Source organism: Pseudonaja textilis, chromosome 1 (assembly GCF_049901715.1).
Source record: "Pseudonaja textilis isolate UNSWEBS1 chromosome 1, rPseTex1.2, whole genome shotgun sequence".
Classification (NCBI taxonomy): domain Eukaryota; kingdom Metazoa; phylum Chordata; class Lepidosauria; order Squamata; family Elapidae; genus Pseudonaja; species Pseudonaja textilis.
Genome location: NC_141990.1, coordinates 271,774,983 through 271,847,071, shown reverse-complemented (window position 1 = coordinate 271,847,071; position 72,089 = coordinate 271,774,983). Strand labels below are relative to the sequence as shown.

Sequence of the window (72,089 nt, the reverse complement as noted above, 5' to 3'; positions counted from 1 at the left end):
AAATGGGGAAAATAAAAACAAAACCTTAATTCTTGACCTCTAAAGTAGCTTACTTCTCTTCCAAAAAGTACAAGTCCCCACCCCCCCTTAATAACTTGTCACAGGCACCGCAAATTACATTTCTTCAATTAATATCAGAATTTCCAAATTGACCATCACTCATGAAGGTAATTCTCCTAATTCATGCCCATGATTTTGATTATCCTAATGCAGTTGCTTTTCTAAGTTTGAATTTGGTACCTTCTAGGTCAGGGGTCTCCAACATTGGTGACTTTAAGCCTGGTGGATTTCAGCTCCCAGAATTCCCCAGCCAGCAAAGCTTGGAGACCGAGGTTGGAGACGCCTGTTCTAGATTACAACTCTCTTCCCCACCCCACACCAATTTGGAAAATAGATTGTTAGATTCTTGCATTGCAGAAAGATCTAAAACTAAGGGTATTTGTGTGATCAAGGCAACATAATCCAAGCAAGCTGGACTGATCAATCAGTGGAGTTGTCCTCAAAAGAAGCATCTAACATGCTATAGCATGTTGATCAAATTGTCTTTATTGCACAAGCTATATCTGTGTTTGGAAACCTGGTTGAATGATTGATTTGCATGTAATTAACATCTAGTAAGTATGTATATGCAGGACTTCTGCCCATTTCGCTTCCACTTTTGTGCATTCATGTGAGATACGACAGTTGTATAATCAGAGTTAATCCCATTTGTTCAGCCTAAGCACTTTCTTGGTAATAAGCACTGCTCCTTAACAAAAAAAGTCGTAGGATTAAACATTAATAGACTATGCATAATGTCAACAATTTAATGTTTTTTCTATGGTAATGATATTCTGGCTAATTTGAAAAGACTGGCAGACCCAGGTTAAGAACAAGTTCTGTTCCTAAATCTGTCTTTAACTTGAATTTTATGTGTTAAATTGGAACTCGTATTCACGAGCAGACTGTCGATCACTAAAAATGGTGGATGCCATTTTCTTCCTTTGAGCCAATGAACCTGTGGCTTCAGCAGTTCACAGGAAGGTTTTTTTGGCTCAAGGGAAGAGAATGCTGTCAACTATTTTTAATAGTCCAGAGTTATCCATAAGTTGGATGTTTTTAATCCAGGACTGTCTATAGTGATTTACAAAATATTTAAAACTTCCTTGAAACAACAGTATGAATTCATGGATCATTTAAAAAAAAACCATTTTCAAAATACTTCATTCCATATCTGCATCGGCTACCAGTTAAAAGCTTAAGTACTATACAGGGGTGGGCTGTTGGGGGTTCGCAGGGGTTCGGGGGAGCTGCCCCCCCTCCCAGGAGTCCCCACACAGCCTATTTTGGATGCAGATAAGTGCAGAGGCTCAGGGAAGGCAAAAAACGGGCCTCCCAGAAGTTTGGGAAGGCCAGAAATGGGCCTGTTTCCAGCTTCCAGAGAGCCTCCAGAGCCCAGGGAGGCCATTTTTGCCCAAGGCTCGAGGAAAGCCTCCAGAGCCCGGAGAGGGCAACCCCCCCCACCGTGGTGCAGAAGGCTGACTAGGCCATGCCCACCATGGCCACGCCCACCCAGCAACCAGGCAAAGAACCCTTTGCTAAAATTTTTGAAGCCCATCCCTGGAACTATAGTTTTCAGATACTTTCAAAAGTGAGAAAGTAAAGGTAGTTCTCAACTTACTGTGATCTCCTCCTCCATCTTCACTGAGTCTTTGCACCGCCTGAACTTTGGGTCGGTACTGAAGCTCAGCACCCTGGACAGCCCCCTTTCGGGGTGCTGGTAGCTGTTTAGAGATTCAGGATAATGTCAGCGTTCCAGAAAACCTCAACTCCAATCAATAACTCAGAGACAGACATTTGTTCAAAGGTTCCTTTTATTAAGAGTAGCAAACTGGAACATCTGGGAAATCCCAAATATGAAAGTTCTGGGTTTCCCTCCAATAAGTAAAAAAAAATACAAATCCATCCCCTGCACCCATCATTCCATCACAAGCCCTAATCACCATCCTTTCCAACTTGAGACGTCCTCTCAACCAAGTGCAGAAATAACATGACCTTGACTTTAAAGAAGAATGCTATTATGCCTAAGCACATACACTCCATGAAATTCCCCCCCATCTTCCCAGGCTCAAGAATGTGGCAGTGTGGAAGCGTTGGTGCTAATATGGCTTCCAAAGCTGACATGACCACAGTTGAGCCCAAAATGTATGTTACTGAGGGAGATATTTGTTAAGTGAGTTTTGTCCCATTTTATTTGCCACAGTTGTTAAGTGAATCATTGAAGTTGTTAGGCTAGTAACATGGCTTCTCCATTGGCTTGTCAGAAGGTCACAGAAAGTGATCACATGTCCCTGGGAAACTGCAACCATCATAAATATGAACCAGTTGCCAAGCATCTGAATTTTGATCATGTGACCATGGAGATGCTGCAACAATTGTGTGAAGAATTGTCTTAATTTACTTGTTTCAGTGCCATTGTAACTTTCAACAGTCACAAAATGAACGGCTGTAAGTAGAGAACCACCTGTAACTGGTCCACATCCAAAGCAGTGTTTATCACACCTGGCAATTTTAAGATATGTGGACTTCAACTCCCAAAATTCCCCCGCCAGCATCTAAAAGTAGTTTTGTGGTCAAGCAGGTATTTAAACCTGGATCTCCCTGGTCCAAATTCAGTACCCCACTATCCTGACTTATTGGCACATCTGTCAGGTGCAAGACTGTTACGAACAGATGGCGGAAAACATTCAAGATAATGCTTTCAAGATAATGAGGAAATCAATAATGTGAGTTGATTTGCATTCACTTCCACATAAGGTTTAAGGATTGTTCTCCCCTACTTTTCTAGGCATTACTTTAGAATAGAAGTAGGAGCAGGAGAAGAGTAGAATCGAAACTTTATTGTCACTTTAAATGTACACTAATCAGCATACATTAACATGAAATTTTGTTGCATTCAGCTTTCATAACAGTCTGATACTTACTGGACATATTTCACCAAGCAGAGATCATTCAAGGAAAAAAAAACTTGTTCAAACTTGTTAAAAATATCCCTTGTTACAACAATCCGTTAAGGGGTGGAGGTTCGGTAGCCGAAGCTGTAGACATCCTTCAGTTGAATAATTGATCCAACGTTCGGCTTTTGAGCTGTTTCTGGCTCCTGATGGGAAAGTCGCATCTATGTCCATGTTTTGAATGATCAGCTGTTAAGTGCTCAGCCTTTCTTTCTTCTTAGGTATAGAATGAGAAGGCATAGCATTCTATTGACAGGTATAATGAAAATATCGATTGGAAACTCTTTTTCCCCCACTTCTCTTTAAAAGTATCGTTTCCTCAAAGTCCAGACAGGAGCTACAGTTTTTCTGCCCTGTTAGATGCTGTTAAGATTATTATTCCCCACATATGTAACCACTTCCTCCTCTTGTTTCATTCAATTTAATGTTATTACAGCCCTAAGGGCAGATACAGACAAAATATTGAATACAAGAAGTGTGAGTGTGTGTGTGTGTGTGTGTGTGTGTAATGAAGTCTAAAATGATTAAGAACATACTAAAATCCCATCCACTTTAAAATTATTATAATGTGATGACTACTTTTTGAAGGTTTAGGGAGTCTATTCCAAGCCTTTTAGGGAACTTCATCTAATGGTTGCTATCTTAAGAAAATAAACAAACAAAATCTAGATTTAAATAACATCTATTCGATTGATCTCTAATATTGACTTGAATCATTTGTCCCTGTTGTTCTGCCAAAAAAGAAGTTCTTAAAAAGACAAATAGAATCTTATGGGATAAATTCTAACTGGATAAATTTTGCCTCTGGGCATATAATTGGGCACATTCATAACATTCAGCGTGGGTCCTGTTTCATGGATTCAGAGATTCACCCAGTTCATCTAGAATCAGTTTAGAACTCTACTTGATTTGAGGCATCAATCTTTATTTCAAAAATCAAATTTATTCCTTCTCTCGACTATAATTGAAAATCTACACGCTCTTCTCCTTTGCCCAATTGGATGAAATAAACTGGGTCACTAATCAGTAATGAATCTTGACAAATTTTAAATAGACATACGTGGGCCTGTATTTAATATTTTAAAAAGAGCTACTGAAATTTGCAGGCAAAATATGCTAAAAGTGATCCTTTCACCTTTAAAATTAATATCTCGGGATTTTTTAAAAAAAACCCAGCTTCATATGTTTATGTTTCCGATTTGAAGGTGGTGAATGACCAATATAAAATGATGCGCAGCGTTTCAGAAAATCCCAGTGACTTCTATGCAAATCTCTGTATCTTGGAGAAGGGCATAATGGACTACTACACACAGCTAGTCCTCGACTTACAACAGTTCATTTAGCGACCATTCAAAGTTACAACGCCACTGAAAAATGTGATTTATGACCGTTTTTCACACTTTTGACCATTGAAGCATCCCCATGGCCACATGATCAACATTCAGATGCTTGGCAACTGGTTCATATTTATGACGGTTGCAGTGTCCTGGGGGTCATATGATCTCAGGGAAAGTAAATGGCCAGATTCACTTAACAATCATGTTACTAACTGAACAAATTAAATGATTCGCTTAACAACTGGAAAGAAAAGTTGTAAAATGGGGCAAAACACAATAAATTTTCACTTAGCAACATAAATTTTGGGTTCAATTCAGAGGTATTCTGCAGGTTCTGACCAGTTCTGGAGAACTGGTAGCCGAAATTTTGAGTAGTTCAGAGAACCGGCAAATACCACCTCTGACTGGACCCACCCCCCATCTATTCTCTGCCTCCCGAGTCCCAGCTGATTGGCTGGCTCTTCTTTTGTTGCCCTGCACAGGAGAACGGAGCTGGAAAGCAGGTTAGTGGGGTGGGGAGGGAATGAGATTTTGCAGTAACCCTCCCCTGCCACGCCCACCAAGCCACGCCCACAGAACAGATAGTAAAAAAATTTTAATCCCATCACTGGCTCTATTGTACTCAAGGGCTACCTATATTTTTATCATCTTTTGGAAGTTTGCATGAAAATGGCACACATTAGAATTGATTCCATGAAGTATAAGATACAGGCAATGGGTTTGAATTTTGTTTTCGTGTGTCTGTTTTCTTAAGATAACAAAGGCAGAGAAAGCAACACTAAAGTAACAGTTGATGATGTATATACAGTATATGTGACAAGGAAAAGATGGATTTCCATCATTTGCCATGGATGTTATAGTTTTGTCTACTTAGATAATCAAGACAATCCAAGCTTTTTAAAACCGCCCTGGCAAAATTCTGATAAGTCCCTAGAATAAATAAAGTTTTATCCTGACAAGATGAAAGTTCTGCTAAGAGCTAGTGAGTGTTGGCGGAAAGTGATGTTGAACTGATTTTCAGTGTGGTTGCTGACATTTTAAAGACTCAAGGTTTAATTTATTGTGTTATTGGATGCTTGATCATCTTTTTGATACCAAGTACTCTTGGTAAGAGCCATCTTGCGTAGTGATAAGTAGCAGTAGCTTCTTAATTGGACTACCGTGACAATTACATATTTGTACACAATTGAAAACCTCCAGGCAGAACTAAATGGTCTAAAATGCACCTGTCCTTAACTGGACAGAGCATCAAAGAAGTTGGCAACCTGTGACCCTCACGTATCCGCACCAGCACAGTTTGTGAGATTTCCATTTCCACCCACTGGATTCTCATTGCTAAAATTTGACAGCAAACTCCTGCTTGGAGACATGGGCACTTGGATATTTTAAAGATAAAATAAGCCCTAAAATAGGAATGTTAAAGGTCTGGTAGATAAAGCATCAAACATCCATTTTTAAATACCCTCCAAAGAATGAAAAATTGACTCTGCTTCCTCCAGTGAAGTTACATCATTTGCAGACCCCAACATCTTTAAAAACAATAATAATAAAAGATAGATTCAGCCAGCCTAGAAGCAATTCTCCACCTATGCAGGAGGTTCAAGGCTGATCATGTATCACTTCAGTCTTAGGCCAATGTGGCTTCATGGGGCAGTTTCAAGAGTGGATGACATAGTTATTAGAAGTTTTGCATAGAGCTAATACATTACTTATCCTGTTCCCCTCATGAGTCATATTGTCTCCCCATCATCTCTTTAATCAAGATGTTTAATCACACTTGGACATGGGGAATTTCAGTTTACATTCTACGTTAGTAATGGTCATTAGTAAGATATCAACACAAGACAACTCAGTACTGTATATATGTATCTTCCTGTTTTTAAATCTTTTCCAGACAACACAGACAACTGTATATGTCTTCCAGTTTTTAAAACTTTCACAGTTGATGTTTTCCTTTTAATTGCAACTTAATTATCAATTGATTCTTATAAGTACCTCATGCCAAGAACTACCAACACTATAAACACTGAAAGCACTACAGGAATAATACTGGGGAAATCCCAGACAGAGTCTTCATTTCAATAGCAGAGAATATCACCTCAAAGGAAAGTCTAGCCACTACTAATCTGTTTCAGAGAGGTTTTTATCATCATATTTTGTTGGAGAAGTCTCACAAGATAATACCACTCATTTATTTACACAAGATATGTTAGTGTTTGGGGATAAACCCCCAAGCAGAGTATGCAGCAGCAGTCCAGCCAGGCAGGCAAATGAGAGAGAGAGTGGGCCCAAGAGTATACACACACTGGAGACAAAAACACTGTTTGTGGTTTTAAAATAGTTATTTAATTCACACAGAGATTAAGAAGTGTCATTCAGTCCATATATCATTATCCAGTATATCCATCCAGTTATCAAGTCCATTAACAGTAAATACAATGTTCTTATCTGCTTGTAAATCTTCTCCTCCTGATACCTTTCTCTCAAAGACAACGCTGAATCCTCAGCTCACCAAGCAAACAGTCTTTGTGTTCAGTTGAAATGGTATCTGGCACAGTAGCCTCCAAAAGCAAGCAGACGTTCCAAAACAGCAGGCAGCAGACCAGGAACAGAACCAGGTGCATCCAGAAGCCGGGTCTATTACGTTTCCCTTCCTACCTATATTGCTGCCTGCAACCGCACCCACAATGACATTGCAGTTTCTTGCTTAAAGCTACATAGACACTTAATCCTAGGTTTACATATTTATTCAACCCAAACCTGGTTGGTGTATCCATATACCCAACAAGATCTTTCAAAGCAACATTAATCTGCTCTTTCTGGCAGTCAGCTTAGGTATAAAGGTGAGCTTTGACTGATTGTAAATATGTACCGTATCTGGCAGGGCAGAAGAACAAAGTTAATTTTTGTTCCATGACTGAAATGTCTGCTATTCTGGCTCATTTTGACTATTGCATTAGAGTCAGGAAAGATTGAAGTTAATATACTGTATAATTTGGGAAGTATCCAAATTGGTGAATCCTTGGCATTCATTTCTTTGTTTTAAATGTACTTCTAAGAAGAAAAGAAGTTGTTTCTGGAGGAATTCATGCTTAAATCATATCACTAACTTCTTTTTCCTGTGCTTCCAGTCTTGATCAAATAACCCATCTCCAAATTTAAAAGATGGGGTTTCTGCTGAATCCAGAAACTGCCCCTTTAATTTCTTTTTTAATTTTTTTTTATTGATTTCTAAAAACAAACATAAACAAAACATAAAACATCTTTTTTGAAAGCAGCTTAATCCCGGGTTACATCTCTTCGTACAGACACAAATTCAAGTTCATGCTCATTTTTATATACCATTCCATATCTTATTATCATTCTACATTTTCTATATAGCTTCTCCCCTCTTTTAACTTTCTTAATTTTATTTTATTTATTTCATCTCAATTCAGATCATTATACTTATATTCTTTGTCTGTCCTGTTTCAGCTGTCTATTATCTTTTCTCATTAAACAAAATTTCTCCTGTAATCACTGATTGGAGTATGACGCCTTTATATCTTTCCCCTAAAATTATAACACTTAATATAGTACATAACTTCCATTTGGATTCTGCTTAGTACATTCTAAAACTGCACACTATATTTTAAAAAGAGAAAAAATTATAAATATATAATATAATTAAAACAACAATCCTACAAATCCTACAAATTCAATTCTATCGTCAATATTAATATTCATTTAAATCTTAAACATTTTACACATTACTTTTCAAATAGGTATCATGCTTCTATGGGAACACTTATAAACTTTCCATAGTTACTCCCCCCACCACTTCACTTATCTTTTAAAACATTGTGTAATTAAAATGTTCCCATTCCTTCCTAATTCAATTCTCTCATTTATTCCATTTCATTTATTTTGTTCACAAAAGTTTCACTGAATTATACTGAGTATTTTATCCCACTTTTTAATCATATGTTGTTTCCAATTTTCTAACATTATTTCTAATATAAATATAACAATACAATCTTATGTACCTTTGCAGAATCACTTTTTCAGTTAAATTTTTACCCATTATCTCTAAATAAGTCCTGTTTCTTTACATCTTGCTCCAAACCTTTTTGGCTTCTCTTTCCTTCCTTCCTCCCTTGCTTCTTCTCTCTGCCCTTTTTACCCGCTTGTCTCTCCACCTCCATTTCCCTCTTCTGTGTTCCCCTTTTCTGTTGCTTTCTAACATTATATCCACTTTTCACCTTATTTTCCCCTTTTTTGGTTGTTTTTGGGGGTCTTAAATTCTCCATTCTCTTTCCCCCCTTTCCCCTTTCTTCCCCAGATAAAGTTACTTGTTCATTAAAGATGGCTTCTTCTTTGTCCGAATCTTCTTGTGGCACAGTCTTTTCTTGTAGTTTCTCATAGGTACAGATCGCCATTTCTAAGAATTGAAAAACAGAGCCAAGAGAGCCTTTCCCTTCTTGTTCCTCTTCTTTATATTTTTTAAATTCCATTTTCAGTTCATCCACAAGTGATGCCATTGTAAAAAAAATTTTAAGCAACCACCCAATTGTTTTTAATCATTGAAATATAATTTCCAGAAGTCCCAAAGTCACCAAGCAATCCAAATACACACAAGCTGTTTCTTTTAACATTTTCTTCTTTTTTCACTTTCTCTTCCTGGGGTTACTATTTAGTTACAAAGTTCTAGTTAAAATGTATCTTTTAGAAGTCTTATTAAGATTTAACTTTAGATTCTTTTGGATTCCAGGCAGCTTCCTCCTTCCAAATCCTGCTCTTATTCTTTTCCTCTCCCCACTTACAGCAAAAAAAATTTTTTTTTTAGTATTCAGAAATCTTTATTGTCCCCTTGGCATTTAATTTTCCAGTTTAATTACCTATTGGTGCCAAAGTGGATTTTTCTGATTTCTCATTCATCTCTCTTCGCTGTCAACATAAGGAAGAAGAATGAAAAAAAAAACCTTTCCCTTTTCACTTTCATTTGCTGCTTCCGAATCCTCTTTGGGAGCGATGTATCTTTTATAAAATTTAAATTCCAGGATACCTTAGTTGTTGCTTCTTATCCTGGTCAGCCGAAACTTTCACTTCTTAACTTCCTCCTGCACTTTCTTTTCCGGATGAGTGCTTCTTTGAGGCGGACATTTCTGACCGCCACTCTTACCGCCTTCAGAAAAAGGGAGTTTAGCCAGCTGAGGAGGAAAGATGCAGCTTTCCTCGACCCTGCTGGAATCTCCCCCCTCTTCACCACCTCTACGGGGTGGCTTAGCCCCAAAGCCAGCTGGCTCGGGGCACTCCAGCGGTGAGCCCAGGCAGAAACCGCGCATGATTGCCGATTCCTGCCTGCTGCCGAAGCCCTGCAAACCGGAAGTCTCAAACTGCCCCTTTAATTTCAATTACAGAAATAATCTAATGATACAAACTTTAGCCTGGTGGATGATTTAATTGGGTCTTGGGTAAGTGCTGATCTGAGAAATGTTCTGACAGCAAGGATGGCAAGTGTTACCAATTGAGAGCAATTCTTGATGGATGTACTCAGCCCATTCCTAATTCTGGAGAAATACTGTATTTAAAGCAGCATAAGAGAAGACAACTATCTTCTATAATTTAAAAGAAGGATCCTCAGTGATGCCTCATTTTAGTGGAAAAGGAAGTAGAATGGTACGGGGAGGGAAAGTTAAAACAATAACTTTGTTTTTTCTTCTACTGTATGTTGAAAAGATTTAGTGCAATCTAAAGTGAGAACATGTTTGGCTTGATCAAGTAGAACTCAGGTTCATCTGAGCTCCCAGGTGGATTAACTGAGTGGCTGCTGTAATTGCTTATAATTATGAGGGAATATATTAGTTTGGATTTCTCTCAGTTTGCCTTGTCTACAAATTTTATTTTTCTCTCCCATTCTCTTTCTCATTTAAATTTCGATTTATCCCATTCTCAAAGCAGTTCCAGATGTTATTTTTCAAAGGTAATTAATATTTGTCTGTAGATCTACTTTAATATCTAAATGTTTGCATTTTGCTTCAGGTATGGTTTTTATATGAGCCACCCAGAATCATTTGCTGAGACGATGGAAATCAAGTAATCAGCTATAGAAATCAGTAATCAGCTATAGAAATAAAGTAAATAAACACATTTTTTGGATTTTTATGTACAGTTTCCTACTTTTTGAAGAAAATTGGTAAACTGTATGGCAAAATTCAGAAATGCATGCATTTTAAAGACTGAAAATGGAAAAAATAGTTAACTTTACATTCATATCAGTCAATAAATGTCTTCCCCATTCCTGATTACTACATAATGGAATCACTTCCATTACACTTGAATTGCAATACTTTATTGAGGAATCAACTCTGTCGTTGAATATGATCAAATAGATGAGAAATTCCTTGAATTTTGGAAGGTAGTAGTGTTTAGATATATGAGTTAAATTTTACAAAATATTTTATTTATCAACACTAATGTCTTATTGGGCTCTTATTTGAATTATAAAACTCTTATTTTTATTAAATTCCTCCAAGAATCAAACTGACAGGAATTTGGATATTGATTTGCTTCTCACTATAATGATCAAGCACATTTTTCCTATAAGGCCAGGTATGAAGCAAAGCTACATCAGAAATATGGAAATGAGAGATAGAGAGAATGAGAGAATGAAAGAAAAAAGAGAGAGAGATTCCCCCTTTTAGATCCAGTAAACAATGACATTCATTTTTTCAGACTTTTTAAAAAGAGTTATAATCTTCTACATGCATAGATACAAAGATACCTACATACATATATATATCAGAGAGAGATAGTTTATTTAAGGAGGAAATTACATTCATGACCCCTCTGGGTAATGCCATTTCATGCAATGCTAAAGCAGATGCAACCAAGGCAGCCCACTTTCCTAATTTCATTTCTAAGGATCAGGACAGAAGCAGCTTTCTAGTCTCCCAGGCTGAGAACAAAAACACATTGGGTCCTCAGATTAAGGCAGTCTGAGACATTGCCCAAAGTGCAAGCTGCTCAGTAATGAGCAAGCCAGAAAGCCAGAAAACCTCCTCTAAAGGTGCAATGAAATTGTAAGATCAGGGAAATCTTACTCTATTTCTGTTCTTTTGGGACAGTGCCAAAGAGTAGAGCAATGTATGTTTTAATATTCACTTATACACAGGGGTGGGATTCAATGGTGTAACAACCGGTTTGGTGAGTGCGTGCTTTATGCGCAAACACAGAGCGTTTGCTACTGACCTTCTCCAGCAATCCCTGTGTGTTAAACAGCTGATGCGCAGCAATCCGCTGTGCCACGCAAATCAGCTGAGCTTGAAAAATAGGATATAAAGCACAGCCTAGAGCCCAGGCAAGCGGGTGGACCCAACAGCTGATCGTTGGAGCAAACCGAACCGCTTCACTCCCAGCTGATCCTCAGAGCTACCGGTTCGCCTGAAGCGGGCTGAATCAGTAGAATCCCACCCCTGCTCTTACATATGAGTGCCTCCAAAACAAAAGTGTTTTGCAATATTTTTTGCAGTATTGATGCCATGGATTCTAATGCAGTCTGTACATCTTGCCACATAAATATGAGTCCATGAGAAATGAAATCCCTGGCATAGCCATGGTTACAGAATCCACTGGCTCTTGTGTCCATGTTTTTGTAACTGAACAAAGTTTAAAAAACTAAAAAGAGCCCTGTTTCATAAACTTTCTTTTTCTCATCTTCCATGGTTGGGCCATTGGATGAACAGTTGCAAGCTGATCTTTCAGTCCCAGGTGGCTTTGTCAGATGACATGGGAAATAACATGTTGAGTGTCTAAGTACAATGGGAATCCAGGCCTTGGGTACTGAACTTTGCCTCTGCTGCAGGCTTGTCTTGTTCTTTCATAGCATCTGTGGGACACTGGAAAAGTACATTAAAGGCCCATCGGGGTTTTGGCAAACCCATCAGTGCTGCTCTGCACTTCCACTCTTCTGAAGTAGAATTAATAATCAAGCCCAGATCTGGACATGAACAGACTCTAACTGACTGTAACAAAATTGGCTTAATTAGTGCAGCAGAATCTCCTGGGAACGTGGAAATCAGCTGGGAAAAGTATACAAAACATCCAGAAAAAATGGAGAGTACAGAACTTATAGGGCATGACTAAAAAAAAACAAAAACAAAGAACCAACAAACAAAACAGTTCTCTTTTTAAATATATTCTTTTCTGCCTCTCCTGCTCATATCAGACACTGGCTACCTACTGTGTCACAGATTCATAAAAGAATATTTGGTGTCACTTCTATAAAGACTACCTTGTGTTGCCTGTGACCTCTTATGTAGAACTGCATTTGAATAAGAGTATTTCTTCAAGCAGAAGGAATTCATGTGCTCAGTAGCAGCTAAAATACTAGTTTCACAAATGCAATTGGACTTGTGTTTACAAGAGGATGATACAGTATTTTGTGTCCCATGGAATTATTAAAGATGCTGCATTTCCTCAATAGAGCACCAGCTTTTCAAATGGGAATTTTCAGTGATGAGTTATACTTCACCTTTCTGTACCTGGAGGTGGGAAGAGTAACATTTGAATCTTAGCATAACTGATATATTTCTACTATAATTATTAATAGACTGTATAACAATAATTAAGTAAAGATTGCTGCAGATATACATAAACCATTACAAATATTTTCAGATCTGTTGTGTATACACCTAAACACAATATTTGTATCCATATATCTTGAAAGAAATTAAAATTTAATGAAGAAAGAATGCATGGATTGATGTTATGACAAGCTATTCCAGTGGAATAAATAGGTCTCAGTTTTAATAAACGTATTTTCTAGTCGTCTTCCATTCCTAGATCTTCCAGTTATTTTTCCATTATATTCTAACATAAAGAAATTAATATTCTTCTACTTGTAAATGATAGCACTACGAATTAGTATTAATATCAAAATAGTTATTTTAAAACCCTCCTTGTAAGCAACAAGACAAAATAATACATGTTTTTAATTTATTTGTGGATTGGAAGCCAATATTCCTCACCAGTCCAATATAAGATAAATGTCTGCTTTAAACCATTTATATGTAAATTATTGTCTCTGACAATAATGAAAAGTGCAAGGAATTATGAAGTGAGAAGTGAGAAATGAATGTGTAAGCTGACTCCATCAAAGGGCACTCTGCTTAACATCATGCAACCGTTCCATCATTAACATCAAGGCTCAGGCTTTGCTCATCAGCTGCTGAGCATAAAACCATAACTTCTCAGATAGTAAGATTCACTGGTGGGCAGGGGTGAAATATGACGCACATCATATTTTTGTGGCTACCCACTTTACCAGTTGCTTTCTGCAGGCCTCTAAGCCATCTGGAGCCGTACGTGGTACAGTTCTTCCCCCAGATGCTTTTTGTTAGTCCAAAGCCTCAGACATATGGTCCTTTTCTTAGGAGAGCAATTACTTACTCACGCCAATGATACCCACTGCAGCTGCTAAAACCCTAAGCAGTCATATGCATTTCACAAATGGCCAGTAACGAGTCATCACCAGGCTCTTGAGGTCTACAAGTATATTTGTTTGGAAGTCTTGAATGGCCTTTGCAAAACTGAAATGCCCTCCTGAAATCAGCATGGTTTAGAGATCCTAGCTTTTAATTTCTATTATTATTGTAACTGAAATGCCACCTTCACACCTGCTAATCCATTATCACAAAAGTGGGACATACCAGAGTTTCAGAGAGGCTTCCTTCTACAGTAGATGATAGAGATACAATGGTGGATTTCCTTGCTTGTTTTGTTTAAAAAAAAAACTAACCCCAAACTACTTTTTCTTTGTTAAAATAGCCTTGGCCGGAGGCCTTCATTGTATCTGTTCAGAAAGCTTGGTACATACAGCACAGGGCTTTCCTTTATGAGCTGACCCAGGTGCTGGGGTGGGTATTACAAGGCCAGCCTGAAGGGGCTACCTTACTTCTTGCCAGAGCAGCTGCTCTTTCTTGCTGGCAGCTGGGCTTGAATATTCACGGCAGTAAATGATCATGGCTGGCATTTGTTTGGCACCTCAAATGGGCAAACTTTGTGAGGCTCCAAGAATGCATCCCCTCTTCTTTTCAAATCAGTTTTCTCCTTACTGCCTGCTTTCCCCCCCCACCCCAATTTAACACGGTAGTGTGTCTAGGCCAATTAGAAAATGGGGTTAAGTTGACAGCCAAGTTAACTGTCTGTGAAATTGCCTTTGGAGGACAGATGACCACAGTTAGTTGGCTAGCCAAGCCAACCAGCCAGTCTGTGCCTTCCCCAAATAGATTGGAAAACAAGAGAGCATAGAATAACTGTTTTTATAGAGTGTTATCAAATGATGCAGAATACACCCTTTTCAGCCTGTGGGTTATCAGAAGAACCCTATAGATATATCTTCTTCTTCTATAGAGTGTGTTGTTTTGGGTTTTTTTGGTTTTTTTGGGGTTTGTTGTTTTTTTTTTTTTTTTTTTTTTTTTTTTTTTTTTTTTTTTTTTTTTTTTTTTTTTTTTTTTTTTTTTTTTTTTTTTTTTTTTTTTTTTTTTTGTTTGTTTTTTTTGGTTGTTGTTTGTTTTTTTTTTTTTGGTGTTTTGTTTTTTTTTTTTTTTTTTTTTTTTTTTTTTTTTTTTTTTGTGTTTTTTTTTTTTTTTTTTTTTTTTTGTTTTTTTTTTTGTTTGTGGGTTGTTTTTATTTTTTTTTTTTTTTAGTTTGTTTTTTTTTTTTTTTTTTTTTGGGGGTGGTGGAAATAAGTTTTTTTTGTTTTTTTTTTTTTTTCTTCTTTTTTTAGGACAATTATTGCTCTCCAGATGTGTTTTGAGAACACATTGAGAACAATTGGACAGATGACAAAAAAAGAGCAATAATAATGGAATTTACCTACTCTTAGCTAAAAAGAGAACATATCTAGGCATAGAAAGCACCTGGTTTCTCCTTTTCAATAACTCTTTCTTTTTCCTCAGCAGAGGTGTGCACACCTTTAGGTTCTTGTTTTTCACCAGAATTGTAGGATCCTTTAGATAAAATAAAAGTTCCAAATAGGGGCTCAGGATGCAGGCAGCAATTACGGATTAAGGTTCCCTAGACGTTTGTTTACCGAGTTGGAATTGGAACAAGCCTGTCATACACAAATCTACTGCCAAAAATATACTTGATTTCAACAGCCAAATCCAGAGCAGAGGTGGAGATAGAAGGTCTTGTTGTTGATCTTATACACTGAATTTCTCCAGGACTGTCTCCTATTTGCTTGCCTTGAATAAAGATGTTGAAAATTTCTATCAGATGTTTCATAGAAATGTGAAGATGTGAAATGTGATAGAGATGTGAAGTTTGTGGAAGCAGAAACCACATTCTTCTATGTGTTTGGAAGATCTTGGATAGTTTTACAAAGGCAGTGAAGTCACCCCTTTTTTGTAAAGTTTTTGTAAAAGTTTTGCAAACTTTTACTTTCAGTTATAAGAAAGTTGTTGAAACCGGGATGGCTGAAGGTTTTACCTGTTTCTCTTAGTGATTTGTATTGACATGTCTTGAATGGACCATTGTATATGAAGGAAATGAGGGGAGGGGGGAAGAGAAGGAGAGAGAGAAAGAGAGATGGTCTTTTGCAAATCACTTGTGATCCATCAGTAAATCTCAGCTAGTATCCTGCTCACTTGATTTGTTTAAGATTTAGGATCTGTGGTTGTCAGTGGTTAGAATGCAATATTGCAGGCTGACTCTGCCCGTTGCCAAGAGTTTGATCCTGACCAGTTCATTGTTGACTCAGCTTTCCATCCTTTTGAGATTGGTAAAATGAGGACCCAGATTGTTGGGGGTAATAGGCTGACTTTGTAAATTTCTTAGAGGGGGCTGTAAAACATTGTGAAGCAGTATATAAATTAAGTACTATTGCTATTACTGTATATCATAATGTATTTTATGTAATGATTGTTCAATGGGTTTGATCTTTCCTATCTATAATATCCTGTCATATAAAGTGCAAAAGAAGAAAACACATGACATGTTAGCATAATATATTATGTGTACCACTTGACCAACTCTCACTCCCCTGGCAACCTCCAGAGAATTCTAAGATGCAATTCTAAGCCAGCGTGTTACTTGCTTTGGCCAGTCTTCCACCAAGTATATCTGATGAGTGTTAAATGGAGAAAAGCTGGTCTACACATTTCCAAAGAACAAATAGACAGAAGAGACAGCATCATGCCTTCTGTAATATTAAGTTCTAGTGTTTGTGCCTTTGTCATACTCACTGTGCCTTTATTATTTATTGTACATTTTTCTATTATAGATTAAGACATGAATTGTATATGCCCTTTTATCATCTGTATATGTTTGGAGTGAAAAAGTACTTGCAGCTTTGTTATAGGTTGTATATATTATGCAATGTAGGATTATTAAAAAGTATTTGCAGCTTGTACAAAAATTTTAAAAATCTCAGATAAAAAGAAAAAAGAATACTACTGCAAAAGCAGTCATTGTTAATTTGTTTTTGAGTGTGTGTGTGTGTTTGCCATCATTTTCAACTCCTAGTGACCACATAGATATTTTCCATGTGTGTGTGTGTGCATGTACGCGAAAATCTTATATCTTCTGATTTGCACCGTAATTAAAATCCCAGGAGAACTGCAATTAGTAAAACAAGAGAAGCCAATTAACACAGAACAATCTATATGCAAAATGAAAGACACTGAACTTTCCTCCACAAGAATTCATGCAAAAAACCAAAACCTATCAGGGTGACAAAAGGAACTTAAAAATTAATGACATCTGCAAGGGAAAGCGCACCACAGTGAAGGGAACTGTAGGGATGAAACGCATAGTGGCTGTGGTCAGAGTGTGAGTGAAGACTGCAATATTCTGATCCTTCTCTTTCGCTCTGGTATCCTATTCTTTCTCTCTCCCAAGCTGCCAGCTGCAAGGAAAAGACAGATAGCTCTTACCAGAAGTATGAGCTGATGTTTTTTAGTGGGATTTTGAAATTAATCCCAAGGGTGTGTTGCCTTCTTCCAAAAAAATGCAGGTTGCTCAATCCTCCATAATCGAAAGCATACATCCACTTGTAGAGAATATTCCATAGCCTTGCATCTATTACAAGAAAGGGCTGCTTTTTTAACATGAGGTCATCTCATGTAATAAATTTGGGTGTGGCCCCTTGGTAACGTGGGCTTCTTAGAGATCCTCCGCAGTTTGCTGAAAAACTTTAGGATTGCACTTTTCTACTGACAATGCAAACGTTACAGCACTGGTTTTAATTGTTTATTGGGTTTTGTTTGTTTTAAAAAATCATGTTTGTATTTCTAAGGTTTAGGGAATCTTTTTATGAATCCAGTCTAATTGGATTGATGGTTCCCCCAAGCTGCAGCATTATGCTGCCTATTATGGCAGAAAGAAAGACAGACAGAAAGAAAGAAAGAAAAAGAAAAAGAAAAGAAGGGAGGGAAGGAGAAACTTTATTCTAAGCCTCAATTTTGTATTAATTTATACATATACTGTAAGTAATATTATCTTACAAAACTAGAAATCACTGCTGCCAACCTGATTTACTTTTGCATCATGGCCTCAAATTCATTGGGGGATGACTGAGTGCCTGCAGTTTACATCGTCAAGAGGTCATATGATTCAAACAAAAATAAATTACTTGTTGACCATGTAAATGGCATTAATACAAAATGGCATGTATAGAGTCCAGTCCAGACGAGGACTACAGTGGAAGGCGAAGAACTTCCTGATCCCATCTAGCTCTTGAATGGGGAAGGGAGATGAAAGGGGACTTTTAGCCCGTTAGCTTAGAGAATCCATGTTCAGGCATCCCTAAAAGCTGTTTAACCCATTGCACCTTTCCTTGACTTTCATATGTCTGGTGCGACATTCTTCCTTGGGGTAGTAATTCAGCTCATCTGAATGGCAACAAGGTGGAAAAGGCACTATGAACATATATTTCTCAGTTGTCTGAGTGAGCTAGTGCAAACAATGTCTAAGGCAAGTGAGCAAGAATCCAGTAAAGCTGGTTCAAAACATCTGACCTCAACTCCATTTCCCTATGAGTTCCCAGCTCCCAGAATTCTGAATTACAGGAAATCCCCGAGTTACGAACATTCCCTTAGCGAATGTTTGAAGTTATGCAATAAGCAAAGAGTTTACGAACAACTCCCAAAATTACGAATGTTGCAGCACCTTGGCAGTTGTTTGCCCTTACGAATGACCACAGAGGCTCTGCAACATTTGCCCGGCCTATTTCCCTCCTTCCAGGATTTCACAGGCACTCCACCTGTAGAGACTCACCTTGCGAATATCTCTTCTCCGTCGCGCTTTCTTTGCCTGCTTTATTGCTTCAATGCATTTCGGTGCATTCATAGAGAACAGGGGCCTAACGTACTGCGAGATTGTGCGAGATCAGTAGCGCAAGATAACATGCTACTGCTCTCACGTGATCTCACATTTAGGCCTCTATTCTCTGTGAATTGAGGCCTGGACATCCTTCCCTCCATTTGCCGTTTCCTTGCTGAACATGGCAGGGAGATTGCATCCCTGTAGGCTTTGGCAGCCCTTTCCAAAACGTTTTTGTTGGCAGCAGTGAAGCTTGGGAGGTGTGTCCCTCCTAAGCTCTGTTCCTACCAGCAAAGCCTTTTTGCAAAGAGCTGATGAAATCTACAGGGATGCAATCCTCAATGGTTTGGCGGTAAGAAAGAAGGCCAGAAGGGAGCGCGCGGCCCTTCATGCTTCATTTTTAGTCACCGAAGGCTTCATCAAACATGTTGGCAGTGAGAAAGGAGGGTCAGAAGGGAGCATGCAGCCCTCCATGCCTTGTTTTTCATCACTGAAGTCTTCATCAAGCACTTTGGCAGGGAAAAAGGAGGCCTGGAAGGGAGGACACAGCCATCTGCACCTTCTTTTTCATCACAAAGTCTTCATCAAGCTCTTTGCTGATGAGAAGAGAGGAAGCAGGCAAAGAAACAGGCTGGAGAGGAGGCAGATCTTCATAAGGTAAGTCACTTTGTGCAGCAGGATGGGGAGAGAGCAATTGTGGGGACCCCAGGAGAATGAGGTATCTCAGTGGGTCAGGGGAGGCCTTGGGTGGTCTGAAACAGGTGGCCTGTTCCATCACTGGGCCCTCTATGGCCTTTCCCACCCCAAGATACCTCATGTGCATTTCATGAACTGCGCATTCGATTAACAAATGCATGGGCGAAAGGAGGGAGTGATCACATTCAAATTATGCAATTCACTCCTACAACTCCTCGGGTTATGAATGGAATGGGCAGGCTCCATTCCATTCGTAACTCGAGGACTACTCTAATGGGAGTCCTCAGAGGAAATTCAAGCAGAAGACAGATAACTGTGGCTCTAAGTGCTTCCCTGTTTTCTTCCCTGTTGGAAGTGGTCAAGGAGATAGGAGAATCAATTCAAAGGGAAGCAAAACTGCAATGTGCAAAGCAAATTATACTGTAGAATGTATCCACTGGACAGGGGAACCCAGTTATGAGCCAGGGCATATGGGTTAAGTATTTACCTATAGTTAGAGACAACACAAAGTACAAATGGGAGTCAACTGCAATTTGATATCTGTCCTAGGCACACTAGTGTTTCCAATGTTATTACTTCAACTTCAAATTTGGCTGTCCAGTCAGGGTTGATGCCAGCAAACTTGAAATGGCAAGAAACTAGGCTTCTTATAAAATTTATTGGATTCCCCAAACATGAATTCTCTCAAATGTACCCGGAAAGTCCTGTATGCGAGTGCAAACGCAAACGAATTCCAAACCAGTGTAAATATTGATGCAGAAAATGTTTGCTGAAATTCCCAAATTACAAACAATTTAATGGGGAGAAAGATAAATGAATGGGAGCGTCATTGGTTCTTAAGAACAAACTATATTCTGGGAATTGCCAAGACCAAAATTGGAACCAGTATGCTGGCAGCTGGAGCATTTCGAAACCATAGCACAGGGGCTTTATTTCATTTCCCCACTCCAACTCCCACCATCCTTTCTAAATAAAATTGAGCCTGAGGGTGGGGATGGAAATTAAGCCTCTTGCAGCATTTCCCATGAAAAAGGACTTATACAGGAAATCTTGTGCATTTAGGATGCAAGGTACCTTTTTAAAATACTGTGCATCAGTCCTGCTGATCGTAGCTCATCTATAAAGCGGCAAGATATGGGCTAAGCTGGAAAGTGGACAAAAAAATCCTAGAAGGCAGGAAAGGGAAACCACTTCTCTACCATTACTGGGGGGAAAAAATGAATCACTGTGTCCATGAAGTCACCCGGTGTCCAAAGTAACCCACAGGAGACTACTTGAAGTTGTATTTGTCTTCAGTTTTAATAAAACTCAGAGCTGAAAATTTTGTGCAGACAGGGACCAGATTCTGTCCAAACAAAGCAATAAAGAAAGCATGCCTTGTTATTCATAATAATTTATTTGTAATAAGTACGTATAGTTAAATAAATATTGTCTTATCCAGCACTGGATGTCACGAAGCATAATCTCTGAGCTATGAGGAAAAAAACAGATTGTGATAGTTTGATTGAAATATGAAAATCACAACCAGGATCAAATGCATGCAGACTCCATTGGGGATGTCCCTACTTTTGTGGTGATATGAAAAATACTTGTCTGTCAGTACAAATGTGTAGAAAAGGAATATTGAGATGCTTGCTAAATGCATTGTCTATGTTTGTCATGGTTGCCTTCACTTTGGTCAATCAGTGATTGGCCTTAGCACTTGTTTGCAAGTCCTGTCCCTTCATAGTGTCTGTAAGAGGGTCCCAATCTGATAAACATTTCTCCACCGTCTCCAAAGCACAAAAATAAAACCACTCACTTCCTCTCACAAGCCGTGTATTTGTCTAGCATGAACAGTCTACAAAAAAAATTGGAAGGTTGCTAACCAATTCAGTGAAGATTATGAGAAATGATATGGTGGGAACTCAAGAATTCATGGACCAGAAACTATAAATTAACTATATCGACAGTATATAAAGAAAACTTGTATAAGATGTTTTACAGATGGCACTTAGCACCAGTAAAATTAGTGAAAATGTTTAAAGATAAATCAGCCAAATGCTGGAAGTGTCATCAAACACCAGGAACATACTACCATATGTGGCGGACTTGCATAGAAGCTAAACAATATTGGACAAAAATACACACATAGTTGGAAAAAAATGATTAAACAACATATAGATTTGAAACCTGAAATATTTTATTAGGAATGGTTTCTGAAGGTTACAGTAAAGAAAAAACATGTTTAATCATACATTTATTAACAGCAGCTAGAGTTGTATTTGCTCAGAATTAGAAAAGTGATAAGATACCAATAGAGGGAAAAGTAATTGAGAAAATATTTGAATGTGCAGAAATGAATAGATTAACACTGGAAATTAAAGAAAAAGAAGAATCTGATTATTTTATCAATGGTAAGAAAACAAAATAAATTAAAATGGATTAGATGAATATATAAAGCAATAAGAGAAGATTGGTAAAAATAGACATATTGGATATTACTTATATGAAAATAGGATTATTGTTATATTGTTTTATTGATAAGCAGAGTATTAATCATAAACTATGATATGTACTTAATTGACACATGGTTGAAATGGAATGGATTTATTGTATATATAACAAATAAAAAACTTTATTACAAAAAAAAAAGAATGCATGGACCAAAAAGAACCGATGGTGGTTTTCTGTCAACTGATGATCCCAATCAGCTTTCTCCAGGGTCACCTAACATAGGAGAGGAAAAAGAGATCCCAGAAAGAAAGAAGGGGGAAAAAACGGGGGGAGCATGTCAGTAGAAAAGCATTTCAGAAAGCAAGGGAGGCATTATGAAATGCCCTGACATTAATTATGGGAATTCTGGGAAATAAATGTGGAAACATGACTTTGGGGTACAGAGGGATGAATGGAAATGGGGTACAAAAATATTGGAATGCTTCCCCCTTAATTAAACAATTATGAAATGACAAGGGCCTGGACTTTATTCCAGTGCCAAATAAAATAGGTTAGAACGAAAGTTTACAATATAGATTGGTCAGTAATAAATTAGTGATCAAATGAAAGCATTTTTTTTGGGGGGGGGAGAGCTGGTGGGGAAGCAATACCCAAACTGTGCCCCCCAAAAAAGCAGGAAATCCTTTAAAATTAAAACTCTTTTCATAAAGAATGCAAATTTTGAAAAGCAGAATTAGAACCAGCCCTGTTTTCCTTTGTTTATGTGTACTGATTATACAGACTAATGATGCAATAGGATTTGAGGAACAGTGGGTTTCCCAAATTTAGCACAGAAAGTAGTTAGAAATGCTGACAAAAAATGCATCCGAGAAAGGATGAATTTACACATTCCATTTCATTCTGACTTTTCCTGTTGTGGCCCTAATATCCCTACATTGTTTTAATATAGATGGACTTTGCACCACATATATTTTGACCCTCATTTTGTTCCATTTATTAATACAAAATTCATCTCAATAGGTTTTTTTTCTTGGCTCCATAAAAACACAATGTGCAAGTTACATAGTTGGACGAACATTCCAGACAGCGGTGGGATTCAAACAAAATTTACTACTAGTTCTGTGGGTGTGGCTTGGTGGGTGTGGTGTGGCTTGGTGGACGGGGATTGGTGGGCATGGCAAGGAAAGTAAAATCCCCATTCCCTCCCCACCCCACTAACCTACTTTCCAGCTCCGTTCTCCTGTGTAGGGCAACAAAAGAAGACCCAGCTGATCAGCTGGGACTCGGGAGGCAGAGAATAGATGAGGGCACAGGCAGTCAGAGGTGGTATTTGCTGGTTCTCCAAACTACTCAAAATTTCCGCTACTGGTTCCCCAGAACTGGTCAGAACCTGCTGAATACCACCTCTGATTCCAGAATAACGTCCTCATTTTAATCCTAGTTCGTAAATTTGGAATTTGACATAGAACCATAAACAGTGTTTATTCCTAGTCTTCCATATCAAAATTTGGAGTTATTTCTTTAGTCGGGGCACAAAGTGATAAATTAAATGCCGTGTAGCCCAAATGGAAAGACAGAACTTGTAGCTGCATTAGGCTGAGGATCACAGTATCTGAGGATTTCCCTATGTTCCTTTTATTAACTGGCCAAAGTTTTATTTTCTGCCTTTTAGCATAATCAAAGGTAGATCTGGGTTACAACAATCAATTAATGACTTGGCATCAGCAAAGAAACAACTTCTTTCTACTCTAGGTAATATCTAGTCATGTCTGGATTTATGCAGCCCAGATTTAGTAATAGTAGACAAAAGTAAATAAGCTAATTGGGTTGTTCATTCATGAAGGGAGTGATACAGAAAAAGTCTGACAATGTTTAATGGACTCAGTTCTGATTGGAATTAAAAGATAGTTAATATGTTGTAAGAAGTAGACCATGACTCCTCATAACTTGTATAGGCTCAACTATTGCTAAATATCAACATCCTCCTTTGCTGTGGAGGACTCATCATTTTAGAACTGTTTTCAGGGAAACAGTCCTTCATTCAGTTTAAGAGAATTCTAAGCCTGTGATTTGGATCTTGTCAGCACTGCTTTTTGCTTTAGTCAATCCCATACCAGTGAGTTATACAATCCTTGGGCCAAAATAACAATCAGGCTTTACATAACTTCAGTGATGTCCAAATGAGGCTATAAACATTCTAGAACATTTGAACAGGACCCAGATACATATTTTGTATGACTGTTTTAGTTTTAATTAGTATTAAAACTCAATAAGCTATCTTCTAAACTCTCCTATGAGGCTAGACTTCATAAAAAATAGGATGCTGAAGGAATCAGTCAAATGAATGAATGAAGTTTACATATGAATGGTTGTTGAGAATTTTTTTCCTGAACTTTTAGTAAGCAAAGGAAATCTAAAATTAAGTGTGCAAAGGCATATATTTAGCCTTTACACTAGTTGATGCATGGTAATGGATTGATGGCAATACATAATTATATTAGCAATTAAATTATGTCACTTCTCACTGTACAACTTCCCACTTATGGATGGGAATTCTTCATCTCTGATTTATTAAAAAATAATTATTTTCATATTGAGAGTTTACCATAATTTAGAGGATGACAAGGAAATCAGAATTAAAATGGCAGTTGAGGCAGATTAGATGGTTTGAGGCATTCTACCAGGAAAGTATGCTGTTGTGTCATTGTTTATTATCTGATTTGATAGAAAGGCATTCCAAAAGTTAACCTCTTCTATTTGTAGCCTTTCTTCATTCGTTTTCTCATTGCTTCTTGCATCATCTCTCTTTTCACAAGAAAAAGAGCAAATAAGATATATATTAAAAAATTTCAATTTCATAGCATTAGAAAACCACTAACTTGTGATCATCTTTCTTCCATTCCTCTGAAAATTTTGGTGGATAATTCAGCCACCCTATTCTGTGCCCCCTTTATAGCAGGAAGGAGGGTGTGGGTTTTTTTTAACAGATGTGGGAATCTTACTTTCACAATTATCAACAAGCACAACTGTTTCCTTAGCATATGAGATTTGTCATAGAAGTTCTGTTTCTACTGAGTCTTTATTCATAGCCCTCTTTATTTTAATTAGGGTGAATCATTATTGCAGGCTGTATGGATATTGGGCAAAAACATGAATGGGGGTTCATGCTAATGAGAACTTTGCCTCCAGAGCAAGAATTGTTTCAACTTTTAAATATCCAGGAAAAGGATAAACATATAATTCTTTTTCTGCCTGTGATGATTTTCAGATGCATGATATAAAATGTAATTGCCTTCAAGTGGAACTTAGCTTCTTTGACTGCTGGGTAGCTTTGTTGACAACAGTATGGAAGTATTGTGGCCCTTGACGTTTCCATAGAGATATAAAATTTCCCTGAAATCAAATCCATTGCAGGATGAGGGCCTCTTTGTTGAAGGTGATGGACTATAAGCCATTAGGCTAGTCCAGGATGCTACTTGGTCGGTAGATATTTTTCAGCATATCAGACTAAGGCGGAAAGAGTGCGACCAGCCCAATGTTACCCAGCCAACTTTATGTAGATATAAATAACACAGATGTATATGCAGGGGTGGGCTTCAAAATTTTTAGCAAAGGGTTCTTTGCCCGGTTATTGGGTGGGCGTGGCCATGGTGGGCGTGGCCTAGTCAGCCTCCTGCACCACAGAGGGGGGGGGCGCGTTTTGCCCTCCCTGGGCTCTGGAGGCTTTCCTAGAGCCTCCAGGAGTGCGAAAATGGCCTCCCCAGGCTCTGGAGGCATTTGTCAGAAATGGTGTAGGGTCTCCTGCTTGGATGGGGGGTTGGACTAGATGACCTATAAGGTCCCTTCCAATTCTGATTTCTGTTATCTGGAGGCTTTTTGGAAGCAGGAAACAGGCCCATTTCTGGCCTTTCCGAACTTTTGGGAGGCCCATTTTTGGCCATCCCCGAGCTCTGCACACGCCCTGCACTTACCTGCATCCAAAATGGGCCACTTGGGGACTCCTGGGAGGAGAGGAGCTGGGTGGGCAGGGCCATCCAGGAATGGGATTTGGGGGTTCTCCGAACTCCACAGTGTGGTGTTCAGAAAAGACTAAGCTGAAGTCTTCACTCCGGTCCGTGTTTCCAGCGGGAACACAGACCGTTCCTATTGGCTGATGCCGTTTGACAGCCGGCTATAAAAGGGAGCTGTCAAACGGCATCAGCTGTTGTCCGCCAGCTGGCTGCCTTGTTAGCACGGCAGCCGCGGCAACCCTTTATTGTTTCAATAAAGTAAAAACTGAAGTTCGCTCCGAGTTTGCCTCAGGTTGTTCCGCTGTTCCACAACACACAGAATCATAGCTAGGGGCTCTCCCGCACCCCTGCGAACCCCCAGCAGCCCACCCTTGTGAGTGTGCATGCGTGCATTCCTGGTGTTTGGTATTTCCTGGTGTTCTCATATCTAAGTATCAAGTGAAGCAGTACAGAAGTCTAATTGCTATTGCTATCATTCTGCTCAGGTCCTGAAATCAGCCAAGGTTGGTTGCAGCTATCGATTTGGTCCAAAAATAAAAATGCCGTCGGGGTAAGAAATCTGTGTCCAAATCTAGACAAAATGCTAACACCCACTGCATACAATGTGTGTGTGTGTGTTTTTAAAATGTAAATAGTTTTCAATGGTCAATTTATTTTAGCCCTTCCCCCCATCTACCCTCCACTACAATACGCAAAGCAATTCCTAACAATGCACATAGCTGGGGAGGTGGGGGCAACCCCTTATTTCCAACTTGGTCTCAGGAAAGCCACAGGAAACCAAGCTGACTCTCTGACTTTGGAAGCAATCAGTCTCTCCTTCTCTCTTTTCCTGAGGACCACACACACACTCAAGTCCACATCCAGATTGGTTGCGGATGGTCTGGGCTGAGGCTTGATAATCAAAAAGGAGCATTTCTCTACTACCGTATACATTTAAACTAGCTTCATTACATTTTCCTCAGTGGTGGGATTCAAATTTTTTTTACTACCGGTTCTGTGGGCGTGGCTTGGTGGGCGCGGCAGGGGAAGGATACTGTAAAATCTCCAGGAAAGCTTTGCAAAGTCCTATTGTATACCAAGATCTTGACTAAGTCCATGGTACAAATCGGAGTCCTTTTGAAATAAGACCAGAGAAATAAATGGGATTTAAGCTAAAAAGGGCTAGGCCATCCTGATTTCAACAGAATGGCTTTGAGTAAGTCTGAATTTACTTCATCTTGGAAAATGGGATAATTTAGAACATATTCTGATCAATGCTAGATATCTAGTAATCCTTAAGATTAATTTAATTCAGAATGTACCCTAGCTGCCACAATAAACCTTAATCTGGCAAGTATCACACATGACCTATTGAGAACTGTGTTTACATTACAGTCCTTTCAGAAGAAGGAAAAGAATCAATTGCATTCCTGAACTGAGCCAAATACATTTTTCATACTGTCACAATCTGTTTTTCCCATTCTGGTACCCTCCCCGTATCTTGGATGTGACTCCCACACTCCTTACTTGGCCAAGTTATAAACATCTCCTTAAACATTGCAAAATTCTTTTGTCCAATATTAACATACTGGAATCAAAGCCTCACTGGGACTTGAAAAAAAAACACCTTCCACCGTACAAGCAGAATGAAGCACTCTTTAAAAAAAAAAAACTATGTTAAACTTTTAACAAAAAAAGAAAATTATATCAGTTTCTTTGAATCCCCAATTCCATAGAGATTCAGTAGAGAAAGCCATGGAAGTAGTAGAAAAATGGTACAGGGAAAAGGTAGAAGAGAAAACAAATTGTAAGACAAATAATGGGTTTTCTCTTATGCAAAAGAAGTAAAAATGAAGACCCTTCCATACCACACACCCTGTTGTTGCTTGCCCTCAAGTAGAAACCAACAACTGCAGTGACAGATCTTTAACCACTAGATGGTTCTAGTGGTCCAAATCCTGGTTTCCTAAAAATATAGCAGAATTAAATGGTTAAAGCACTGCCCCTGCCTATCCTTTTGCCCAAAGCTCAGGGTCACCCACAATGAAACTGTTTGAGTCAAGTTCCATTATGTTTGTAACCATGTAATTCTGTTTTGGGATTCCCTAGCGGTGACAAGAATAGCATTGAGCTGCGCCCTTTGCTCTGAAGGCTCCAGGATTATTATGATGGCGAGGAGGATTTTGCATAGCATGCAAAAATTCTCCAGGCTGCCTTCAATACTGGATACTTCAATTTTTCAAATAATTCTGTTAACTTTTTTTTTTAATGCAAATGTTCTTGCTCTCTCCAACCGAAAAGCATGTGGGGTTTTTGGATGCCATGTTACATGTGCTACACAGCAGAAGCTCTCTTCTCTGACCCTTATTCCCTGGTAGCATAATTGCAACCTGAAACCAGAAACTCTTGCTTCGGGGCAGGCTGTAATGACTGGAAGCAATATTGACATTGCAAATCTCTCTTCTCTCATATTAACAATGAACAAATGGGAGGAGAGCCCACTTTTCCTGTTATAACTGGCACAGGAGCTGCAATGAGGCAGTTTCATCCCCTACTGTTTGGGTAACTGGTCACAGGGGAGAAGTGAAAATGAGATTGATCCTCTGCCCAGATTTTCAGGAACTGGGACAACAGCAAGGTGTTTTCTTCACCTTAACCCAAGTGCCTCAGCTGTAGGCCCCTGTAGGAATACATTTGGCACTGTCAACAGTTCAGATGTATCATGTATTTTGATTTTTGAGAGAGAGGAAAGGAGCCCTGGTGGTGGCGCAGTGGTTAGAATGCATTATTGCAAGCAGACTCTGCCTACTGCCAGGAGTTTGATCCTCACCGGCTCAAGGTTGACTCAGCCTGCCATCCTTCTGAGGTGGTAAAATGAGGGCGCAGATTGTTAGGGGGAATTTGCTAACTCTGTAAACTGCTTAGAGAGAGCTGTAAAGCAGCAGTCGCCAACCAGTGGGCTGCAGAGTAATATCACCCCCAAAGCACCCCCCAAAGCAATTAATCCAGGCTGCGCAGAAACACAAGTCTGCATCACCCACTCATGCCTTACCTGGCAAACTTGCCTGTTCAATTGCTATTTTTCTTTCTTTTTCTTTCCGACCATCAGCTGTTCTGCTGTGCCGGAAGATTTAGATTAGCTAGAAAGCAGGAAATAGTTGCATTTCTTGTTTTCTAGCTAGTCTTTAGATCTTCGGCTCTGCTTTTAAGCACAGCCGAACCTCCCTTAGGACTGAAGGTTCTATTATTCAGTGCAGACTCACGGCAAGCAAATTTTATGTGACAGACTGAGCTAGCCAATGGCAGAAAGATAGATCACTGAATGATTCTGTGAGCAACTCAATCTGCCTGCCTGCTTTGCATGATTTTGGGTAAAAGTTGCTCTCTTTTTATAACAAAAAATCCAATATTTACATATATGGTGCATTGTGAGTTAATTTTATGAGTTTGCTTGCAAGCAAATTTTATGTGACAGACTGAGCTAGCTGATGGCAGATAGATAAATCTATGAATGAATCTGTGATTCTGTGAGTAACTCAATCTGCCTGCCTGCTTTGCCTGATTTTGGGTAAAAGTTGCTCTTTTTTATAAAAAAATTCAATATGCCCAGCCAGTCACATGACCACCAAGCCACACCCACAAATTAGGCCACACCCACAGAACCGGTTAGTGGTCCTTGAGATTTAAAATTATGAGTTTGGTGGTCCCTAAGGTCTAAAAGGTTGGTGACCCCTGCTGTAAAAGCACTATGAAGCAGTATATAAGTCGAAGAGCTATTGCTACTTGTGGCATTTTTTGCTGACATGTGCAGATCATTTGGTTGATTGTTACAACCTGACTTTGGTGGACAGAAGGGCAGCCAAATGTGACGGTAGAGCAGAGGTGGGCACCTTTTCTGTTCTGGAGGCCACACTTTCTTCTGTGCCTGTCCAGGGACAATAGCATCATGATGTCACAGAAGTGGCTTGTACAGGTAGTCCTTGACATAAGACCGGCTGTATGTTGTAATGGCTGTAAAATTATTTTATTACTATTTTTGTGGTAGTCATTAAGAAAATATGATGGTCGTAAAGTGAACTTGGCAGTCGTTAAACAAACGCCACTGTCATTAAGCAAACCAATGGTTTGCTATAGGCATGGTTTTGCTGAAAACCAGAAGCGAGTGCTAGTTCTTGGCAAAAACATCCTAAAATGCAGGATTTATTTATGTATTTATTTTATATTGCCGCCTATTCGCCCATAGCGACTTGAGCCAGCTTACACAATGTAAAACCATATTTAAAACAAAAAATAAAAATAAAAACAATAAAAATTAACAAAAAGAATCAAATAAATTAGTAAAGTACAATAAGGAACAAAATTTGGGAAAAAAAGAAAAAAAGGATGCTCCAAATACCATCACTGCAGTCAAATAATCAAAGTTATTAAGTGGTAAAGTGACTATAGACAGCATCTGACTGTCAGAACTTTGAACCCGGGTCATAAGTCTCCTTTTTCAGGTCACTTGTAACTTTGAATAGCCACTAAGCAACCGGTTGTAAGTCAATGACTACTGTATCTCAGTGGTGGGATTCAATACATTTTACTACCGGTTCTGTGGGCATGTCTTGGTGGACAGGGCAGGGGAAGGATACTGTAAAATCTCCATTCCCTCCCCACTCCTGGGGGAAGGTTACTTCACAATTCCCATTCCCTCCGTATACCACTAACCTGCTTTCCAGCTCCGTTCTCCTGTGCAGAGCAACAAAAGGAGACCCAGCCAATCAGCTGGGACTTGGGAGGCAGAGAATAGATGGGGGCAGAGCCAGAAGTGGTATTTGCCGGTTCTCCAAACTACTCAAAATTTCCACTACTGGTTCTCCAGAACTGGTCAGAACCTGCTGAATACCAGCTCTGCTGTATCTGTATTCTGGATAGGGAAGAGTAAAGCCAAATCCAGATTGCCAACTTTGCAGTAAAGGGAGAATCAGATGCTTTGATGAAAGTAGTGTATAACTTAAGTAAAAGTCTACTTGTAATGTCTATGGAGATTCTCAGTCATCCAGGTCATAATCGTCCTAAAGCTGCTTTTTCAACAGGCAACCGGACTTTCTGCCTCTTGACAAAACACCTTTGGGTCTTCTTGTAATGCAAGTGAGCCTAAAAGCCCCACATGGGAAAATGTTCTGCATGTTTTCCTCAGGGTTCATTAAAGGGCATACGTTTTTGTGAATTGCTGCTAACTACATCAGACTGATGTATGATATAAATTGGCATGTGGTGCAATTAGGGGGAGGGGGAATAGCAACAGCACTTAGACTTATATAATGCTTCACAGTGCTTTCCAGCCCTCTAAGTGGTTTACAGAGTCAGCATATTGTCCCCAACAATCTGGGTCATCATTTTACCCACCTCAGAAGGATGGAAGGCTGAGTCAACCTTGAGCCTGGTGGGATTTGAACTGCCAAATTGTAGGCAGCTGGCTGCAGCAGAAGTAGCTTGCAGTACTGCACTCTAACCACTGAACCACAGAGGCTCCTGTGAGGAATGGGGGAATGGGGCAAGTTGGATGGAGAAAGAGAGCAGAAGATTATGCAGATGCAGGTTACCTGAGAGACACCTTACAAATATCTTATGAATGATTATTTATTTTATTTAACGTATGATGAGAACATGACAGAAGGTGGGATTCAAAATTTTTAACAACCGGTTCTGTGGGTGCAGCTTAGGTGGTGGGCGTGGCTTGGTGGTCATGTGCCTGGGTGGACATGGCTTGGTGGTCATGTTATTGGCTGGGTGTGGCCAACTCAATATCACTCACATTGAGGCACGCATCTCCTCACCTGGCCTCTCATGACTGTGGGGATGCTGCAACAGTTGTAAGTGTGAAAAATGGTCCTGTCACTTTTTTCAGTGCCATTGTAACTTTGAATGGTCACTCCACACAAGCAAAGTACCAGCAAAGGAGGGGAAAAAAACTCCAGAGATGTTCCTAAGACAGGAAGTCTAGTCCTGCCAAGAATGTAATAAGGGTTAACGGAGAGGCAGTTCCTGTAAGCAACACCAGAATGTTTCTTTCCTGCCTTCCTTACAGGATTAGGCCATTAATTTCTTCTAACAACCAGTTCTCTGAACTGCTTAGAATGTTAATAACCGGTTCTAGCAAATAGGTGCGAACCTGTAGAATCCCACCCTTGGAAGTAAATATATACATGCACAATCCACATAATTATATACAAAACGTCTATGAGATGTTCCTCTCTGGTGATATTGATTGATATCACTGGCATTCAGAGAAATGATCAGGTAAGTCATGAGGTTAAAAAGAGTTTAAAATGTACAAGTTAAAAACCTAATGAAGAACAATTATAATACATTAAAATTCTATTCTAAAACAAATGGTTGTTTTAGAGAAGCAACTTTGTAACAGCAACACTGAGAAGGAAACTAATGAACTCACATCCAAAGATTTCAGGCAATTCCCCCCTCCCCCTTTCTAGGACCTCATACTATTTAAATCTTACACCATTCTAACCATTCGATCCATTAAGAAAGTGAGCTGCAGCTCACAAACACTTATAACTTTTAATAACAATTAAGAGTTGAAAAAGATGCTCCTAGACTCCTGGGGTGGGGTGGGGTTTTTTTTTTTTTGGTACTATAGATTAACACAGCTTCCCTCCTAAAATGTTCTCCGAAACATTAACTGAATTCTGATGCCTGTGCAAGTTGAAGCCTCCAGAGTATGCGTGGCTGAATTTCATAACCAGCTTGAACTGTTGCAACCATTCAGTTCACCACTCACCCACATGCTTCATATGGGATCAGCAATGTCACATCACGGGGAGACACAGTGGAAAGTTTTGAGCCAGGTGGAAGAAAGGTTATGGGATATGGCTGGTGGAATACCAGAACTGGAAACACTAATCAGAACTCTTTAAACATCCCATCCAGAGGTGGGCTGCTGCCTGTTCAGACCGGTTTGCCTGTACCAGTAGTTCCGACCACCAGCTGGGCCAGAGGTGGTGTTCAGTAGGTTCTGACCCGTTCTGGAGAACCGGTAGTGGAAATTTTGAGTAGTTCGGAGAACCGGCAAATGCCACCTCTGACTGCCCCTGCCCCCATCCATTCTCTGCCTCCCGAGTCCCAGCTGATCGGCTGGCTCTTGTTTTGTTGCCCTGCACAGGAGAACAAAGCTGGAAAGCAGGTTAGTGCAATGGGGAGGGAATGGAGATTTTGCAGTATCCTTCCCCTGCCACGCCCACCAAGCCACACCACACCCACCAAGCCATGCCGACAGAACTGGTAGTAAAAAATTTTTGAATCCCACCACTGAGCTGGGCCCACCTACCCACCCTGGTGCTATCCCGTCCTATATATCTCACTCTCGCTCTCCCTGCACACGCAGCCCAGCAGATTTCCAGGCCTTGCCCACTCTACTCACTGTGGCTGTCCGCGAAGGTGTGCTGGAAGCGGCATGCATGAAATCACCGTGTGTTTGAAGCCGCGCAGAAGCGCAGAATGAGCATGCTCACATTTTCAGTTCTGCGCTAGGCAAACCGGTTGTTAAATTATGTGAAGCCCACCTCTGATCCCATCTGGTATAACATATCATAAAATGTGATGAATATCTTTACATTCTATAAAGAACTATATTCTATAAAGATCTATAAAGAAGTAATCATGATAACAGAAGCGGTTGTAAGATGTGGCAAGGTTTGCTTTCGGCAGACCTCCCCTCTCAGCAGCTGCAGTTCTATGGCGAATTGCCTTTCCACAGCAATAAGGAATGTCACTAATCATGCAAACATATAGCTACTATAAGCAGAGGAGATGGCAGAAGAAAATCTGCTAGGGTGACAGGATTTTACTCCCCTGCAGTAGTTATAAGATGCATGGCAAGTGCACAAGCTGAACAAGCAACATTACAATATCTCCCGGTTGAGCTTCAACTGATGTGTTGTTAAAATTGTTACAACAACCTACTGTTAAAAGCAGACAGTGACAAAAGAGAAAGCAGAGATCCTTAAAGGGGAAATGTGCTTCCTTCTCGTAACTTTCTCTTTCCAGAGCTTCATAAAAACATCTTTACAATTGTGTGTGCTATGCATTTTGAATGCATCTTTATATTTGTATTAGTATACTATTAAACCTTTTCCTGTCCTACTAACCTTATCATAAACCCTAACATAGCAGAATACAAAGGAAATGTGTTTCATGCACATACACACACTTGCAAACTTTCTGATCTTACAACCTGAAAATGCAAACTAACTTCACACCTATTTTGCAGTGTTTTAGGCACACCTTTGAACCCTCATTGTTTTAACTGGGATTTGGAAATGGAACCGTAGCAAAAGCCCTACATATTTTTTTTTACAACTTTTAAACTCAAAAATAGAAGTCAATTTCTTACTTGCAACTAAATTGCTTGGTTCGACGTTTTTGTGAAAAGGCGAAGACTTGCCTAGCTTAATGAACACGGGTCTTATACACTTCATAAGAGATTCAAAACGCCTATCAAGTCAGTTGAAATGATTATCTCAACCAAGATAAGGATAATAATGGGGCACCAGCAGGATTCATACTGAGATTTCAGCTTTGTTTTTGCTTCAGACAAAGCAAAAAGATGGGAAAAAACCCCTCCTGGAGGTGAGGAAGTAAGGGACAGAGCGGACTTTGTGATACCATTAGTCTTCATTTCCTGAGGAAATGGTCAAAACTTGGGAGCACTTAGCTGTCAAAATCCTTTTCATATTTAAACCCTGCCATAGGAAATTCTGTTTGGGATTCCCTGCCATTTCCCTAGGGAACACTATTCTAGAGTGAGGTTGAGCAACTCACTTGGTAGTTGATTGTGTTTCTATTTAGGCACATAACTTTAGAGAATGAAGGGTTTCTTTCTCCCACAGTAGCTGAGCCGCACACTTTGCAATTAATTTTATTTTAAAAATATGTCCCATGTTTGGGAAAAAGGATGGCTTCAGAATGCAGAATTAAAAGATTTCTGAAGCCTTGTTTCTATATGTAGTCCTCACTAGCTACTTTGCCAGGAGACAAAAATAGGCAAGGCGGCCTAATCTAAGGCAGTGTTCTTTGAAGAGCCTGATCTATCTGGAGATCTGTCTCCCGTCCATTGGCAACACACTGCTGCACTGATATCATTCAAGCAAATGGTGACAAATGGTGAGGAAATGCTATTACACATAGTTCTTGACTTATGACAGTAATTAGGCCTGGAATTATGGTTATAAATTGTGGTAAATTGCTAAGAGGATCAGCAGAGGTCCTCACCCAATTTTACAACTTTTTTTGCGGTGGTTGTTAAGGGAATTCAGCAATTGTTAAACCGTCTGTTTTTCCCTAATGGTATTTTTGCTGGAAACCAGAGGTAAACACTGGAAATGAGCAACCCACCCACCCACCCACCGAAAATCAGAGTCACATGACCACAGGACTCTGCAAACAGCCATAAAAGCAAACCGCTTGCCAATTGACCAAAATATGATCATGTGACTGCAGGGGACAGTTTGCAGCCATCCGAACTTTGAAATCAGGCTGTAAGTAGCTTCTGGGAGGTCCGTGGGAACTTTGAACTGTTTCTGAGTAAGCAGTTGTAAAGCAAGAAGTTTCTGTTCTTCCCAAAGAGCCATCAGTTCTAGAGCCAATGCAGAATATCGGTATACTTACCTGCAAATGTTCAAGAGGGGTTGTGCCAGATACTGTAGCAGTTCTACAGCTCCACATTAACGATACGCTAATTTAAAGGGCAACTGAGGAGATGTTAGAACAGAAATAGAAACACAGAAGGATTTGCTTGCAGAAACATTTTATCCTTCGCTATAAATCATGGTATCTTAACTGCAAAACAGAAAGGAACTCCAGAAATCCTACACAAGCCACTTCAGAGTTTAGACTTGGAAGTATCATGGCAATCTTTTCATCTTGAAAGAAAATCCAAGTTGTAAAGCGTTTTTCAGAAATGAGCATCAACATAGTGGAAGAGTGCCAGACTGGGGAAGGCTGGCAGTGAAACATTTGGCTGGCTGCTTTTGGAAGCCAATTTTCTGGAAGTAGCAGAAAATCGGGGAATCATAACGCAGTTGTCAATTCGCCATTGACGCTTCAACATACTTTACTTGTTAACTGCAACATGATTGCGACATAATTTGGGGGGGGCAAATCATGTCACTTTTAAACATTTAGAAATAGTACAGCCTTGGAAAATTTTTAGCTCTAGTGTTTTATTCGCCAATTGCTTCCATGTGTCCTGGCACCAGTACCGGTTTGTGGATGGCTAGGAACCAGGTCGCATAAGCGAGTGAAGCTTCATCGGTGCAACCGTGGAATCTAGACAGAGCACAAAAACACCACCCCCAGTTTGTGGAAAAATGGTTTTTCACAGAACCGGTCCCCAAAAGGTTGGGGACCACTACCCTGATTTACAAGTATTTGTTTAGTAACCATTCAAAGTTACAACAGCACTGAAAAAAAGTGACATGACTGTTTTTCACACTGTTGTAGCATGCCCACAGTCACATGGTCAAAATTCAGGTGCTTGGCCACTGGCTCATATTTATGACGGTTGCGGTGTCATGGGTTCATGTTTTGCAACATTCTGACAAGCAAAGTCAATAGGGAAGCCAGATTTACTTAACAACCATGTTACTAATTTAAACAATGGCAGTGATTCGCTGAACAACTGTGGCAAGAAAAGTCATAAAAGGGGGCAAAACTCACTTAACAACTATCTCACTTAATAACAGAAATTCTGGGCTCAATTGTGGTCACAAGTCGCGAACTAGCTGTACCATCCCTGAAAAATGAATTACCAGTCTCTGTTTATTGTTCTGAAACCTCCTCAGTCTGTCATTTGTAAAATGGCTATTTTAAAATTGGCTATTTTGCAAGTCAAAATGTGGACGTTAAGCGGGATCAGGCCTGGTTAACACTTGAAGGGGAAAGCATCAGGAAATAATAAGATTATAGACTAAACTGCAGAGGGTTTGGTTTTTTTAATTCCCAAAGAAGGTAGTACCAAACTATTCTTATGCAGTTGCCAGGAATTTCTCAAAACTCCAAAAGTGTTCTAATAGAGGAGGGGTGTCAAACTCAAGGCCCAGGAGCTGGAGCCGGCCTGTGGGGTGCTTAGATTTGACCCACAGGGCTGCCCTGGAAACAGTGAAGGACCAGCCCACCTCTGCCAGCCAAAACGGAGCTCATGAGGGACCCCCCCCGAGCTCTATTTTCACTGACAGTGGTTTACAAGAGGCCGTTGCAGCCGAAAACAGAACTCAGGAGCCCATATTTGCTGGCAGAGCGCCCAGGCCACCACAGGCACCCGACACAAGTGATGTCATACTGACCACACCCACCCTGGCCACGCCCCCCCACCCCCCCCAAGGTCAAACACAATCCTGATGCGGCCCTCAATGAAATTGAGTTTGACATCCCTGTAATAGAGGAACAGAATAGTATCTTGGAAACCCTACTAACATTTTTAGAATTCACAACTGAATACATACAGTATTTGGGATATTTGTAATTCAGTTGCTTACCATCCTAGTTCGGTATAAAGCAATTGGAGATAAACTTCTCTCTGAACTCTGCCCCCTGGAAAACAAACTTGTGAGATTTACAAATTCTGGGATTCTAGGGAATTTCATTGGCGAGCTAAAACTCTGATCTGCACGTCCAACAACCTAAGGAAAACGTTCAGAGATCAATGTACTTTCAGTAGGAAACATTTGTTTTCTTCTGTCTTGCCTTGAGAAAACTCTGATGCCATAATAGAACCAAAGTTCACTAGTACAAAGTTAATGTCGCTATCAAGGGTTTTTCTGGTAAAATGGAACTTCAGTTCCACAGCTCAAGTATTTTACTGTCAAAACTACAAAGGTCAGAAGCATTGTATCTGCCCAGGAATGTTTCATTTATTATATATTTATTCTTATCAATTTTCCTCCAGGGGTTTAAGACAGCATGCATATATTGTATGGTATTCTTCTCAATTTTCTCCCAAACAACAGTCCTATAATGGAGGTTTGGGCTAATCAAAAATTGATGGTTCAGTCACCCAGTTAGCTCTGAGAGCCAAGGATGGATTTAATGTAAATCTGTTTCTTCCTGCTTTAACAGTTTAATCACTAAGGCTGTATTAAAGTGCTTATTTCACTTTGGAGCAAATTCCATCTGTATGCAGATGTCAGCTGAGTTGAGAGATAAAGATTGGAAACAGAAACCTATGGACTTTTGAACTTTTGAACAGAAACAAAGGAATTTAAAAAAAAGAATTATGCTATTTAATGAAACCCTTGTATCACTGAAACAAAGAATAGCTATGAACAAAAAAAGGAAAGTTCTCAATCAGATGCTTCCAATGTCTGAGTTGCTTTTATGTTTATATATTTGCTGGATTGCTGATATTAGCTGAAAACAATAATATATTGTTGTTTAATTTCATTGATCAAGCATACAGCTAGGAGGAAAAGAGGCTGAAATTCCTTTCAATCAGTCATCACCACATCAATTCTTGAGGCCAAGGGGACAGGTTGTTTTGTCTCCATTCAATGAAATAGTCTCTGAACTTCTGCACAGAATGAGGTATAAGATGTGACAATTTGCTATTAGCATTAGGTTCATTATGACAAAATAATAAGAGTTGGAGACACAACCTGTAATTTGTTACCTTTATGTGATCCTGAATATCTTTCTCAGGTCTACTGTGGTTACCCAAAAAGCCCTGAAGCAGAGGTGGTATTCAGCAGGTTCTGACCAGTCCTGGAGAACCAGTAGCAGAAATTTTAAGTAGTTCGAAGAACCGGCAAATACCATCTCTGACTGGAGATTTTACAGTATCCTTCCCTTGCCATGCCCACCAAGCCACGCCCACAGAACCGGTAGTACATTTTTTTGAATCCCACCACTGCCCTGAAGGTGTGCCCACAGATTATGACTGCTGGCTCAGTCTGGCAAGGGACAATCAGATCATGTGGACAAGCCTTCAGGACATAAGTTCTTCTATTCACTGCAAGGGCCTAGGGCTCAATCTGTCCTCATACACTCATTCCCAGCTGGAACCAGACACAAAGAAAGAAGGAAAACCACTGCAAAACGATGCCACCAATTCCCAGTCCCTGAAGCCAACTCAGAAAAATACCGTGTTGATGGCATTGAAAGCTGCTAAAAATCCAGGAGAGCCAGGACAGTTTTACCAGCCCCATCCCGAGACCTCCAAAGATTATCAGCAAGTTTCTCAAACCAGGGATGGGATCCGACCGGTATAACTACCAGTTCTGTTGCTCTGCATCGCGTGTGCATGCGTGAGTCGCGTGAGTGCAATTTACGACCTGCTGAGCTGCCCGGACAGCTGAGCAGTGGTGTGTGCAATGGTTGGAAAAGCCCTTTTTCCCTGCTTTTTCAACCGCGGCTGTGTCGCGCAAAGCAGCTGTGGTTGAAAAAGCAGGAAATAAAAGTCAGGTAAGAGCCCGGGCAGGCTGGTGGGCCAAACCAGCAGCAGACATAGAACCGGTTCTATGTCTGCTCTCTGTTTGCTGCTTTTCAGAGCAACCGGTTCCACAGAAGTGGACAGAACCGGTAGAATCCCACCCCGTCTCAAACCCCATTAGCCAATTTGATTTCATGAATTGTCTTAGAAGGCCTCCCAAACTATTTTAATTGGTAAGCTTAGGACAGTAGGGGGAGAAAGAACAGTATAAGTGAGTATAAGTAAATAAGTGAGAACACAGTTTTGTGGTTTTTCCTTCAAGTGACATGACTGTTGTTATGCGCTCCAGTACTTGCTTGTTGGTCACCTTTGCCATCCAAGGAATATGCAGGAGCCGTCTTCAGCACCACAGCTCAAGCTGATGTGTAACAGCAGAGCGGAAAGAGAAATACTGGCATTAAAGAGGAAATGCATTGTAGTTAAGCAGCTTGAAGTTTTGTCATCTAGAAGTAGTTCACTATGTCAAGGTGCAGGCTATGTATAGCCAAGTTATTCTAGTACCTAGAATGGAAAACCCCATCGTCTTCTCTTCCTCCTCCTCAGTACCAAACAGACAGAACAATGAGGGACAATTTACAGTGTTTTCATGCCATTCAATGTTTCCTGCCTCACCTTCTCAGTTGGGAGGATCAGTCCTGCCAGGAGAAACAGGAAATCACTTAAGTCAGTGGTTCTCAACTTGTGGTCCGCGGACCACTGGGGGGGCCGCAGTGTCATCACAGGGGGTCCACGAAGGCTTGAAGAAATGTTATGATTTAAATCTAGAGTTAAGTCTTGGTGGTCTGTGGCTACAAAAGGTATTTAAACGGGGTCTGTAATGAAGAAAAGGTTGAGAACCACTGATTTAAGCAATGAAAAACCAGACAGAAAAATAATCATGCAACACCGAATAAGAAGAGTGTTACATCTATGATCTATCCTTCCCCAACGTTATAATATATTCAAAACCACTGCATTCACTTATAATCCAATTGGAATATTGTATTTGTTTGCTAATTTATCCACTACACTTTAATCCCATTTGTAAATGACGTTTTTTTATACAGAGTTAACTACTTTCAAAATCACAAAGTGCTTTCAGGTTCCCGTTTCTCAGTTTGGGAATTGAGTGCGTCTGCAATTATTTTCATGAAGATTACAGGATCTAAATACACTTCACGCTGAATTCTGTCCTAATTTTTAAAAAACAATGTTTGATTTGTTTCAATCAACTTGGAAAGAATAGAAATAAATTAATACTTCCAACATAGATAAAATATTTTTTTAAACCCTGCCCTGTGTCATAGCATAAAATGCCCCTCAAAGTAGATTGCAGTTTTTAAAAAGGTGTGTAAAAAGGCTAATTTAAAAATAACAATCATTTAAATTGTAGAACAGTATACTTTGTTGATTAAAACGATTGCCAATAAGTACTTTACAAATATCTAGAGAACAAGTCCATGTTATCCAATTAACCTGCATGATTTTTTTAGTCAGTATGATTTGCTTTCCACAAGCTAATAACGTCCTGACACTATATGGCAGTAAAAATGATAAATGATAGTATGATGAGGTCACCAGTTCCCCATGCAAAAGCAAGAAATCACAGAAAAGGACAATTATTGTGATTAAAGGAAAGATAGCAGATTAATTAGCCATTCATTCCAGCAGACACTGCAAGTGGGAAAGTGACCTCACCGTAGGAGGCCTACTACCACTGCCTTTCTATTTTATTGCAGGAAAGGAGAGGAAAATGATGAAAATTGTGAGGAAAAATTGGAGGAGGAAGCAATTCTTTTCTGTTCCAGGGCTGAGAAAACCACTGCAGCTTGAGTGCTGCATTAGGCAGCTTTTTCAGGTTGATTTTACATAAGATTATCCAATTCTTTAATAATTCACAGGAGGCATCTGGATACTATACCCAATCCTGGATGCTACTCACTGAACAATGTGAATGTTTCTTTCTGTCTGATCCGGCAGAAAATGGGAATGGTGGAACCAGTTCATCAGGGAACCAGCTGGAGATCAAAATGGTTTGGGACAGCGTCAGTGATGGGTCCTTGAGAAGGGGACGTATCAACACCTCTTTAAATGGTGCTGGCAGCTGGGAATAGCAGATTGTAAATATATTATTTGTAGGGTTTCTAAATCTAGGCTGCAAAAATCTAGACAGCACTAGATGGCAGCAGACATGCTGACTCTACTGCAATGTAATGGCTATCCAGGTGTTGTATTTTGTAGGCTGAATCTGATAAACCTAATGTGCTATGTATAAAGAGCTGAAGAAGCTTCTTGGATGAGAAGCGAAATATCTTCAAAGAAAAACAGAAAGTCCAGTTGCCTCTTGAAAAAGCACCTTTGGGATGATAAGCCTAATTATTGGAAAGAAAATTTTCCAGAGGAGTATCATCCAGGTTGGTCTTTCTTGGGAATGTGAGACAAGTCATGTTATTTCTTCTAAGAATGCTGAAATCTTACAAAACTTCGTGCAACATTTGATTTTAATCACACACCATACACACACCCAAGTTACCAAAAATATCTGAGATATCATAAGTTTTGGACCATTTGTAATTTTAAATAAAATCAGCCATCAAGAGATTTCATGCACACACAGTTGCCTGTGACTTCTGAATTATCAACCATAGTTTAATATTGGGCAAACTAGGCCACTAAATGGAACCCAGACCTTGTTTTTAACTAAAATTGACTTAGTCAGTTTTGTCAATCTAGTTGCAGTATTTTGGTAACTTGGGTGTGGGAATGTATATGATTAAAAGATGCTGTTTTACTACAATGAAGGACAAATACCATAACTTCCCTAAATCTTTGGATTTACATATTTGTTCCAGTGGTGGGATTCAAATTTTTTTACTACCAGTTCTGTGGGTGTGGCTTGGTGGGCGTGGCAGAGGAAGGATACTGTAAAATCTCCAGTCAGAGGCGGTATTTGCCAGTTCTCTGGACTACTCAAAATTTCCACTACTGGTTCCCCAGAACTGGTCAGAATACCACCTCTGATTTGTTCTAATGACAATGTATGAAGACTTGTAAATACACACACACAGAGGGAGGGAGGGAGGGAGAGAAAGAGAGAGAGAGATTCTCCCTTGTAGAAGTCCCCAATTCCATTTTTTTTAGAGTTCAAGCTGTCTTATTAGAAACTTTTTTCAACTTCCTATTATTTCTACTTCAGTAAAACTCAGGAACCTTCTGTGAGTATCCTATTTCCGCTGATTCTGCCTTCTTTGAATTAAAGACCTTTATTATCAGAATCCTGGCATCAAATTAATTTCCTTCTCCTGGCAAACTTTGCCAATTTGCATCATATCTGCTTATTTTCCAAATCTGCAGCAACCAGAGAAGTTGTACAAGCCTCCAAAAGTGTATGCTATAATAACAGAGATAAAAACAAGATCATTTATCAAGGGCACATGTTTTTCTAGATCAATTCCTGATCAGTAGTTTGGTGATCTATGAAGCTGCTCCAAGTATTCCCCACCAAAATAATGGGGGGGGGGGGAATTAAATGGCTTAAATCTTATGAGATTGACAAATTGTTAAAATACTGATGTTGCAACTTGTTAACTCATGATATTATGATGTTCTTGACTGACTTGAAGATCTCACAAGATTTTGCCCATTAGTTTTTTTAAAAAATAATTTGGGAAGTCATCCAGTCTCATGGAATTGGTTTGGAATTTCAGACGATACGAAGAGACAAGTGTGTACAGGAAGGGGTCCCTTCCTCTCAGGAAGGCTATTTTTGTAAACAGGAAGTATACTCTCCTACCAGATTTAGTTTGGCATCTGGTCTAGTTTTTAAGTGGAAATAGGTGATTAAGAAGAATATAATTGCCAGTTCTTGGTCTGGTGTTGCAAATAAAGACATAATGGAAAATTCGTATTATTTTATTTTGATTTATTTATTTATTTTGTCAAATGCTTACAATATAACAGAAACAAGAATAAACATAAGTTTAAATTCAAGAAATAGGAACTAATAATTGGAGACAATAGGACAGAGACGGTAAGCACGATTGTGTGCTTATGCACACCCCTTACAGACCCCTTAGGAATGGGGTGAGGTCAATAGAGGTTAGTTTGAGGGTAAAGGAGTGGGGGTTTGAGCAGGTGACAACAGAATCAGGTAGTGAGTTTCAGACATTGACCACTCTGTTGCAGTAATCGTACTTCCTGCAATCGAGTTTGGAGTAGTTTACATTTAGTTTATATCTGTTGTATGCTCTGTGTTGTTGTTATTGATGTGTGTCAACTTTATTCTTGAAATGGCAGTGTCCCTCTCTTCAAGATGGTTTCTCCTGCTGTACTTTGACACTGGGGGATTAAGAATACCAACCTCCCGTGATGTTTCACTCCTGACTGGTAAGTAAAATGAGAATAAAAATCATTTGATCCAGTTGACCTGCAGCTTCCTTATGCACATTAGCATGAGTGTACAATAGCTATCAGAAGGTGGCTTTCCAAGTCTGCGTGGGAAAAGCACATAGCTCATCCTCAGGGAAATTTCCTATTCTTGAATTAAGATTTTAAAAATAAGCCTATGGTTCTTTGATTTCCAGCAATATAAAGTGATGTGTGGCCTCCCAATTATGGCTCCATTGTGACTCTCATTACGTTTCCTAATAGCTATGCTGGCTACAATTGACTATAAGTTGCAGCTTAATAGCAGCTGGAAGGCCAAACATTGCCGTCCTTGGTTTAGGAACATTAGGAAATGCTATAAAGCAGGGGTGTCAAACTGGCAGCCCATGGGCCAGATACATCATGCGCAAGCCACGCCCACCCCAGCTCCGCAAATGGGGAAAATGTCGCAAAAGTCACATGACGGCATTGTGAGTTTGACACCCATGCTATAAAGCAAAGGGATCCTCTTATTTTACTGCATTTATTTGCTAAGAAGTAAACTTCTGCTCATTTATGTCATGCATGCACACAAACCACTGAGCTGAGAATACCTTTCTTTTTCCAATGAGTTATAAGTTAAGCCAGTTTCTTTTTCTCAAAGCTGATGATTAATGATTTCCCAGATAATAAAATAAAGGGTGACTACATAGCAGGCCACATAGTCACTGGCATGCAGAAAACACCTCCCGCTCTAGAGGGGGTGGAAAACAGTTATTTGCAGCCTTCCTGGGTCTAGGAAGAGGAAGGTCATAGAGCAGAGGTCTCCAAACTTGGCAACTTTAATACTTGTGGACTTCAACTCCCAGAATTCTCCAGCCAGCAATGGGAGTTGAAGTCCACAAGTATTAAAGTTGCCAAGTTTGGGGACCCCTGTCATACAGGAAGAAAACAGGGGCAGATTATATTAGATTTTAATTTAGGACTGCTATATCTAGCTCACTTGTGTACCATATGATAAATTCACCAACTTGTAGTCTTGCTTTGCTTTGCTTCAGCCGTTAATAATTGTCTTGGGTTTATTACATAGCGATTTCCAAATGAAGTTATCATTGGAAGCAACGGTTTGAATTAAATAAGAGATTTGGCAACTTTATTCCCTAGAAAGACATTCTAGGCAGGAAATATGGTTTGCCCTTTATTTTTGGATAGTTGACCAAGCTGTTACTTAACCACAGATTTAAACATCCAAACAATTGTGAATGACTTCACAATGTTTAATTTGCTGTTTGAATTTCCTGCTTAGCTACACAGTTCTGCATAATTGAGAAATCAACTTGGAGTGACAGATTAATGTTTACCCCTTTCATTCCTCTAAATAAATACACTGTAGTTTGCAGCGTTCACAGAAAACTCTTACGTTGACTCCCTTCTCTCTTACAATTTGTCTGCTCAAAAATCTGCCAGGCAGCTGACAATTCAACCACCATGCATAACATGTGGCTGTGCAGGGCATCAAGAAATGGAAAGGGAAAGTGTCCTTCTAGGCATCACAACTGGGATATCATAGTAGAAAAGGCATGAAGACTGCTTTTTGGTGGCGAAGCAGAGGGGAAGTTACAGTAGATTTTAGGGAAAGGGAAAAGCAAAAACCAATGCTAGTGTGAAGAGCCGGGATCCAACCAGGGGTGGGATTCAATTTTTTTAACAACAGGTTCTGTGGGTGTGGCTTAGTTGGTGGGTGTGGCTTGGTGGTCATGTGACTGGCTAGGTGTGGCCAACTCAACATCACTCACATCGAGGCACGCATCTCCTCGCCTGGCCTCTCATGACTGTGGGGATGCTGCAACAGTCATAAGTGTGAAAAATGGTCATAAGTCACTTTTTTCAGTGCCATTGTAACTTTGAATGGTCACTCCACACAAGCAAAGTACCAGCAAAGGAGGGGAAAAAAGCTCCAGAGAAGTTCCTGAGACAGGAAGTCTAATCCTGCCAAGAATGTAATAAGGGTTAACGGAGAGGCAGTTTCTGTAAGCAACACCAGAATGTTTTCTTCCTGCCTTCCTTATAGGATTAGCCCAGTAATTTCTTCTAACAACTGGTTCTCTGAACTGCTTAGAATGTTAACAACCAGTTCTAGTGAATAGGTGCGCAGAATCCCACCCCTGGATCCGACCAGTGCAACTACCAGTTTGGTGATTTTGTGATTTGTGATTTGCGCTGCGCATACTGCATGCTCTGTGAAACATTGTCAGCTATGCTGCCCGAACAGCTGACCAGCGCTGTGCGTGGGTGCGCAGCATTTGAAAAAGCACTATTTTCCTGCTTTTTCAACCGCAGCTGTGCTGCGCAAAGGAGCTAAGGTTGAAAAAGCAGGAAATAAAGGTCAGGTAAGAGCCCAGGCGGGCGGGAGGGCGGGCAGGCCAAAACAGCATCAGACATAGAACCGGTTCTATGACTGCTGCTCTTCAGAGCTACCAGTTCTACAGAGCCGGACAGAACCGGTAAAATTCCACCCCTGGTTAAAAGCACAACAATACCCATTGAGGCCAGAAGAAATCAAAAGAAGATGGAGAAGAACAAAAACCTGGAAAGGATATGTTCTGGTATCTTTTCATAAGACAGCTATGAGAGATTAATGATATTGGCCATATACAAAAATCAGTGCAGATAATTACCTTGATTTAAAAGAAAAGGCCATGGATTCTAGTCCTGCCTTAGCACAAAGCCAGCTAAGTGACCTTGGACCAGTCTGTCTCAACCCTAGGAAGGAGAAAAATGCTAAGCCACTTCTGAAACCCTTGTCACAAAGACTGAAGGGATTTGTCCAAGAAGTTTCCAATAACTGAATACGACTGAACGAATGAAAAATAAGCATAATACACAGTATCACTAAAATACTGTTATAACAGTGGTGGTATTCTATTGTTCAGCCCGGTTCAGCCACACTGGTAGCTCTGAGGATCATCTGTGGGCAAACCAGTTCACTCTGACTATCAGCTGCTGGGCCTCCCATCCGCCCTGGCTCTATACTGACCTTTATTTCCTTCTTTTCAGCCTCAGCTGCTTTGCGCGGCACAGCCGATTGTCACGCATCAGCTGTTTTACACACAGGGTTTGTAGCATAAGGTGAGTTGCAAACACTGTGCGCGAATTTGCAAAAGCATGCATTTGGCACAAAGCGTGCACTCACACCAAACTGGTAGGAAAAATTTTTGAAACCCACCACTGTGGCATAAGCTTTCATGGCTGACATCGATCAAGCAGTGATGAGCCTTTGGGGTAAATAAGCATGGTCCACTTTTCTGATGGCCACCTTCATTCATTCCAAAATTTCATCACTGCTTGAGGATCGTTAATCTTGTCTAAATGTAATTAAAATAAATATTGATCCAATAATGTTTCAGATCCAAGTAAGTTTATAGGGTAAACTCTTCCAAGAGATAATTCAAAACAGCAAACAGATAGAAGGAACCAACTGGCTGGAAAGATTTGGAAAACATCTGACTGAGAGCAGTTGAAAACTTTGATGTGAGGATCCAATAAAAGGATACCTGTATATCGAGAAAGGCAGCTTCAGCTTAAAAGAAAATAAGATGATGTAGTCTCACATGCAGTGCTGTCACTTCTGTTTATGTTTGTATGTACAACACATCTGGTGGTACATTGAAATACCAGGATTCAATCCTATGCAGTTTAGGTGTAGTAAGCTCAATGAATCTCACTGCATGAGCTAATGGTGTAATGGTGATTTATTGTGGTCTTCAGTGCATAGGCAAAAAAAGATCAGTAAAGAGAAAGGCCAAACATTCATTAAAAAGTAAGAGAGTCAGTAGATAATCGTATGTATGCTTAGCTACTTTATGTCAAGTTATAATATACAAGAAATGGTCACAATTTCATACATCATGGGGATAAGACAATTGCCCTAGTTTTTGCTCTCCTAACTTAATAATTTTTACTGCTCTGTCAGTTTCACACACACACATGTACACAAATAAGAAATTAGAGAAGATGACAAACTGAAAAAACAAGGAATCAGAATGAGAATCACTTATACTTATACTTATCAATTGCTGGATACTATTTGTGAAAGAAAGAAAAAGAAGAAAGAAAGAAAGAAAGAAAGAAAAAGAAAGAAAGAAAGAAAGAAAGAAAGAAAGAAAGAAAGAAAGAAAGAAAGAAAGAAAGAAAGAAAGAAAGATTTGATATATAACAAATAAACACTATTTTATTATGTTTATACTTATCAAAAAAAAGTTGCTATGGACCAGCTAAGTCCATTTAGATGAAAATACTGGTATGTGGCCTTATTGCTTCATCTTCGTAGGGGCAATTTTCATATGATGGTTTTTAAGAATAATGTAGATGTTTAAGGAGCCATGCGTTTTCTTGGGAGATTTAGATTTATTTATTTATTTATCCTAACTGCCCATCTCCCTCAGAGAGGGCTCTATGCAATTACTGAGACAGGCTTATTATCTATGTACATCCATATTATCTAACTCTTATATAAAGGGAAACCTAATATAATACTATATTTATTTAGTCAGAAATCGCTCTGGGTTTAACATGGCTTATTTCCAGCCATCATTTTAGGTTTGCAGTAAATTTAACATAATCTTATGTTTGTTTGGAAATAGGTTCTGAACTTCGTTGCTCCTTAGCAATCTTTCACGAAGGTTCAATTTTAGTCACCAGTATAATCTGGGTGTGAATTAAGACGTTGGTATATTCTTTTAGAATTTAATTACACTAAAAGAAGAGAAAAGCTACTTTTATTCTGAAATCATGGTTCTTTTCTTCACCCAGCTGGCCAATTTACTAGTGTTTTTTTTTTATTTGAATCACCTTTAACCACTCTGACTTTGTTTCAGGAGAGTGACAAAACCTGTATTTATAGCTGTTGGTTTGATCTTGATTAAAGTTTATATTTAGGATTAACAAATAATCTATAAATGCTCTATTTATTTATTGGATGATAAACACATTCTAGTGCATGCTTTGAGTGCCCTGATTTTATCAGAAATGTACTGTAAATATTCTGTGACAGTAGAAACCAATTCGTTGGTGTTTCTTTTCTCTGAAACTTGCTTTTCTAGTGAAACTGAATTAATCAGATCCAGAAGTTTTTAAAAACCATTTCTTGTTTTGTATATATGCTGGAAGATTATGAGAATTTATGGCTAACAATCTGGGGAATCCCAGACTGAAAAAGGATGTTGTGGTTGTATGAGTTTTTAAAGCTATATCTGCTTTAAAGGAGGTTTTCTCCTTCCTCATCTTTACATATGTCCTACTTGTCATATCTCATGAGACAAAGTGGCAAATGCAATTATCTGTTTTACTACACCATGCAGCTTTATTCAACCAGCAAGTTTCATTTTTATTTATACCTCTTGCTTGTTTATCTGCAGTGCATTTCCTGATGAAGGGGAAATTTCATAAATACTTCTTTAGATTTCTTGGAAAAGAATATTTTACTGGAAATGCAACCATATACAGAACTAAATACAAAGTCCACTTCGCAATCATACTATCAACATCAATGTCCAAGTTTTTAATAAATGTTTAGAAATTTCCATTCTGGGCAAGATTCTGAGGTAACATATATTACATTATACTCATCAACTTTGATATTTTGGTATTTGTAGAACCACAGAGTATTCAGGATGCTTTTTTTTTCTCCAAACATTAGATTTTTTTAAAAATAGCTTAGAAGTACAGCATGAAGAAAACCCAATACGTTAAAGACAAAAATGAACAACAGAATTAAAAACAACAGATTAAAATGGCATAGAAATATTCTATTCTGAGTTTAAATAAAAATAAAAGCAACATTTTCCTAAAGGTAAAAGGCAAATCAATATCAGACAAATCTTCCAGGCATGAACAATGTATCCCACAGAAATCTGTTTGTGTCAGAAGCATCACAATTAAAATAAGGCATACTATATGAGATAAAATATAAAATAAAAGATTAAAATATGTATGAGTTAAACAGATCTTGCACAGAAAGTGATCTTCCTCAACCCGATGCCTTCCAAAATATCAGATTTCAGTTCTCATAATCTCCCATTATGAACTGAAGACCAAACATCTGGAGGACATGTGCTTGAGGAAGATCATGTGAAAGGAACATCATGATAAAGAATACCATTCCTCTCCTCTCCTCGGCTGCCATTCCAATTCTTTCGAAACATGATTGAAAAGACAGAGCAAGCGTGAGGAAAGCAGTTCTTCCTAACCATTTCTTATAAGCAGCTCTAATCCTTTGATTGGTTTCCGACAAAGTCAGGTGTAGCTATTTATCGGCTGGTGAGATGTGCTTCCCGTTCCTGCCTTAGGTAGCAAACATGCAACCATATTCTGAACTCTTGTTTTCAGATAGTGTGTTAAATAACTCCGTTTACTATGTATTGTTCTGTCTGTCTTAGTAGAAACCAGCTCACTGTATCAGAAGAATGCAACAACAACCAAAAGCCACTTAAAGGTTGTTGACACACCATAGGACTTACAAAATGAAGCTAGTGGGGAAATGAAACTTGGGTGTTCCCTATATCTGGGCAATTACAAGACACTTTATTTTTCAAATCTGGGATAAGTGGATATGGATCTTAAATAGGACTGAATATCCTAATGTGGGAATTTTCATGCATTTTGGAAATGGAGAAAGGAAGTGCAATTTCAGTATTAAAATACACAAAAATGGAGAAAGTGTAGGCAAAGTCTTGGTAGGTACTTATTTGTTTGTACATCTCTCACTCTCTCTACCTATCTAGTTTTTTGTTCAGGAAGACAAGGAATGCAATTCCCATTTTCCCCCTACAATAGTAACCTTAAGCTATTATGGTAGGTGGGCTAGAGAGACAGTTTTGCTCTCAAGTCACTCAGGGTCAGCTCCACAAAATAACCAAAACTAAGAAACCAATGCCATATATGGCAGGACTACCTTTATTGGTACAGTGTGGTAGCAACAGTGCAAGTCAGAATGCCCTTGCTTCCTCTTTCTCTTTCTCTTTGGGTGAATTAGAGAGGGGTTTCTCTGATATATTTCCTCCCAAATTCATTTCTTAGCCAGGTTCAAGCCACACTTATTTGACTTTGGCTGTGGCTCTTCCTCTTTTCCTTCCAAGGCATTCTGAAATTAGGCAAGATAGGACATTCTGAAAGGCCAGCCAAGTAACTATGCTAAAATGCTATCCTTCAGTCCTTGAATTGCAAGAAACCCTAAGGAAAGCTATCAGTGGATTCCACCAGCATAATTTGTCCTTGGGACAACTATCTTTTGCTGGCAAGCAAACAACCAATCACTCTTCCTAATGTGATGTGGGATAGTGTTGGTCAAATTAAACTTGGAATGGCATATTTAGCCAATTCCATAAACTCGGAATGTCATATTGCTCAATTAATGTGTTACAAATGCAGGGCTTCACACCTATAACCTCAGTCAGGCTATTTCTGAATTCTGTAGAGATCAGCACAGACAACAGGTTACAGGCAAGGAGAAGGGCACAAGATGAAGCAAGAAAAGAACAATCCATAATGAGCAAACTGCATTCTTCATTAGTGTGCAATGCAATAACTGCATTAGCAGAGTCCAATTTTAGCCTCATTTTGGCACCCATACGTAGGCTATGGGTATCCACGGAGCCAAAATGGCAAAATGGTGTCACTCTACTCTTATATAACTGTTTTATGAAGCATCTTGCTGACAGTAGTAACCCCATAAGGCATCTGTGGTGGCAAAATCAGCAACACAAAGTTGACAGAAAATGGCTCTTTCCTTCTTTAAACAGACTTCCTGGAAGCACAGAAATAATACTCTGTCAAGAGAGCATATTCTTTAAAGAGAGCTTAACTTTAAATCATCACTTCTTCCAAAGTTAGCTAAACTCATATTAATAAGTGCCTAACAAAAACTGACCAGCATTTCAGAAAGCACCAGTCACCATTATGTGTGCAGATCTGACTGCAGAAGTCAATTTTCCAATCTGTTGTGCAACCCAAAATGATTGTGGAGGGGAATTTCCAGTGACAAGACTAATATAACCAATAATGCTGGATAGATCTAGAGTGCCGGTTTGGTCTAATGATTAAGACATCAAGCTAGAAACTAGGAGACTGTTGAGTTCTAATCCTACCTCATGAATTGCTAGCTGGGTGACTTTGAGCCACTCACTCTCTCAGCCCATAATTTCAGGCTCAGAAGACAAGCTAGTAGGTCAGTTCAAGTTGCAACCAATGCATCAACACTCAATTGATCCAAAACTCTGTACTTGTGTGAAAATACTAGAGGGGGCAGGAAGAGTTGGATAGATCCTATTCCTAATGTATCAGCAACCATATGGTTAATGTAGCATCCTAGCTTGTATCTATGGTTACAGCTAAAGATGATGTTAAGCTGCTTCAGCTGTCGGCTGGAGATGAGAAGATAGGAATGTCATGAAAACAAAGCATAAAAAATGGGTAGGAGGGCTTGTCTAATGCCTTAGGGAAACCTGATTATGAACCTTTAGTAAATAACACCCATTAACAAACAAGAAGGACTGTGATCGATTATTACTCATTCAAGAGTAGCTTTACATGACAGAAGTGATTAATTAAATAAAGCTGTACAACCAAGAAATTTCAGGGGAAGTTAATAACTCATAGATAATCCTAATTCAAAGACTTATTGAATTCAAGCAGAGTGAAAACAGTGATAATACACTGCGAAGTATCAGGAAGTTTTCTATGACATTCATTTTCTAATTTTAATTTTAATTCAAAAAGAACACAGCAATGAGAAAATGTTATTTTAAGTTGGGGTTAGGCAACTTGCTGTCTTGTAGGTGCATTAGATCATAATACCCACAATCTCTTCTCCTAGTTTATTTTTGCTGGAGAATTTTTCAAAAACAGATTTTTTTTCCTGGTTTATGAACATATTATGCACACTCAAGTTCCCATATACATTTGGAAAACAGAAAAATTATCAAAATGAAAAATCTTTCACTCTTGGCGTTTTGACAGAGAGTGACTTGAATTTTACTTATGCTTTCCGGCATGCAATCTTATGTTGAGTTGGCTGCCCATCTGATAAAAGAACCTGGGCATAACTTTTATCCCTAGAAAACTGAGTAGGCAGTAAAGCAGCAGAATTCCAAATGGAACTTTCCAACAATAATACATAATTTTTCTATGCATTATGGAGAACAAAGGAGGTGATCTAAAAGATGTCACATGGAAAGGAAAGGCCAGGCCTAAGGGAAGGGAACAGGAAGAAATGTTTGAAACTAGCCAAGACAGCTTTTCCGACATCCAGCAAAAAAAAATTAGCAGCAGCATTAGCCTGATGTAAATGGATTGAATCATTAGATTATTGCAGAAGACATTTTTGCCCATTTCTCAGATCTACTTATATCTTTAACTTCTGGAAAATTGCAGGAGATTGTCCAGTGATCTGCAAATTAGCAGATATGGCTTTTAATCAAGCAGCCTCTCTTGTATCATAAAGCTTTTACACAAAGTCAAATTCCAATTTTGGGACTAGTGCATTCCAATACATTGATACTAATAGCAAGCAAAGCCTACTGATACTGACAGCAAGCAAAGTATTTCATATTCATTAACAGAGCCACATGATAATGATGTCCTTGTTTAGCACCTGCCTCATTTAGCCATCGTTTGTAGTTACAATGGTGGTGAAATAGTAACATTCCTCTCATTTACAACCATTGTAGGTCTACGAAACAAAGGAAAACTGAAGTAAGGCCGTAAAATTGTGATGCTTCACTTTACTTGATGACCAAGTTGCTAGTCCCAATTGTTGTCACTAAATGATAATTACCTATGTGATAATCCTTCAGAGGAAGAAAGTATAAAGTTGCAAGTTTACTCTAGATGGAACTTTCTAACTAGAATATTTGAGGCAGCAATAAAAATGATCCAAAAGTTTTGATAGCTATCCAAATTGTACAATTATCCTTCTTATTACAGAAATCACCTTATTATAAAGAATATTTTTCTATAGATGCACTAAGGTAAAGGTAAAGGTTCCCCTTGCACATACATGCTAGTCATTTCTGGCTCTAGGGAGTGGCGTTCATCTCCGTTACAAAGCCGAAGAGCCAGCGCTGTCCGTGGTCATGTAGCTGGCATGACTAAATGCCAAAGGCACACAGAACACTGTTACCTTCTCACCAAAGTGGTCCCTATTTTTTCTACATGCTTTTGAACTGTTAGGTTGGCAGAAGCTGGGACAAGTAATGGGAGCTCACTCCGTTATGTGACGCTAGGAATTCGAACGGCCAAACTGATCAGCAAGCTCAGCGTCTTAGCCACTGAGTCCCTATAGATGCACTAGAAGTTTCAAAAAGTTAAAGAGGCCTTTCTTTGACTTTTTGCCACTTTTTGCTAACTCTGTTTCTACCGCAACATAGGACAAACAGAAGAGGAGGGAAGGAGAGAAAAGAAACCTGTGGTTAGCATCGCCTGTACTTTTTGCTTCCTAGCCAATACCAAGATCTGGCTAATGTGTACTTTGTAGCTTAAAATAAGCCACTCCTGATTGTCAAAGCCTTTGGAATTGTCCTGTTCCTGCTTTTGCTTTCATCAGCTGGGACAAGCCACAGCATATTAAGATCAAGGAAAAAGTCAACAATTCTCCCCTCAAAGGACAATGGTACATGGAAAATGAACCCAGCTTGCACAGGCAATCTGACACCTTGCTAGTTCGCGGTGTTGGTTCTACTTTGCACTCTGTTGCAGCATGTCCTGATGGCTGGGACACTGAAAAGTCCAGCCTTCTTAATGAACCTTTTATAGGAGAAGGGAAAGAGAAAGGATGAATGAATGAATTGTACAAGTTTTGGTGGCTTGCCCGGTAAATCTGGCTTGTGAATCAGTTCATTTACAATTCCTATATGCCTCTATCCTATCTCTTCTCAAACGTGTATGAACATATAAATATTAACATATAATAATTCAAATAGAACCATGAAGAGTCAGAGAGAGAAAAAGTGGCAATTCACATATTTCCCTGTTTTCTCTGTAATGTGGGGACCTATTTAAGTTAAGGTGATGTGATACTGATTAAATATTGACTTGCTGCCCTTCCCCCCAGAATTTCACCAAAAGAAATATTCAGTAACAAAAGTCCTTTGTAATGTATTTTCCTTGTCATATTGAGTAGATTTATATTTCACATTCACATAGCACTGGCTGGGTATGCGGGTGCCTGCAAGCTCACATGTTCCCAAAGCGGAGGTGGTATTCAGCAGGTTCTGACCAGTTCTGGAGAACTGGTAGAGGAAATTTTGAGCCATTTGGAGAACCAGCAAATACCACCTCTGACTGGCCCCACCCCCATCTATTCTCTGCCATCTGATTGGCTGGGTCTTCTTTTGTTGCCCTACACAGGAGAACAGAACTGGAAAGCAGGTTAGTGGGGTGGGGAGGGAATGGGATTTTGCAGTAACCTTCCCTCAGGGGTGGGGTGGGAATGGAGATTTTACAGTATCCTTCCCCTGCCACGCCCACTAAGCCACACCCACCAAGCCACGCCCACAGAACCGGTTATAAAAATTTTTGAATCCCACCACTGTCCCAAAGACATCCTCTTTGGATCTCACCAGGCTCCACCAGTATTTCCTAAATTTTAAAAGTTCCTCCTAATTAAATTAGAATAATAGAGCTGAAAGGGACCTCAAAGATCTTCTAGTCCAATTCTCTGCTCAAGGCAGCAGGCTTGTGCTATTCTGGTCAAATGATTGTCCAGTTTATTTTTGAAAACCTCCAATGATGGAGCATCCACAGCTCCAGGAGGCAAGCTTTTCCACTGACATACCATTTGAATTTCTAAGAATGACTCCAATTCTTAAAGTGACTCTAGGATTTTTTTAAAAAAGACATGATATATATATATATATGCGTATCAATCAGCTGTTCACATGTATTAGCCATTCAAGTTGTAATAGCCCCTAATTTAGTTACTGGTAAGGCCAGAGGATACCTGTATCTAACTGAGATGATGCCAAACATTAAAACTGAGTGCTCCTTGCTGTCGACCGATGCCTCTTAGATGCCTACGATACTGTATGTAAAATCAGTAATAACAATACACAGATCAATCTTCAATTTCAAAGGACAATAACAACAAAGATGCAAGGATCAATATGCATCTTTCAGAGTTACAGAATCCAGTTGACTGCATTAAACACTAGCAATTTCTCCATTAGTAATTTATAGCATCTTTATAGCTTTACCCAGGTATCACAGAAGTGATAACAGCCTATCTTCATTACTATCTTCATTCATGGCCTATCTTCATCATTGTTATTTTGTCACAATAATGATTTCAGAATATACTATAAACTGCTCATGGGGTTGGGGAATAGTCTTCTGAGTAAACTTCATAAATAGACCAAGTACAGGAGAGCAGCCTTACTGGTATAAACTCATCCATAAGAAAAGTAATTGTGATTTTATTTATTTTGAAATTCCGCCTGTTTGCTGTTGAGTTTGTGGCAAAATCTCAGGCTACTGAGATATCATAAATACAGTGCTAAAGGTCTTGTGTTGCAGGTTGCCCATCCTTGGCCCAAAATGTTGAGCATGAATAAAATGCAGCTTGACACTTATCTGTTTACTGCCAATATCCTGAATATTGCAAGATAAAAGCAGTGTAATCCTACGCATATTAGACATTCTATATCCATTACACCACAGTGGCGCAGTGGTTAGAATGCCATATTGCAGACTACTTCTGCTGATTGCCAGCTGCCTGCAATTTGACAGTTCGAATCTCACCAGGCTCAAGGTTGACTCAGCCTTCCATCCTTCGGAAGTAGGTAAAATGAGGACCCAGATTGTTGGGGGCAATATGCTGACTCTATAAAACTGCTTAGAGAGGGCTGTGAAGCATTCTAAAGCAGTATATAAGTCTAAGTGCTATCGCTATTACAACTTATTCTTAGGAAACTATGCTTGGAGTTTCATCAAAAGTACATGTGAGAATATCTTCTGTAGAACTTGCTGCTCAACTGATAAAATTTCAGATGAATGTTTACAATTGTTGTTATTATTTGTTTTTATTCAGCAAAGGACAAACACTGTTGCACACCAACATTCACACCAGCATTCACCAACACTCAATCATTCTCAAAAGCACACACCACATTCCCAAATGATTTTCAGAGGCTGCAAAAGCTTCAGAAGAATGGGATGTACTGTCATCTCCAAAACCTCCAGAAGTTGGGTAAAAGGGCGGTGCTCTTGCGTGGCCTCTGGTGCCTCTGAAAACTGCATGAGAATGGGGCACACTTTCACGTGTTTTTTGGAGTCTGTGAAGGCCATACAAGAATGGGGTGTACTCTTGCATGACTTCCTTCAGACGTTATGGAAGAACACATTCCATTCTTACCCCTGTCCAGAGGCTGGGAAAGAGCACAACCTCATGCATGACTTCTAGAGGGTCCAAATGCCACATGAGAGACATCCCATTCTTGCATGGCCTCTGCAGCCTCTTGACACTTGCATAAGAACGGGCCATGCTTTTACATGGTTTTCAGAGACAGCAGGGGTGGCAGAAGAGTATAATCTGAAATTGCTTCAAGAACAAAGTGACCCAAAGCAATTTTGAGTAAGCCACAGAGGCTTACTTAAAGAGAACATCGCCTGAAGGTAAGCAGAATGCTGGAGAAAATTGGGACAAGGGGACAATTGCACCATTCTGCAAGGCTCACACACTTTGGGGGTATGGTGGGAGGTGGAATGGCAGTGGTGGTCCTAGGATTGAAGTCAAGGCCTGGGCCTCTAGAGCCAGTCTTAATGCTGCTGCTGAATTGTACTGTTCAGAATCTGGGGAAGTGGTAGTGGGAAATAGAGAATTGTTTCTTTTGTGTCCAAGGGTGTGTCTGTGGCATGCCAGCTTGGTCAAGTTGGGCACTTTCCCAATTTTTGCTACGCCAAGCCCAAAAAGTTTGCCATCGCTGTCCTGGACACAAAGCAATCTTTGCATGCAATTAGAATGCACCGCCTGGAAAACCACTTTTGATTCAAATTGCTTAGGCTGAGTTTAGCTCCTCTGTAGTGAAATGATTTATAATCCTAAAGATTCCTGACCTCAGTATTGTTTCCACCATTCACAAGGAAAGGCAAGCGAGAAAGGCCTTTGGTTCTGGTCATGTTGGTGGTTTTCTTTTTCTTTTTTCCTGTTTGATAGCCAGAAAGAGGCCTCGAAATGGCCTTGGCTTATTATAATCAGGGGGCAGTCTGGGAATGCCATGACTTCAGAGGCAAGGGGTGAAAGGGGAGAGGAAGCAGCTGCCCCTCCTTCCTTACCCTTTGGAGGAGGGTTCACGGGGTGTTGTGTGGCACGCAGAGTGGGAACTACTGTTGTTATTTTAATACAAACAGCCACCGACCTTTCTTTCTGGCAATGCCCTGAACTTTGCTCGATGTCACCAGCATCTCGCTAAGCCAAAATAAATCTCAGGGACAAGCTGTAAAAAAAGAGAATTCCTGCTGCAAAGGATTGCAAAAGCTGAGTTTTGCAGAAGCCAACGCCAGAAGGCAGATTCTGCACACGGAGGCACAGGTAGCTCCAGAGTGCAGCAGTGAGAGGTTAACCTGTACAAAGGAGTACAGAGAGGCAAGTGGAAACGTGCAGGCCAGAGTGGTGGAAATCCATCAGGCGATTTGATGCATTCCAAGCGAACTGTCAGTTGCAAAAATGTTTACACTGGTTCTCGTTTCTGTAGAGGCCGCTAACTGGGCTGTAGCAGCATGCCCGCCTGTTTCGCCAACTGCTGTCACTGCCAAAAGGCATCCTGAGGACAGAAGCATTAGCACATAATGGAGAGGATGCTCCATCTGGAACCGGCCCACTTGGAAGCCTAATACCTCAGCACATTGTGTTGGATTTGATTTCTCTTCAGAATCATCTTAGGAAATAAATGAAGCTGAGTTGTCATTGTGTGGCAGAATGGTCTTGTTCTTCAGAAGCTTTACTTTCATTTTTGGAGATGTGTGAAACTTTCTTTTGCCCACTGACACAGCATAGCTCTCATCTAAAAGTATATGCATCTGACTTGGATCTGTAGGAAGTTAGCACCCACCCCTCTCCTAGAAAAATGAAATATCCTAGGAAATATTAAAAAGGCAGGATATTTCCCCTAAAAAGAGTAGAAACTCTGAAACAGAAACTCACCCCTACCTTTGCTAATGGACCATTACTCTGGCTTAGGCCAGTCTATTTTACATAACAAAGATCTAGAATCCAGATAGAATTATAATAAGAATTGCCCAAAGCCCTTTCCAGCAAGCCTCAACCAAACCTGGAACTTAGGACAGCTTACAGAGATGCCCCTGCATGGCCCCATGGGAGTCTGACAACCAATCAGAATACAAGCTCAAATTCAAATCCCAACAGAGGGTATAAAACAATTGCACTCTTAGCATCTTGCCTTTTTCCCTTCTTTTCCTTCATCCAACATCTTGAAGCATGTGATCGTTCTTTTCACTTTGGAACTCCAAGCCACTTGGTCCTGTCCACCATTAAACTATCTTTCCAAACAGCCTCCATGTTTCCAGTGTCTTTTTCCCCACTTGAACTGAACCCAGAAGGATAATTCTTCCAACAGATCTTAAGCAGAAGATAGAAAGATAGTTAGCAACATCCTTTTCTATTTTGCAGTACTTGTAAAGAAGGAGTAGAAACACAGAGCTTGCAATGGGCGTAGAGACAATTGCAACAGGTTTAGAGACAATTGAATCCAAACTTCTGTGCAGTGCAGGATTTCAAATGAGCACAAACCTGAAAGAAGTCAGGCTAGTTTTTTTCTGAACATATTCAACAAATAATTATTTTATTTTATTTGCCTTTGAATCACTTTTGACTTCCGGTGACTGACTGAACCAGGCCTTGTAGTTTTCATGGCATGGTTTTCGGAAGTAGTTTGCCATGGCCTCCTTCCTAGGGTTGAGAAAGAGTGACTGGTCCAAGGTCACTCAGTGTCTTTGTACCATGTCTCCCAGTTCTAACCCAATGCCTTAACTATTACACCAAGTTGGCTCTCCAAATAGGTATTCACTTCCTCCTTAAGTAATTAGTTCCATTATCAAACTGTTCCGATGAGGAAGTGCTTCCTAACATGCAGCTATGATCTGCCTTCCAAATCTGTGGAAACTGGATTTCCATAGACAGACCAAGGAAAGCCTATAAGAACATAAACAATGCTACCAATATAATCCATTTGTGTTAAGTTTGGGTAATGAGAGGCTGAACCAGAGCATGAGTGCAACAAATACTTTATTGTAATAATAAAGGACTGAACGTGCTAGCCAAGCCTGGAACTGGCTCGCAGCGATCAGCAACTGGTTGGACCCGCAGCCTGCTTTTATAGCTGGCTGCTGGGGAGAACCAACCAATGAACGAGGGGGCAGCCGCCCCGCAACGCGAACGGACCTGAGTGGGAACTCCTTAGAGTTCCAGGGACATAACAATTTGATTTTTGCCTTAGGGTCAGTTTATTTGGGCTGATAGTGTGGAGGATGTTTGTCTAGTATGTTATACTGAAGCACTGCTGGAATATTTTAAGTTGTATGATATTATGTCCTCCAAATCTGTAGGGATGCAACACTCATTCTGTTTGGGAATAATGAACGACATAGCCCAGCATACCTGAATGATATGAAATTATAAAATTATACATTTTATAATATATATTATAATAACATTATATATTATAAATTTATGTTATATATTATTTATATGATTATTAAAATATATAAATTATGCTTTTAGTTATAGTAAAGCAAAAATTATTCTGCAAGTGTAGCTGTTTCGATCCCGCTTAGAACCCTGTTAAAGGATCAGAAGTTTGGCTTCTATTGTTTTAACCTTTATTACCGTAGATATAGATACGTTTCCATAGTCTCAGTGTAGTTTTGGCCAACTCAGATGCTAAGCAGAGTTGGAACAGGTTAGTAGAAGGGTCATTCTGCAACCAAGTTAAAATATTTCTGGAGAACAGTGCCCAGACACCAGAAAGGAACACGGCGTGCCTTAAAGTGGCTAATAGAAATAGTTTTGGGAGAAGAGAAAAAATATTACTTTAAACTGAAACAGTAAGATGACTCTGCTCTGGGCTGGAATAAGACAAAGGCAATTTCATGTGATTATTGGTATTTAGAAACAGGTTCTGGGGTCTCTTTGTACCAGTTAAAGGATGTTAAAACAGGCATTGAGGCACAAGCAGAAAATTTCAAAATAAATAAGCCATTATAATGAAAACTCCATAGAAGTTTATATGATAATTTTGGAACACTTATTTCATCTTGATTAAATTGCTGGATTCTCTGGATGTCTTTGAATCAGTATGTGCTAGAGAGAGCAGTTAATCAAACCCTAATACACTGGATGCTTTCATGTGATTTTTTTCAAAGAGAAGAGATGCTTTGTTTGTGAAAAAAATGATATTGTGGCTATGAAGAAAAAAAAAGAAAAAAAGGAATTGTGTCTATTGGATAGAATTTCAATACCCTCAAAGCATTTTATCTTACTCTACTTTTTTTTTTCTGTTGCACATCTATAATACAAAAGCTTTGACACCAAGGTGTTATCTGGAACCGAATACAGGCAGAGTTGGACATATCAAGTTTCAAACAGTCCCAAAGCTTTGACACTCCTTGCATGTGATAATGAGGCTTCACCCTCATTTGCTCAAAATAAAGCAATTAATGTTTAATCCCATTGAGATGCAATTAGGCTTTACGCATTATTATTTTTGAATTTAAGTGTAAACTGAAGGCATTCTTTTAGTGTTTAATGATACTGAAAATACAGAATCAGATCATTGATCAGTTTTATTTGAAGCTATTTGTTGTCAAGGACAGCAGCTCTGCAAGTTTGCCAGCAGAGGTCTTCCCTAGCTTTTTAGTTAAGAAGTAATTCTGGCTGCTTTGCAAATGCAAAAATATATCTCCTGTTATTTAGTCTCAGATTACGCATACAAACAAGCAAACATGTACTTATAAGCTGCTTGTTGCAAACACAAAAGCAAGTTGAGGCAACATAGCAAAAATGGTCAAATGAAAAGAGAAAAAGAAATCAAGAAATAATGAAACAACAATACATGTTGTGGAAGAATAACAAAGAGGAAAAGATTGCATATCTAATGTGGATTTACAAATGACCTTGCCCCTGAGGCTGCTGGACAAACTGTTTTTAGAGCTTTCCTCAAAGGCAGGATCAGAGAAATGCATCCCATGGGAGAAATGATATTCCTTTTATTTGGTAAATATAAGTGACCCTTTTTTGTGCCCCCACCCCTCCACAATCCTCGAAGTAAGTATGCAGATTCTGAGACAGAGAACTCTCTGAGATGTCCTTCAGGGTATTCAGTTTCCAGATCCTCCCATGCAAAACCTCAACTGACTGGAACGGATGAGGTGAGACAGTTCAGAAAGCAAACAGTTGGGGGTTGGAGCAGAAGTAATTGCCCTCCATATACAGATGGTCCTCGACTTCCGGCCACAATGAAGCCCAAAATTTATGTTGCTAAGCAAAACATTTGTTAAATGAACTTTGCTCTGTTTATGATCTTTGTTGCCATAGTTGTTAAGTGAAGCATTGCAGTGGTTAATTTAGTAATAGCAATAGCACTTAGACTTTTATATCGCTTTACAGTGCTTTACAGACTTCTCAAAGCAGTTTACAGAGTCAGCATCTTACCCCCAACAATTTTACTGACCTCTCAAGGATGGAAAGCTGAGTGAACCTTGATCCTGGTGAGATTTGAACTTGGAGGCAGCCAGCAGTCAGCAGAAGTAGCCTGCAGTACTGCATTCTAACCACTGTGCCACCACAGTTCAATACGATGGTTATGTGAATCTGGCTTCCCCATTGACTTTGCTTGTCAAAAGATGATCACATAACCCTGGAAAACTGCCACTGTCATAAGTAAACATCTGAATTTTGATCATGTGATCATGGGGATGCTGCAATGGTCATAAGTATGAAAAATGAAAAATGTGAAATGTGAAAAATGATCATGTCACTTTTTTCAGTGCCGTTGCAACTTTGAACAGCCCCTAAATGAACTGTTGTAAGTTGAAGACTATTTGTATACTTATTAGAAGTAAAGAATCAGATTATCAATTGCACCTATTTAATATAATATTTAGTCTAACTCTGATCTGAACTTTTCAAATACTTTTCGATCACATTTTCAGTTTAGTACCCTCCAGATCAGGGGTTGCCAACCTTTTGGACCTTGGGGACCACCAATCATAATTTTAAATCCCACAGACCAGAGACCCTGGGAAAATCCCCCAAAAAGTCTGCAGAAAAATTCCCCATCCCGTTTCCCTACCGATCAATCATTCGTTATTTGGGATCACAAGATACCATCCCCAGCTCAGGGTGGGGGAGAGAGAGAAAGAGAGAGAGAGAGAGAGACTTTTGGCTTCATGCAAGGAAAACAGCAAAAGTTTTTCTCTCCCCCAAATTCTGCCAGAAATGAGTCTTAGTGACACTTGTCACACCAGCACAGCCTCTTGGAGCAGGATGCCTTGCAGGGTCCCAAAGACTCATTTCTGGTAGAGTTTGGGGAAGAGAAAGAAAGACTTTTGCTGCTTTCTTTGTGTGCAGCCAAAAGCAGAAGAAAAGTGGAAAGAAGCAGCCCGGTGGCCAGGCCAGGCGCATGGGATGAGTGTGGCAAGTTCCCCACCTCCGCCCTTTCCTCCCTCCCCTCACTACCTCATGTTGTTCGCAATGCAAGCAACACAAGCCTTGTATTCCCATGCAGATTAATTGCTTTGGGGATCAATTGCTTTGGGGGTGCTTTAGAAGTGACATTTATCTGAGGACCACCAACATTTTCTTGCAGACCACCAGTGGTCCCCGGCCCACTGGTTGGTGACCACTGCTTCAGATGGGCTGGTTCATTCCACTTAGTGCAGTCACCAGAATTGCACTATAATTTGAAATAGAGTACACATATGGAGACTGGGGTGTAGCAGAAAAAAATATTGCTTTAAATTATTTTAGGGTAGGAAGATCCTTTATACATCCATTCATTTCTATACTGTTAATATGTATTAGACATCCGGCAGCAAATTGGTCTCAGAACAATACAAAATAAAAATACAAAATATTATATAGGTCAAATAGTTTGCAAGAATGAATAGCACATGCCATTCTCATTGGGTGTCCCATCACTGGAGGTGGATCATATAGAGGAGGGGTCGCCAACCTTTTGGACCTCAGGGATCACCAAACTCATAATTTTAAATCCCAGGGACCACTAACCAGTTCTGTGGGTGTGGCTTGGTGGTCATGTTACTGGCTAGGCATGGCTTGTATGTAAATATTATAAATATTTATATAAATATTGATTTTTTTATAAAAAAGAGCAACTTTTACCCAAAATCAGGCAAAACAGGCAGGCAGATTGAGTTGCTCACAGAATCATTCAGTGATCTATCTATCTGCCATCAGCTAGCTCAGTCTGTCACATAAAACTTGCTTGCTGTGAGTCTGCACTGAATAATAGAACCTTCGGTCCTAAGGGAGGTTCTGCTGTGCTTGAAAGTAGAGCCAAAGATCTAAAGACTAGCTAGAAAGCAAGAAATCCATCCATTTCCTACTTCCTAGCTAATCTAAATCTCCCGGCATAGCAGAACAGCTGCTGGCGATGATAGGAAAAATAGCAATTTAGCAGGCAAGTTTGCCAGGTAAGGCGTGAGTGGGCGGGGAGGGTTCCTGCGGGCCATGTGGGTGGCGCAGCCTTGTGTTTCTGCACAGCCTGGATTAATTGCTTTGTGGGGGGTGCTCTGGGGGTGAGATTTCGCTGCGGCCCACCAAAATTTTCTTGTGGCCCACCAGTGGGCCGCAGCCCACTGGTTGGTGACCACTGATATAGAGAACTTTTCTGTCCCTGACTTGCAGAGACTGATTTCAGCATATGCTTGTACTCAGCAGAACTTTGGACTGAAAATATACTAAATATACCAAAAGAGGAATTATTTCAAATAAGAGAGAGACCAGCTTTGGGAGGAGAAAAAAACAATCTTTTGGCATCTTTATGTTTATTATTACATAAGTTTTCATGGATCACAGTTCATTTTATGTAAAAAATACAGTCTCAAGAAATAAGTATTGCAAAGCAGCAGAACTGCAGGAGATTTTTTATCCATTTTCTCATGAATTTAACAGCAATCTAGGTTTCTTGGCACAAGATATAGGTCAACCAGTTCATCTGTGCATGGATATTGGTGTCATATTTTACTGCATTGTTAATGATTAAAAATAATCATTAAGTGTCAGTTAATATCCTAGCTGCAATATTTTGCTAGTGGCCAAATATTTGCCATAAAATATTAGTCAAATCGTTGCTATGTCATTCTGTCTCGCAAAGGAGGAAGTGGACTTATTTTCTTTTTTTTTTTTGAACAAATTTTATTGATTTTCCAAAACAATACACAGACAAACAAAACATAAAATATAATGACATAAGAATTTTTTTTTTCTTAAAAAGCCAATACTTTAAAGACAGAATTATTCCAAGTTATCACATTTCCAAACAAGCACAATTTGATATATATATTTACCTTATCTGTTCATCTTCATATCTTATCCCAAACTTCTCTTTATTACTTCTTTTCCTTCTATTTATTCAAATTATGTCTCTTTAACTTTAGATTAAAGTTAAAGTTAAAGAAGTGGACTTATTTTCTATTATCCTTAGAACCAATGAATTAAAATTATAAGCACAACCAAATTGCAAGGTTTAGATGAGACATCAGAAGGAACTCTTTGAGCTGTCAGTCAATGAAACAAGAACTCGGTGGTGACTTTCCTCTGCCAGAGGCCTCAAACAAAGGATAGATTGTCATCTGTCAAAGATTCTTTAGTAACTCTTTATTGTCCCTTTCAACTTTATAGTGCTGCAAGTTTCCAAATTGCATTCAAAATTATACCCCTATTCTGTCAAATCCATCACAGAACTGTTACCAAACTAATTCAGACCAGTATGCATATGGATTAGTATAAATATACTCTGTTTGGCAATGGGTAATCCTTTATACTGTGAGTTGACCTCTCTGAGTTTGCTTATTTTTTTGCAGCGGTTTCATTACCCTAACTAGGTAACATCCTCAGGGTTGGGGTCATATTGTTTAATCCAGTGGTGGTATTCAGCTGGTTCGCACCGCATCGGGAGAACCAGTAGCAAGAATTTGGCGTGGGTCGCTGAACGGTAGTAAGTTCTGGCTGGCCACGCCCTCCACCCAGTCACCCACCCACCCACCTGCCTGACATTCGCCTAAGGTATTTCTCCCCCCCCCCAATAATCAGCTGTAGATAAGATCACCTGTGCCGGGATTCCCCTTGCCGAGGCCAAAAATGGAGGGAGGAGCTTAATCCCGCCTCCATTTTTTGCCTTCCAGAGTCCCAGAGGACCCTTAGGGGAGCAAAAACGCCCCCCCCCCTGAGGCTTCTCTGAGGCTAGTAAGCTCCCAAAATGGAGCTTGGAGGGGTGCTGTGCGCCCCTCCCATGCTCTGTTCCTTTTCTTCCAGAGCCCCAGAGGAGGCTTAGGGGAGCAAAAACACCCTCCCTCAGAGGCTCCTCTGTGGCTAAGAAGCTCCCCAAAACGGGTGGGGGCTGCAAAAAGAAAAGCCACACACTCACCCAGTCACATGGCCATGCCCACCAAGCCATGCCCACAGAACCGGTAGTAAAAGTTTTTGAATCCCACCACTGGTTTAATCATTGCTTTATATGCTACGTGGGAGTTGTCTCCATGTAACACAATACTTCCAACCATATCTTTTATGACCACTTACCTTCCTCCTGTGTAGGCTGGTATATCTTTGTAACATCAGATTGTTTATATATCATTATACCTTAAAATATATATTTGTAGCTTGCCTTTTAGTTTTTGGGTGGGCCACACGGTAGAGTTCAAATACAAGAGTGAATAAAGTGTTTTGGGGATGACTTTTTATTCAAGTTTTCAGACTGAAAGATACAGAAAATTGGATCTTGATTCTTATATATGAGCTGCAGTTCCTCTAACAATCCTATATTTAGTCTTTAACGAAGTATGAAAAAGAAAAGGAATTGGAATATCCTTTAATACCAGACCATCTTTCATATCATCCTATTCCTCATCATTTGAACAATGTTTACCATTTTTCAAACCATCTTAAGTATTTATTTATTTATTAGATGTATGTCCTACCCATCTCATTTAGACAGTTTTCCTTTGGAATTCTTTCCCACCAACTTCAACAGCACTTCTACTTCTGGCCCCCATTTCCATCAGAAGAAGTCACATGGCCATGCCCACCAAGCCATGCCCACAGAACCGGTAGTAAAAGTTTTTGAATCCCACCACTGGTTTAATCATTGCTTTATATGCTACGTGGGAGTTGTCTCCATGTAACACAATACTTCCAACCATATCTTTTATGACCACTTACCTTCCTCCTGTGTAGGCTGGTATATCTTTGTAACATCAGATTGTTTATATATCATTATACCTTAAAATATATATTTGTAGCTTGCCTTTTAGTTTTTGGGTGGGCCACACGGTAGAGTTCAAATACAAGAGTGAATAAAGTGTTTTGGGGATGACTTTTTATTCAAGTTTTCAGACTGAAAGATACAGAAAATTGGATCTTGATTCTTATATATGAGCTGCAGTTCCTCTAACAATCCTATATTTAGTCTTTAACGAAGTATGAAAAAGAAAAGGAATTGGAATATCCTTTAATACCAGACCATCTTTCATATCATCCTATTCCTCATCATTTGAACAATGTTTACCATTTTTCAAACCATCTTAACTATTTATTTATTTATTAGATGTATGTCCTACCCATCTCATTTAGACAGTTTTCCTTTGGAATTTTTTCTCACCAACTTCAACAGCACTTCTACTTCTGGCCCCCATTTCCATCAGAAGAAGAAAATTAAAGCAGGATAAAAAATTGGTCTACAGTGTCTAAATATCAGTAACATTTGATTAGCATAATGAATATTCAAGCACATTAATAAAGCACAGGAATCTCTTATTCCTATTGATGGTGCAAAAACAGTCTTAAGCTTTGCAAGAAGAAAAGAGTTCAGATGATTAAAATGACTATTTGAAAAAGAAATTAGAGGAAATGAATGCTATTAATGTGTTTCCTATGAGGGTCTGTCTATCTATCTGTCTGTCTATCTATCTATCTATCTATCTATCCATTCATCCATCCATCCATCCATCCATCCATCCATCCATCCATCCATCCATCCATCCATCCACTGCTCTCTACATAAAATAGTCTATCTTAACTAAGGTTTTTAATTACATAAAATGCTTTATCCATGCAACAGGTGACAGACAGACAAGCAGATATACCACTTTCAGTACAGTTAATAAGAGCCTTTAGATTGCAAAATTCTTTCAAGGCATTTGTCAGGTGTTTCCTATCAGGAATGATCCCAGGAATTTATGTTTCACTGTTGATCCATGAGGATCAATGATGAATTTGTCTCCTGTCTCTTGATGTACCCATGAGATTGAGCTGATAGGGTGAATTGCTGCTAAAAAGCCAGTGGCTTTCAGAATGACAGAAGGCTGATGCCAATTGTTCTGCAGTGCGTTGTTTAGACAAGCCACTCTTGCCTGCAGCAGTGCCTAAAGGATGGGTGGTCACAGAAATCATTACCTCTTGCTGAAATTAGGAAGTTATTCAACTTACTGGAGAGAAAGGAGGAGGAAAGAAACAAGATCTGTGCAGTTAACTAGAATAATCCCAGGGCAGTTTAAATAATACTTGGTTGTTTGAATATGAAAATCTGACCGTATAATTTTTATAAGTAATTCTACAACTCTGTAAGGAAGGCCAATATTATTATTGCACTTCATCCAGATGGAAGGCAGGAAGTTTTGAACTTCGGTAAGTACTAGTCACAGCTGTATGGGTAGTCCTCGGTTTACAACCAGTCACTTAGCAACCATTCAAAGTTACAAGCTATCTAAAAATGGAGACTTACAACCTGGATCCAAAGGACTACCTATATTTCTACCAAATATGTTCTACCAATATGTAATTCTTGTGGGCTTTTGGTTGTCAAAACTATAATAAAATTTTATCTCTCCTTATACTATAATACAGGGGTCCCCAAACTTGGCAACTTTAAGACTTGTGGACTTCAACTCCCAGAATTGAAGTCTGGGAGTTGAAGCCCACAAGTCTTAAAGTTGCCAAGTTTGGAGACCTCTGCTATAATATATCCAGATTCAGTCAAAAAACAACCTGGGCCAGTTCATTGAGAAAATCTCCTACTGAATTTGTACAACTGTATTTCCATCTGATGCCTTGGCAAAATCGGTTGATCTGTAAAATACTGTTTGCATGCTTTATGGATAATGTGGTTATAGTAGGACAATTCTTTTGTTCACTGTATTGAATGATTGTTGCACTTCTTTCCTTCTTCTTTCCCTTCAGTGAATTGAACTTCTAATTTCAACTAGAAGTCATGACTATTGTGTGACCATCCACTAGTCACTGCTACAGGCAAGAACAGGTAACCCCAGGATACATCATGGCAAGATACATCATTGGATCGGCACGATGTAAAAAAGATGTTGAGACTCTAGAAAGAGTGCAAAGAAGAGCAACAAAGATGATTAGGGGACTGTCACTGGAGGCTAAAACAGTTGCTGAACTGGGTATGTCTAGTCTGATGAAAAGAAGGATTAGGGGAGATATGATAGCAGTGTTCCAATTTCTCAGGGGCTGCCACAAAAAAGAGGGAGTCAAGCTACTCTTCAAAACACCCGCAGGCAGGACAAGAAGCAATGGGTGGAAACTAATCAAGGAGAGAAGCAACTTAGAACTAAGGAGAACATTTCCTGACAGTTAGAACAATTAATCAGTGGAACAACTTGCCTGCAAAAGTTGCACATGCTCCAACACCGGAAGTTTTTAAGAAGAGATTGGATAACCATTTGTCTGAAGTGGTATAGGGTTTCCTGCCTAAGCAGGGGTTGGACTAGAAGACCTCCAAGGTCCCTTCAAACTCTGTTATTCTAAGACTCCAGGCTCTGGCATGACCATTCTAGTCCACGTATCATGCTTTACTCCAGAAGAGTTAGCTTCTCTAGATTCAAAGGATGCCCTTCTAAGAGGGGCTTGCCAATGCTTCCATTTTATGTGATGTCAGGTCGAAACAGTGTCATTTTCCCACATATATTTTAAAAGCACGTCAAGTTATTTAAAACCTCGCTTTGTATTGCTACTTTATGATTATGATTGTATGCTGTGTTTATTGTTATTATTGCTCCTGGTTTTCCTGGGTGTTGCGCTGTTCTCTATATTGGCTTTTATACTGCTTTATTTTTTAGTGTCTTTTAACTGAATACATAGTACACAGGGAGCAACTGCTATTAGCTGTAAAACTGCCATAAATAAACGAACATTAAACAGACCTTCTTTAATAAACTCGGGGCATCCTCTTAGCGTGGATGATAGCAAAGTGACCTTCTCCATCTGCCTCTCCACCCTTTTATAGGTCCCTGCTGAAACTATCTCGCCACTCCCTTTGAGGATTGCCAGAGTTCTTAATCTACTACTATGCTTCAGTAAAAGGAAGGAGGAAAAAAAAGAAAGAAAGAAGAAAGGAAATGAAGCTGCAACTTATTTGCTGGGAAAACCTGCCACTGCTTTTTCTCTTCAGATCAGTGAGCAAGCTGGAAAAAGGAGCTGGCCAGTCAGCCAATGATGGCCAAAGCAGGCGGGTCGCTGGGGACCTATTGCTAATGTAAACAAGGAAGCCACCTGATGTGACTGGGTCAGATAAGACAGTCGTCACGTTAAAAGCAGGTGTTTCCTGCACAAAGTCCTTTCCAAGTTCCATCTTTAAGTAAAAACAAACCCAACCAATGCTCAGGGATAGAGTCTGGGCTACGTGGGCCTGGAGTTTATACTACGGGCCTGGGAGGAAGCTGCTTCTGAGTCCCCTTCTCTGTCTAGCCCCATAGCTGCACCTCTGTGTTTTCATTAATGGACAGGTTTGGTTTCTTTACGAGTTTGCACTTAAACACACAAACAATACATGGCACAAGAGGAACAAAAATTGCTGAATGCTCCCAGCAGCACATAAGGACTTCACAGGTCACAGCTATTTTAAAACACCAGGGGATGTGAGCAGGAAGCCCAAAGGAACTATTTTTTTTTTTAGATCTATCAAAAGCCAGGTCAGATTTTTTTATAATGAGTTTGTTGTCAGGGGCTAATCGTCTCCCACAGTAGAATACAGAGAAATTATCTGCAAAAATAGGATGCGGGAAATCCTTGAAAACGTATGCTCTTTTTCAGAGCTACGTATGTGTCTACAGGAATATGCACAGATTGCACTGAAAAAGTGAAAATATATATTTTTGTTTTGTTCTGTATTCACGGGAGTGAATGAGATTCCCTACTTAATTAATACAGTATCCATGGAAATGGAGGACTATTTTAATGAGAAAATACTGAGAGAAGCAATAAGCCTTGAGGGCCTTTTCAATTCTTCTGGCTTATGTAACCAGAGTGTCAAGGAAGTCAGCAACTGTGGCCACAGCCTTGACAACAAAAATGATGTAGAAATTATATTATTTCATTTTGAACAGTGATACTTTTAAAATACTTATAGCATGTTTGTTTCTGCAGTTACTTGTAGGAATCTCCAGAAACAAGAGAAAACTTCCTTATAAGTCTATAACTGTCACATTAGTACATGAAGAGAAAGAATCTAGTTTTCCAAGCTTTGGGGATTTGCTTTGTTGTTTTTTTTAACCAGAAGCTTAAGATCCAACAGCTGTCTTTACTAAGTATAATCTCAGGGGGGCGGGGGGGAATCAACCCGAAACATAATAATTGAATGAGATACCAATCAGATAGAGTAGTCCTTGGTTTATGAGCATTCATTTAGCAACTGCTTGAAGTTATGACGGTGATGAAAAAGGTGCCTTGTGATAGGTCCTCGAACTTACGACCATCACAGCATTCCCAAGGTCACATAATCATGATTCGGGTGCTTGGCTAGCATCATATGCATTGATGACAGTTGCAGCAATTCCTGGTCACACGATCACTATTTGCGACATTGGTGGGATTCAATTTTTTTTACTTCCGGTTCTGTGGGCGTGGCTTGGTGGGCGTGGTGTGGCTTGGTGGCCGTGGCCAGGGAAGGATACTGCAAAATCTCCATTCCCACCCCATTCCAGGGGAAGGATACTGTAAAATCCCCATTCTCTCACCACCCCACTAACCTGCTTTCCAGTTCCATTCTCCTGTCCTGGGCACCAAAAGAAGACCCAGCCAATCAGCTGGGATTTGGGAGGCAGAGAATAGATAGGGGTGGGGCCAGTCAGAGGTGGTATTCCGAACTACTCAAAATTTCCCCTACCAGTTCTCCAGACCTGGTCAGAACCTGCTGAATACCACCTCTGATTTGCGACCTTCCCAAGGGGCTTCTAAACA

The 72,089-nt window shown here is 39.6% G+C and overlaps 1 long non-coding RNA gene across 3 annotated transcripts; it reads left to right on the top strand.

Annotated features, from left to right (window-relative positions):
* Positions 1–18,773: 18,773 nt before the first annotated feature.
* Positions 18,774–59,116, top strand: LOC148128209 (uncharacterized). Of its 3 annotated transcripts, XR_015741466.1 has the most exons (4): positions 18,774–19,291; positions 43,517–43,606; positions 57,139–57,250; positions 58,330–59,116. It is a non-coding gene; the product is annotated as an uncharacterized LOC148128209 (long non-coding RNA). The 3 variants fall into 3 exon arrangements; XR_015741469.1 differs by lacking the exon at positions 57,139–57,250; XR_015741472.1 differs by lacking the exons at positions 57,139–57,250; positions 58,330–59,116 and adding an exon at positions 46,643–46,687.
* Positions 59,117–72,089: the final 12,973 nt, after the last annotated feature.